Source organism: Acomys russatus, chromosome 2 (genome assembly GCF_903995435.1).
Source record: "Acomys russatus chromosome 2, mAcoRus1.1, whole genome shotgun sequence".
NCBI classification, from domain to species: domain Eukaryota; kingdom Metazoa; phylum Chordata; class Mammalia; order Rodentia; family Muridae; genus Acomys; species Acomys russatus.
Window position 1 is genome coordinate 47622913 of NC_067138.1, and position 72089 is coordinate 47695001.

A 72089-nucleotide genomic window follows, 5' to 3' on the forward strand; every position below is an offset into this window, starting at 1 on the left:
TTTCTTTTTCTTTTTTTAAAGATTCATTTATTTATTATTATGTATACAGTGCTCTTCCTGCATGTACACCCGCAGGCCAGAAGAGGGCATCAGATCACATTACAGATGGTTATGAACCACCAAGTGGTAGCTGGGGATTGAGCTCAGAATCTTTCAAGAACAGTCAGTGCTCTTAACCTCTGAGCCATCTCTCCAGCCCCACTATAGGTTTTCTTCAGTCATTTTGAGTTAGGTCCTGGTTATTTGGTCCAACTAAGGGATTCTATTCACTGCTGCCTCCTTCGTTGCTTCCCTCCCCCCCCTCCCCCCCAAAGCCTGGAGCTCAGTTCCTTTCCATCTGGTAAATTGCTTCCACCTCTTGCTTCCAGTCCCTGCAGTTTACCGCGGCTGGAGGGCAAAAGGAGAGTTGATAGAGGCCAAGGAGATAAGGTGCAAGCTCCTTTGAGTTAGGAAATGTCTCTCATGCCATCAGAGCCCTTTGCTGGGGCTGATGGTTTGAAGCTCAGGCTGGATCTTGACCCCTAATTGCCTGATCGTTCCTTTCCACCTCAGAATGGCCCCACCGGACTGAGAAGAAAGGGTTGGAACCAACAGACAGAAGAGCAGCTTTGGATGAATGGTCCGTCCTGCTGGTCTGCTGTGTAACTGACAGTCAAGGACAATGCTGGTGCGCTGAGCCTCCTGGGCCCTCTACCAGTCTCCACACATGGTGACGATGGCCCTGGTTCAGAAAACAGTATCATTCATCACTTGGAAGCAGCATTTCAAAAGCAGCATTACTGAGATTTGATGATAAGATCTTTCCATTAGGGTCTTCCTGAGTCCAGTTTGGTGATCATGAACACCAGTGGTACTAGTAATCCAGTTGGAGGTCACCTAGCAAGTGCCTATTGGGAAGAACAGAGCATGGGTCAAAGCAAGGCATGTCTGACACTACACTTCAAGACTCCTTCAGCGGTCCAGGTAGGATCTAAGCTGCTCTTCAGTTTGAAATGCTCCAGGGAGAGACTTAATGAACCATCTGGGAGACTGCACTATCAGCGGAGGGTCCCACTGAGCACCGGGTTTTTAGCTCAGTGCCCAGTGTGGCAAACATGGGGTGTTTGGTCAAGACTTTAACAGGGGTGTGGGCAGTCTAAGCAAAAGCTCGGTTCCCAGGGCAAGCCAGCAGCGGCTAGGCGTCCTCGGTGTAGGGTCACTTGCTTCCTTGGAGTGCCTTTGCCTGGAGCGTGGGGTGGAGTGACCTGGGGTCCAGGAGCGGAAGGAATCTGCGTTTACAGTACTGTAGCCTCCTGGGATCCTGTCGGTGCTGCCCCCTCCCCCCCTTTCCTTGCCTCCACCCCACTCCTCTCCTCTTCCTTACCTCGCGGCCTAACTGGCAGCGGGCGCCTTTAAGAGCAAGCGCTGGTTACCCGGGGGCGGGAGCCGTCGGCAGCCGGCAAGGCGGAGGCTCTGCCGGGCGATGCCCCGACTCTCCGCCGCCGCCTCGGCCTCCTCCTGCGCCGGGGGCTCGGAGCTGCGGAGCTACGGGGCGATGTCCGCAAACTTCCTGGAGGCAGCGGCCGGCGTCTCCCCGCTCTCTCGCCGCGGCGCCTTTTGTGCGAGGTGCGAGCGCGTCCTGGGCGGGCGGGCTAGTGGCACCGAGCGCGGCTCTCCGCGGTCCCCGAGGCTAGACCGGGCTGACTCGGCAGCCAGCGCCCGGAGAGGCTCCCAGCGGGGCTATGGTTTCCCGGGGCCGCCTGATGCCCTGCGCTGCTTTGGGCCTCCTTGATCCGGGGCGCTCCAGCAGGGGCCCCGGCGAGCGGAGCCTCGCGGAGGGCTGGGACCCTCGGGAACTTTCCCGCCATGGGCTCTCCGCTCTGGGCTGAGACTCAGCGTGTTCGCCGGGTGTTCAGAAAAGCTCAGCAACGCAGCTTCATGAGACATCTCTCCCAGGGCTGGTCCAGTTTTCAAAGTGATCATTTAGTCTTTGAAGAAATATTTAGATAGTCTGGAATACTTGGGAAATACTGGCATTCGCGTTAAGATGCACTTTTCCCCAGTGAAGTAGGGGTGAGGTTTAGCGATATCGGTTTAAAACAAGATTTTCTTTGTTATAGACGAGTTTGCTTTTCATCATGTCTTAGATTAAGAATGCTCCAACTTCTGAAGGATTTGGAAGTAATATGTATAAGAATTGTAAACAAAACCTGTTTTATTGCATAATATGACTTTATTTCAGGCAGTTTTACCTATCCATGGAGGAGGTAAGTAATCATTTGATAAAACCTAGTAGAAAGTTCATATACCACAGAGACGCTCCTTCTCCACGTGCCCCATATGTGAAGGAACCCCACATGCTCACCTTTCTGGCTTCTCTACCCTCTGTTTCTGTGATCTGTGTTCTCCATCTGATGTCAGCTGGAAATCAAAAGTGCTAATTAAATGTTCTGTGCTGTATCACATAGTGTCACATAGTCCACATTTGGTGACACAATTGATCCTATCATCTAGTTCATTTCCAACAATCAAAATCAAACTAGAGCTCTTAAATCCTGAAGTATTTAAAGTAAGTTCTTAGGCATATGTTTCATATATAGCTCTGTGGAAGAAAGATACTTGCTACTCAAATAGACAGGATAGCTGAGGCAATGCCTTATCTGTAGTATCAAAGTTTTGAAATAACAGAAATAGCTACTAATTCTGTAAAAACAAACAAACAAAAAAAGAACATTGCTTTTTGTCACTTTGCTGTTGTACATGCCAGAACTGAAGATTGACACAATAGTTTAAGCATTTTCTCCTAATTTTCAGTTGACATTATTTTGGAGAAAAAATTGCTCAGAAGTCATATACTTAAAACCCTAACTCTGGCTGAAGTTGTCCCTTGAGTTGGTTGGACTACAGGCAAGTTGGTAAGAATTTGATGTTCTAACGGTGTCTGTGACAGAGTTCCTAGAAATGTACTGATTAGCGTGACTGCTATGGGATTTGTATAAGGTGTATTTGTCTTGAGACATATAGTTTATGAGGATTCCTTTTGAGACCCTTTCTCTGTACACACATGTGTATACATATGGATTTATGAGTACTGTAATGATGTCACACATATGATATATCTGTCTGTCATCTATCTCTCTGTCACCTGTCACAGGGAAACCATTCAGGGACACAAGGATACATGTTCACTCAGAACAGCACACCTAAACAGTTAGAAGCTAAAAATAGTTCTTGTTGGAGTTTGTTTTCTTTGCATATTTTAGTTAAAGAACACTGCTTTCTAACAAACCCTTGAACTCTTACAAAGCTTGGACCAGAGTGCCATCTACCAACGATCTTAAATACACATTATCTGTCAAAGCAACCCCACCACCGGATGATTGAATCAGGCATTCTTCAGCCTTAAAAATTTACCATTAGTAGGTAAATCTCTAGATAAAACAGTTTTTCAGCACATTAGAAATGACCTCTGGTGATTCTTTGCAAGTTTACAACTTAAAAAGTTGATCTCAGTAGCAAACCCAGGGGAAGTTCTTTGTTCCCCTTGAAACACTTTAATGTTGATGGTCTTTGTTGTTTGGTTTGAGAGTGGCCCTCTGATGGTTAGGTAGATAGTACCAACAATACCATGCTGCAGTCACTATTCAGAGTTACAAGATCTTTCTCCTTTGGAACATTTCTCAGTCACTTTCCACAGCTGATGCTGTGGCATTTCAGCATCTTCATGGACATTAAAGATGGAATCAATAACCCATGAGAGTGTTTTTATTTTTGTTTTAATTTGCTAGGTATTTGGGAAATACGTTTGCATTTTCTTTTGCTATAAATGCTCTCTCTCTCTCTCTCTCTATATATATATATGTGTGTGTGTGTGTGTGTGTGTGTGTGTGTGTGTGTGTGTGTGTGTGTGTTTCAAGACAGGGTTTCTCTGTGTATCCTTGGCTGTCCTGGAACTCACTCTGTAGACCAGGCTGGCCTTGAACTCCGCCTGCCTCTGCCTCTCGAGTGCTGGGATTAAAGGCGTGGGCCACTACACCCAGCTGGCTCTTTATATTTTTGCAAGTGGCATTCACCATAACCTTCCCTCCCTCTGCTTTTGGCAACCAAGATTAGAGTAAGTTCTTAGTGTTCTCTTGAAATACATTAAGAAGTTTCTGAAGATTTATATTATGTCTCTTTAGCTTAAAAAAAAAACCACACATTTGAAATATTTAAGTAGGAACAGCCTTTTGAAGCTGGGAAACTAGTTCACAGCCTTTCAAAGCTGATGGGATCTTGGTCAGTTAGTTTGAATTGCTTGGGAAATTTCCGTTTAAGGTTAGATGTATCTTTAATTTGAACTGGATAATGCACAAAATCAGTACTCTTGCAGCCACAAAACATGGAGAACATTGCACATAATTTGCAGTGTGGGCAGCCCAGCATGCTTTGGTGTTTAGTTGGCTTGAGGCAGCATGCCATGCTTGTAAAAAAATGCTTTCTCAAGCTGACAGCAAACTGCTTCTGTTTGAGCTTCGCACATAGGATAAAATGCCTTTTGCCTCTACACCAACAGATATGGACAAACCTGGCAAGTATACTTTGTGTGCCTTTCCATTTGTATGACAGAAGGCTTAGAAATCTAGAGAATGGGACTCTAGCACACTGGCGAGTTCATTCGTGATCACTGCATCTGTAGCAGCAAATGTAGGGGTTTTAACATAGCTCACAGCTTTGAGGGGGAAATGTGTTCATTTGCAGTTAAGGTGACTATTGGTCACCGATTGAAATCGATAACATTTACTGTTTTCAGCATTTCCTTTGATAGATAATGCAAAAGAAATTATACCCTTCTAGGCCCAATTGAGATTTAGAAGGTACCCAGGCAGAACCCTTATCAATCACTTGACCTCTATGGTGATTGATTCTTTTAGAATCAACTCTTTTAAGAATCAAATAACTTGTTTGCTGGATACTTGGGTCTGCGTCTAGGTGTCTGCTGCAAGTTCTTTGGGGATTGGGGTAGGGAAGGTCATTGCATCCACTGCCTTCCAGAGGGAAATATTTGTCTGAATGTGTATAACACAATACATTCTTTCCATTGTTTTAACTTGTTTCCTCTACCTCCAGGTGGCAAGGGCAGCATTCTGCTTACTCCATTTTGATTAAACACACACAAACCCAAACAATCTAAAATTTCAGTGTTCTCTCTCTCTCTTTGAATGAAAACATATACATGGTATTTATTAATCTGGCTTACACTGTAGTATCTGTGTTTTTCCAACAATGGCTGTCTCAGGACAACAACAACAACAACAACAACAAAAAGACAAGACAAGAATTCAGTAGTTATTTAGTTCATGAGGCTGGGTGTCTCAGTTGTCTCAACATGGTGCTGAGATCCTGGAGGATGCCTGGAAATCAACAGGTGTTCATTTTATGTTAGAATCCAATGAAGCTGGTGGTGACAGGATAGACAAAGTTTCCAGGGACAGTTATGACAATAATGCAAAAAGCAAAGTTTCCTTCTTTCATGTCCTTTTTTCTTCCAGGGCTGCCACTAGAAGATGTGGCACTAATTTAGGATAGATATTCCTCGTTCAAATTATTCAATAAAGAAAATCCCAGCCGGGTGTGGTGGCGCACACGTTTAATATCAGCACTCGGGAAGCAGAGGCAGGAGGATTGCTGTGGGTTCAGAGGCCAGCCTGATCTATAAAGCGAGTCTAGGACAGCTAAGGCTACACAGAGAAACCGTGCCTCGAAAAGCAAAACCAAAACCAAAACGAAACGAAACAAAAATCCCTCACAAAGGTGTCCATCAGTGTTTGTTTTTGTTGATTTTAGATATAGTGAATGAATGTAAGAGGCCAGAGGCAGAGGCAGAATGTTGTAGAGCACTTTCTGCTGAGGTTAAAACTGTCCTTCTTGGAGGGAAGCTCATTAGGACACAGGATGTTCACAAGGAGGTAAGACCTCTGGATGTTCTAAGGGAGGTCAAACAGTCCACCGTACAAGAAAACGCATTAAGATCAGAAAGCTAACAACTTAAAATGGCTTCAGGAAGTCCCTTCTTCATCAACTGTACATATGTAAACTCTAAGAACTGCAAAGAGATGCTCTCAGGCAGCCCAGCTACCTAGGGGACAAGCTGATCTAACTAGAAGCTTCTCAGGCCACCAAGATACCTGGAAGAAGCAGATTAGCCAAACCGTCTGCTAGAAGAAGAGACTAGGTGAGCTGCTGGGAAGAGGTTCAGACCAACTGAGCCTTCTTTGCATTGTCCAATTCTTTCATGGTGTATTATGAGCTTTCAATGAAAATGGTTTCCCCATTTTCTATAATTTCAGTAACTTTGCCCCCACTTAAAAATTGAAATATTGTTGATAATTTCTTCCTTCTAATTTTTAAGCTTTAATGTATATTTGCATATAAGGCTTTGATTCCTTATTCTTCATTGTCACACTATAATAGTTTTTCATCACAGAAATGACATGCTTTTATTATAGAAAATCTATCCAGAAAAGCAAAAAGAAGAGAATTATACCTAAAGATAATTATTGTTAGCATTTATTATATATTTCATAATATATATAGAAAATATTATAATTTCCAGCTTTTTATATTGCTTTGTAGATGCTTTCTATGTCATTAAATGATGTGCAACATTTTGAGTGTTGAATACTGGTTTTCTGTGGATACTCTATGATTTATTAAGTACATGTCATAATAACAGACAGGATGCTGTCACTGTTGTTGCTGCCTCAGCTTCTCCCTCCTCTTCCTCCCCCTCTTCCTCCTCCTCTGCTACTGTAGGGCAGGGAGTATATTTTTATAGCTCAATTTTTATACTCATCTGGGCTATTTATGTTGAGTAATATCCAACTGCAGAGTTTTTTTTTGGGGGGGGGGAGAAATAAGGACAGTGACCTTATTATTCCCAGTGTAAAATCTAGTGACCCATCAGCATGTCTTTCTTTTTCCTCTATAGCTTTTGCTTTTCTTCATATAGAAATCCAAGTTAGAATTTCAAAACTGTTCCTATTAACATTTTATCTAAATGAAATAAAACCAGATGTTCACAAAGATTTAAATCCCAGACCATCCATTAGTGTCCAATTACAACTGTAAATGCTATTTCCATTTAAGGAGATACAGCAGTTGACATTCAGAAAAAATTTTTCTTTCCAATTTCAGTGTCCTTTTCTCTATTCATGTATGTCCTCTGGTCCACACACTTTGAGGCATATGTAACTGTGCAGAGATTAAATGAATATTGCTTATTATATAGACATGTATAAAACTTTACAGTTTTTTTCTTACCTATGCTACCAGCTATTGTACTCTTAACTTTGGTAATAAATTTGTAAGGTTTAAATGCATAGAACTTAGCTTTGAGCTGTGTCTGTACATGTGGGTCTATATTTTTTCTGTATGCTTTTTATCTGTATGCTTATCTTTCTTCTCTCTGGCAATAATATGAAACCATTTTTTTTTAAAGCCAGAAACTATCTTCAAAGCCAGATAAGTGTCATGGTGATTATTTTTAAAATGTAGTTATTTCAGTAACAGGACAAGAGATGCAAAACGGGCATCGGCAGGAAAAGAACATGTGTGAGTTTCCCTCATGCTGAGAACTGAAGTTGTCTTTAATCGTCTAACATGACTCTAAGAGGTGTTTCCGGGCTCTGCTGTCCGTGCCTGTAAAGAACTGTGTCTGGGCTCTGCTTTCCGTGCCTGTTCTTTATTTTTAGAATTTAGCATCAGCTATGGAAGACAGGAATGTTCTCCCCCCTCCCTTCTCTCCCCTGCCTCATTTTCTGGACCAGTTTTTTTTTTTTTTCTTTATTCCACCATGAAACAGGTGCTTATTTCTTTGTCTAAGTCAACTAAGCTTAGTTCTCTGTTTTCTTCCAAGCTGGTGTTTTTGTTTTGCTCTGACTTTGCAATTTGAAACAGGTTGGTTATTTTTATTTTCTTAATTGAATATCATTCTTTTTTTTCTTTACTATCACAAAGAACTGTGTTTGTTTGTATTTTGTTGCTGGGACATAGACCTAATAAAAAATGGCTTGATGGGAAAAAAAGGTTTACCCTGCTCATGGTTTCAGAAGTTCTGGTCTAAGGTCACTTCTCTCTACTGCTTTGGGCCTAAAGTGAAGGGAATTTCATGGTGTAATGGGCATATGAGGGAAGAGGTGGCCATTCACCTCATGGAAGTCAGGGGGAGAGAGAGAGAGAGAGAGAGAGAGAGAGAGAGAGAGAGAGAGAGAGAGAGAGAGAGAGAGAGAGAGAGAGAGAGAGAATAAAAAAGATACAGTCCCCAAGGACATTATCCCACTGACCTACTTCTTCCAACTAGGTCTCATCTCCAGAGTTTTCATTAACCGCCCCCCCCATCAGATTATAAAGATGGGACTGCATCACTGGGTTTTTCCATTGATCAGGTAATAGCTTCTAAGATCCACTTGTCTCTGAATGATCAGATCCACTAGCTGATGACCAACCTGTAACACATGAGTGTTGGGCGCAGCAATTCATATCTAAACCACAGCAGTGCCACTGTATGTTGTTATGGGTGTACTTGTTCAGTTGATACATTTTTTTTCTCGGTGAGGTGACCAAGCATTTATGGGAAAGTGCAGAATATCTTCTTGAAATCAATTTTATTGCCACTTCATTCTAAAAGAGGTCATTTCTTGTTTTTGTTTACTTGGGGACTTGGTGTCAATTTTACTACACTTATGTGGCTCTCTTGTACATTTGTTCACTTTTATGACTTTGAAATTCATCAGTGTCATTTGTGCTAAAGTTTATTCTTGTGTTTTTTTGTATGAATTTCACAATTTAATTACGCTTTTATAAGAGGGACTTATTATTATTGTGTTTCAAAAGGTAGAACCAAATAAGTTTCTGGCTGTCCGTGGTACCTCTCATCCTTTCCCTCCCAGTGCTGCTGCTAATCTATGCTTCTCTTTCTTCCTTTTTCCTCTTAAAATATTGTAGTATATAATTTCCATGAACTTTCAGCTTTGCCATCTCTGTAATGTGCTTATTTCTAACTTATATGTTTACGTTTCTTTCATGTTTATCTCAACCTATTCTGATATTTTAGGTTGCTTTATTCAAGGGCTATATATGGATTCCCCTCATATCATCATTTTAGCTTGTTATCAGAATATTTTAAAAACCATGCAGCTCTAAGTATTTTCTATGGTTTCTTTTTAATTAACTAATTAATTAGTTATGTGTATGGGTGTTTTGCCTGCAGTTTCTGTGTGCCATGTGTGTGCAGATCCAGTGGAAGCAAGAAGAGGGTATCAGATTCCTTGGGATTAGATGGTTATGAGCTGCCATATAGGTGCTGGGAATCGAACCTGGGTCCTCTGGGTAATCAACCAGTGTTCTTAACTGTTGAGCCATCTTTCCAGCCTCCTCTTCCTCCTCCTTCTCTTCCTCCTCCTCTTCCTCTTCCTCCTCCTTCTTATTGTTATTATTTGATTCAGGTTCTTAAGTTTGGAGGTTCTTAATCTATATTGCTGTTCTGCTTGATTTTTGTTTGAGATGTGTTCAGGCAAATTGTTCTGCATCATACCAGTTTTATGATGCTTGTTAGTATTTTAGTATTGTGGGCTGCAGCAGGTGTGCTGTTTTAATAAAGGTTTCATGTGCCACTTGGAAATACTATGTATTCTTTTGTTTCCAATTGTGTTGTTTAACTTTTTATGCTTAGTATTTTTTTCTGCTTAATCGTTCAACTGCTGAGATTTTAATTATATATTCATCATTTTCATTTGGATAATTAATGTGTTGCTTTTTTCAGGATTGTTATTAGATATAAGTTAAATTTTTTAAAAAATCATTTGTAGTACATTAAACTTTTTTGGTCCTTTATGATGACTTTATCTCTGATACTGTTATTTGATTTAAAATCTTTGTCCTTTGATATTAATGAACAATACACTGTTCCACATAGATTGTGTTTGGTTTTGTATGCCATTCTTTTTTCTGCAATGAAAGATGGATGTGTGTCATTATGTTTTGAATGTATCTCTTGTTAATATTGATATAGCTGAATCTGCTTTTCACTGGAGAATTTAGTTCCTCTGTAGTTTGAGTGAAGATTGTTAGGTTAGATTAAATTGTGATCTACAGTCATGTGTTATTTCCCTGCCTTTTCTGCATCTTCTTTCCTCTCTTGCTGTTTTTGTTTTTGTTTTTTTTTTTGTTTCTAAATGAGCGTAGGGTACCGGGTATGATCTGATGACCAAGATCATTTTACTATGAATACTCACTTTTATTCACCTGTGGTTGTCAGTATCTTTTTCCTCTGTTGTAGAATTGAGTTGTGTTGTGCTTAATTTATAATTAGAGCCTAATATTTATTATTAGCCCTATAGTTATTATTACTGTGGTATTTTCTAACTCACTAGCAATGAATGAAGACACAGACACCTGTTATGTTATAAAACAGCTTTAGCTAACTTGAGGCAGGGCAGATATTAATCCCCTAAACTACATCCTGTATTGGGGCATGGGATACCCTGTCCCAGTCCCATGCCATCTGCTTCTAATAGTTTCTGTTGAGTCCCCTCCCATCTATAATTCCAAATACTTGCTAATTATCTTCATCTGGGCCAAACCTCCATCCACACCAGCCATGTGCTTCTTCCTCCACCTAACCCATGTCGCCAACCTCCTTACTCCTCCTGTTCCTCCTCCTCTTGTCTCCTCCCATTTTTTTTCAGTCTTTCTCCCAAAATCCCCAGAACCTTAGCCACACCTATCCCATTTGCCCTGCCTAGGTGCTTTGGCTTCATATTGGTCAAACAGGAACAAGGTTTTAGGCAAGGTTACAAGTGTTTTGGGGTATGTGGGTTTGCTCATTTGGGCAGACCAGACCAACCTCCAGCAGAATTGTGTTCTCCAAAATGTATATATGGAGGGCCTATGTCCCAGTGTCAATGTATTTGGAGATTGCGTCTGTAATGGGGTGATTCCGTTTAATGAATTTATAAGGGAAGACCCCATCTGGTAAGACCAGACACGGAGATCCCCCCCTCCCTGCCCCACAAGATGTTGAGAGGAGAGGCCACATGAAAGTGCTTGTGGAGGGAGGGACACATGAAGATTGTACAAGTTAGGAAGGATCCTGATGCCACACTCATCTCAGACTTCAGCTTCCAGAGCTGTTTTTTATTGTTTAAGCCACTTAGGCTGTATTTTTTTTTTTTTTTAATGAGATCTAACCTTCCTTATCAAAATTACTAATTCCTAAGAGCAATGTATACAACCCCACCTCCAATTTATTTGATTTGTTTTATTTAAATTTATTTTATGTGCATGAATGCTCTCTCTGCATCTAAACCTGCATCCAGAAGGGGGCAGCAGATGTCATTATAGATGGGTGTGAGCCACCATGTGGTTGCTGGGAATTGAACTCAGGACCTCTGGAAAAGCAGCCAGTGCTCTTAACCACTGAGCCGTCTCTCCAGTCCCTGATTTATTTCTTGTTAATGTTTTAGTTAGCTTTTCTTCTTCTAAAATGGTCTTTTTGGTGTTGTGTGTAACTGTCTGTTAGGACTGTCCTTTCTCACCTTCCTTGTATATCAGATCATCTGTCTGGGGATGTGTTTTGTCTGACAAATATTCTACTTTTCCTTAGCTGAGTGAGTGTGGGAAGAGTTTGTTTATAATAATAATTTTAATTACCCTTTTTTCTTGAAGAGAGATCCACTGGGTATTAAATTCTTTTTTGACAGATAATTACTTGCAGCATATCACAAAATATGATTTCATCGTTCTCTATATTTTATTATTGCCATGGGGGAATTAAACACCCGAGCTCATTTTGCCTCCTTTGACAGGGAAGCTGAGTTTTTCTAAGATCTTTTAAGGACATTCTCTGCACAAATATAGTTTACTGTGTGGGTACATGTATGTATGCATGTGTGCACATGTATGTTATGAATTTCAACCTGTTGTTTCTGAGTGGGAGTTAAAAACAAACACTCATGATCCTGCTAGGCATCAGACGGTCTCTTTTTGAATATTAGCATTTTTGGTAATTCTAAAAACTTCCATTTAGTATCCTGTAAATATTATTGTATGACCTTCTTACACTGCAGTTGCATGCTCATTCGCCCTTTTATATTCCTTATTGTCTCATCTCTTGTACATCTTCTTGTTTCCTTCTCAGTTACATATGTCTCTTCATGGCATTCAGGCACGTGTCCATTCTAAGGTATAATTAGTTCATTTCAGTAATAAGCTATTTTGCTGACTTAGCTTTAATATCAGGCATATTTCATTTCTGTGTTATTTGGTACTTCCCCAAATCTGCTTAATATTAACCCATTATTGTTCAATGTATTCCTTGTCTAATAATGTCTGTACCTGAGACCTTTATAGCTTTGCATTTTAGCTTCCTTTCTGTTGCTGTGATTGCTCTCTGACCAAGAGATGAAGGAAAGGATTCATTTGCTTAGCTTTCAGGTCCCAGCCCATCACTGAAGGAGTCAGGGAGGGGACTCAAGCAGGAATTTGAAGCAGGACTCAGGAGGAGCCCAGCTTGTTGCCCTTTCTCTGCTGACATTCAGCTACGTGCCTAGGGATGGAGCTGCCCACAGTAGGCTTTGACATCCCACGTCAATTAGTTATCAAGGCAGTCCCTTGCAGGCATCCCCACAAAACAATCTAATCTGATACAGACTTCCCTCTCAGATGACTGCAGGCTCTGCGAACTTGGCAGTTAGAGTTAGTACAGCCCCTCTTTCTCTGTGCTCTTACTGCTCTCCTTCCTTTGGTTGGTGACATGATCTGTGGGGCTGGGCGGCTTTACTGTCACTTGGAAGAAGTTCTTCCCCTCAGTTGTAGGGGAGCTCAATGGACTGACTACCCCACTGGCTTGGGTGCCATGCTCACCCAGGTACAGTTGAATTAGATCTTTCCTGGAAGATTGTTTATGGGCACAGATCACTTAGAAAGCTTCTTTTTGCCTCTCCTATTTTGTACCAGGATGAAAACCTGCAATATTCTTTTCTATCTCTTGCAACACAGTGAGGCCTTTATGTTTTTTTAAGCGGAAATATGATTCTTTGTTGCCTCTGGTTGTTAAAGTCATGTAGGAAATAGAATATATATATATATTTTTTTGAGACAGGGTCTCTCTGTGTATCCCTGGCTGTCCTGGACTCACTTTGTAGACCAGGCTGGCCTTGAACTCACAGTGATCTACCTGCCTCTACCTCCCAAGTGCTGGGGTAAAAGGGGGTGCTGCTTTTGAAAATACAAAGCTTAAGCAGAAATGGTGGTACTTGTCTATAATCCCATGAACTCAGGAGACTCAGGCAGGGGGATTATAAGTTAAAAGGAATCCGACATAGGGTACATACTTTTGAGGATAGCCTAGGCTAAATAGTAAAATCCTGTTTCAAAAAACTGGGAAAACGAAGCCAAGATAACCAAGGGACAGTGGTTCCTGTCCCTTGTCTTTTAACTCCAATTTTGTTCTTTGTCACTTTTTTTTTTTTTTTCTGTTGACAACTCTGTTGAAATTTCTGTGTAGGAACTTGAAACTGACCCTTCACTGAAACTTAATTTTACTTATAGCCCACTAGCCTTTAGACTTATGTTTTGTTCTTTTTAAATTCAAATGCTGACACTTAAAAAAAACTATTTGGTGTCATCTTCCAATTTGAAAGGCACAGCGAGTCTGGGTTAGCTAACTGTTGCTTATGATTTTTGTGTTTTGCTTTAGAAATGATAGTGAGGGAAGATGTTGTGGTCTGTGTTGCTTCATTTCTGTCCTTAGAAGTTAATGATGGAAAATTGGGAGAGCTCTTTGGGGTTAAATTTTGAGAAGAAATAATTATGCTTATTTCAAATTATTGCACCTTAGTGAACATTTTAAAAATATTTATTTGTTATTTTATTTTCTTCTTGTTCTTGTTGCTAAGTTTGAGTATGTCATGTGAAAGGTAAAAACTCATATGTTGGAGCTTTCATCCCAAATGCAGTAGTGTTGAGAAGTAGAATTTTTGAGCTTAGGTTGTGATGTCTCTGTTCTTGTGACTGAACTGATGTCCTTGTTATGGAAATCGCATTAACTGCAACAATCAGTTTATTGCAGGCCATTGGAGGTGACTCAGTGGATAAAGCACCACTGTCTAAGTGTAAAGAATGGAGTTCGGATCCCCACAGTCTTTGGGAAAGTTGGGCAGTCATGGTGTCCACCACTGGTAATCCCAGCAGAAACAAGGGAGCCCTCGGGAGAGCTGGCTCCCTAGAGTAGCTGCAGCTGACATGATAGACCCTGCCTCAGTAAATAAAATTGAGAGTGATTGACAAAGACACCTGAGGACAGCTTGGGTCTCCACATGAACACACACATGCATGCGTTCCTACACACATATGCACTGACAAGCTTGCAAATACTCCTATATACACATATACATGCAAAAAAGTGTGTTTTTTCCATAAATGTGAGTTTGGCACTCTCAGGATTTGTTTTTATTTTTTTAATTAATTAATTGCCTGCATGTGTACCAGTACACCCCGTGTGTCCAGTGTCTTTGGAGGTCATAAGAAGGAATGGAATCCTGTGGGACTGGGATATAAACAACTGTGAGCCACCGTGTGTTAGGAGTCGTTTGGAAGAACAGCTAGTGCTCTTCACTGCTGGGTCATCTGTCTTAGCTCTGTTGGCCTTCTGCAGCTGGTTTATATGTTCCTGCGCTCTCTGTCTCTCAGGCATAGCTATCTTGCTTTTCTCTCTTGTACCATGAGATGACACACATGAGGGCCACTTGACATGACAGAGCCTTTTAAGCACTGCCGGAAATGTGATCCAAGTAAATTCTCTCCATAAATTATCGATTTCAGGTATTCTCTTCTATCCTGTCAGACCAAAATGGACTAAGCCAAACTTATTTAAGTTTTCCTTTTACCTTACACAATACAGGAATACCGACAATACAGTGTGAGCACCACTTTGGTTGTGAGTAGAAAAATAGAAAGAGCTAAAGACCTCAGCCTTTGTGTTATCCAATATGTATTTACTCTAAAATAGCAATAAAAGCAAGCACGGGGGTAGTGGGGGTGGGAGGGGTGGGGAGATGGAGATAGTTCATACTGCGAGCCGGCGAGATGGCTCAGCTTAAGATCACATACTGCTTTTGCAGAGGGCCTGAGTTTGGCTCCCAGCACCCATGTCAGGAGGTCCACCTGCTATTCTAACTCCAGGGGGATGCAGTGCCTGTGGCCTATGTGAGCACCTGCACTCATTTGCACATGTCCCTATAAAGGGATATATAACTTAAGAATAACAAAATGAAATCTTTAACGATAATACAATTGGGCAAGTGGCCTGGTTTCCTTCCTGTCACTATTCCATTCATCGATGATTAGAATGACTGCCCATCACTGCATAATGAGAGCTGTGCTTTTTACTCTGCTGTGCTCTTTTTTTCTTCCTCCCCCTTTTTTGTATTCTTCTCTCATATATTACATCTCAACTGCAGCTCCATGCCTTCCTCAGTCTCTCCCCCAACCTTCCCTCTTCCCCAGATTCACTCCCCCCACCCCTCCTTCCATCAAAAGAGAGCAGGCCACCCAGGGACATCAGTCGAACAGGGCACAACAAGCTTCAATATGATCGGCATATACCAGCACATCATAGCTGGACGAGGCAACCTGGTAGGAGGAAAAGGGTCCCACGAGCAGGCAAAAGAGTCAGAGATGTTCCCACCCCTCCCGCTGTTATGATTTCCACAAAAAAACCAAGTTACTCAGCCATAAAATATATGCAGAGGACCTAGGTCAGACCCCTCCAGGCTCCCTGATCTCTGGGAGTCCCCATGAATCCCAGTCAGTTGATTCTTGGGCCTTGATCTCTTGGTTTGTCCCTGACCCCTCTGGCTCCTCCTATTCTTCTTCCCTTTTCTCTGCAGGACTCCCGAGTTCTATATACTCCTCGGTAGTGGGACCCTGTATCTGCTTCCATCAGTTGCTGGAAATAGTCTCTCTGGTCCCTTTGGTTATGATTCTTCTGGGCTCCTGTCCCAGCACACTCTGCAGGCAGGACAAACTGTAGGTCAGAGGTTTTGTGGCTGGGTTGGTGTCCCAGTCCCTCCACTTGAGGCCTTGTCTAGCTACAGAAGATGGTGGGTTCAGGATCAGTGTTCCCCACTCTTTTTTTGTGTGTGTGTTCCCCACTCTTAGAAGCTTTTACTAGGGCTATTTTCATAGATTCTGCTGCACTCTTTTAGGAAATAATTTGTTCCTGCATTCTTAGGTTTAAAATATCTTTTTCCAATTCTCCTTACATTACATAAAAAAAGCACCAGAATAAAAATTGTCTCTTACTGTAGAACTGGTTTAGTTAAAGTAGAATCCAGATAATACTTAATCTTAAAATAGAATCTCACGTGGCTTATACTGTTCCAGACAACGCCTGTCTCTGGCAGGTAATGGAAAGGTGTTTGTTTCCAGAGCTGCACTTTATATCAGTTTAGCTTGAAGGAAGGGCCTGTGTGCTTCAAAATATGCAAATATCAAAAAATACAAACTATTTTATTTGTATGTGCACACACACTAAATGATATCTTTTTCTAGAACTCTATTCAATTTTTTTCTTTTTCCTATTCAATTTCCTGCATAGGAGAAACCATAAATATAAAGAGAATTTTCACATTTTTATTTTATTAGCTGTTAGGCAAATTCTAACATTTGGAACATGTTGATGCAAAGGTTCTTGCCAGCACTGAATACCCATACAGACACACACACACACACACACACACACACATATATGCTGGGTCCATACACACATATACAATGCTTTGTAGCATCAATTACTCTTATAGGCCATTCTGCTGGAAGAATCACATGAAAAGGGCACGCGTAAGATATAATAAAGCTGCACAAACTCCACACAAACACAGTGGTATTTATAGTGGTATTTAGTGCCCTTTTGTTATAAAGACATTCGGGAAGTGCAGTTCTGGCCATTTGTGTGTACACTTGACACAGGGCCAGTGAATTCCCCTATGGGCGCTGGGTCCTCAGTCTCACATCAGTTGCATCAGCACTTTGTGAACCTGCCTAGTGTTGTCTGGTTCTTTTGTCTGAGAGCAGCAGGAACCTCACTGAAGGGCAACACCCCTTAAGTCATTACTTGTCGGATGAACCTCAGTGAGGGGCAAGGACTGGGCCCCCTCAAACCTCTTTCTCTTCAGATTTTTGTGATGCTTGGTGAGATATATTTCATTGGTGTTTAGACCTCAACATTTTGTTTATTTTTAAAATTTATTTAAGGTTTTAAAATTATTTTGTTTGTATGTGTAGACCTACTTGGAGGTCAGATGACAGCTCTAGGTGTGTAGTGCCTCTTGCCACCTGCTGGGTTATCTCAATGTCTTGTCTGATTTTTTTTAAAAGTTGAAAATGAATATTGCAGATTTTCTTTTAACAGGTTTATTCTTTGCTAAGCTATTTTTCTTGGTGTGGAGCAGGGTTCATGTTGGGCATATGAAATTCCTTGAATTTGAAGGGACTCTGTTAAATCATTGTGGTCTTTTTTATTAGACCGGTTCTTCTGTGTTACTTCACACACAGTAATCTTTATTGAATTGCAAAATGTAGAAACAGTAGAAATATATTCTTAGAGGAGATAATTTTATAAATGAATTTTTTCTTATGACAGGATTTAGCATAGAGAATCTTTCAGGTAGTAAAATTCTAAGAAACATAAAATATTCTTGTATTTAAAATTGTTTGTTAACAGAAGTGCAGCTTGGTTTCCACATGGGACCCCTAATAGCTGGAGCAGGGACTGTCTCTGACTTGAATCTGTTTCCTGCCTCTGGATCCCATCCCCCTAACTGGGCTACCTTGTCTAGCCTCAGTAGAAGAAGATGCTCCTAGTCCTATGGCAACTTGATATGCCAAGGTGGGTTGATATCCATGGGAGGCCTCCCCTTCTCTGAGGAGATGGAGAGGGGGACATGGTGGAAGGGGATGAGAGAGAGTCAGGAGCTGAGAGGAGAGGAGGGAGGGGAAGCTGTGATGGGGATGTTAAGTAAATAAAAAAATAATAATAAAAAAAGAAAACAGAAAATTGAGTCTTCCCATTAAGAGTACATGACAGATAACAGCCTCTGTTATGAAGACATTATCTGCGTGGCACTCTGTAAGTGGTGTTACTTATAATAAAGATCATCTTGAAACCCCCTCGCCTACCCCACCCCTCTGCAGTTATTTGTGAACAATTCCATTTTAGAAAACCTAAAAGAAATTTTGGTCAGGACCCATATTCATTTTGTAAAATTTCATCGAAGCAGATGAAATTGTTTTCTCGTATTCTCTGTGACCACTCTCTCTTCTACTCCTACTCTACCAAAAATAATGTAAATCGATACCTTTGAAGCCAAAACACACTTCTCTGTTCAGCATATGAATTTTTCCTGCAAGGATGAGATTTAGTAGAGCACAGTAAAGTAGGGCACCTGTACATGATAGATTATATTTCCTCATTTTGCACTCTTAGAGCATCCAGGCCTTTGCAGCAAGTGAATTTCAGAGATTATTGGGTGTTATTTGTGATTTTCCTCACTACACTAAGCTCAGGAGATTCCTGTTTGCTTCCTCCTCAGACTCAGAGCCACTGAGCACAAATTGGATGTCACAGTCTGAAACTCTGAAGTCCTGAAATCCAAATATTTTCAAGCTCTGTCATGCTGAAAACTTTTGGGTTGCAGAACATCTCTGATTTTAGCTTTCAAAATATTCCAGATTCTAGACTATTCCCACATAGGAAACCTTTTGATTCGAAACATTTTGGATAGATGACAACCTATACTTTTGATGGAGCGAGAAGGAAGGGAGGGAGGGAAGGACAAGGAGAGGAAGGGGTCTTAACGAAGTTAAATTGAAAAAAAAAATGTGTGCTGAAGGGCCATGTCACAGTGATAGGACTGGGTATCAGAGCCCAGTAAGTGACTAAAGGTGATTTTAATTGGTTTATAATGACAGTGTGGGCATTGTGTTTTTGTCTCATAACTGCTTTGGATTCTAAACCCAAAGTCGTTTTTCATAAAGTTTTGAACTTCAGTTATTTTAAGCAGGACCTTAGACTTTTTAGAATCTTCTTTTGCTTGCTAGAGTTATTTTGAGAAATGGCAATGACTCGAGGTCACAACAGACCTGCCATTTTCCTCGATGAGTCCGCGCTGGTCCCCAGCCCTGCTCTGCAGTGACATATAAAGAGCAGCGCGATATTTAGGTCTGCACACCGCTTTTCTAGCTTCTCGCTCTTTAGAAAGGACTAGCAATATCCAGCTTCCCTCCATGTTCACCATTGAAATTGCTGTGATATTGAATTATATTTGCACAGTGTAGTATCAGTGGGCCAATGGTCTATCCTTCCTTCCTTCCTTTCTTTCTTTCTTTCTTTCTTTTTTTTTTTTTTTTTTGACCAATTGTTGCATATGATACTTGAGGTTATTTGAGGTCTCTGGTGATGCGAAGGCCTTCATAGTACGTGCTGTGAAGTGTCTATGACACCAAGTGAGAAGATGTGCCTGTGTGGTTGGGGCGAGGTGGGAAGGGTGGCCTTGTCTGGGTTTCAAGCAGGAAAGAGACACCATGGTATGATCAGTATTTCACTATCTATTTGCTTTATCTTTCTGTGTGTAATATGTTCATGGAGGCATGTGGAGATGGGAGTGTACATGGACATGTTTATTTGTGGGCATCAATCTCTAGCCTCTATATGCAATGTACACACAACTACACATGTCCACCCACAAATACATGAGATTGATGCCCGGCACCTTTTTGGATTCCTCTCCAAGTTAGCTTGTGAGACAAGGTCTTTCTTTTTTATTTTTATTTTTTATTTATTTCTTTTTTCTCTTTTTTTTCCTTTTTTATTAATTTATTCTTGTTACATCTCAATGGTTATCCCATCCCTTGTATCCTCCCATTCCTCCCCCCGCCCCCATTTTCCCATTATTCCCCTCCCTTATGACTGTTCCCGAGGGGGATTACCTCCCCCTGTATATTCTCATAGGGTATCAAGTCTCTTCTTGGCTACCAGCTGTCCTTCCTCTGAGTGCCACCAGGTATCCCCCTCCAGGGGACATGGTCAAATGTGAGGCACCAGGGCACGTGAGAAAGTCATATCACACTCTCCACTCAACTGTGGAGAATATTCTGACCATTGGCTAGATCTGGGAAGGGGTTTAAAGTTTACCTCCTGTATTGTCCTTGGCTGGTGCCTTAGTTTGAGCGGGACCCCTGGGCCCAAATCTGCCTATCATATTGTTCTACTTGTAGATTTCTAGGACCCTCTGTATCCTTTTATTTTGCTATTCTTCCATGCGTCTCTCACGGCACCCAGAGCTCGATGTAGCCAGGCTGGCTGAGCCACGAGCTCCAGGGGTGTTTCTTCACCTTGCACCCCCAGCTCTGGGTTACAGACGTGCACCTCCTTTATTGGCTCTGTATGTGGGTGGCGAGGGCACAGACTCAGGCTCGCATGCTTGTGCCACTTTATAAGTGGCAGCAGGTCCCATCCCTGTTTGTTTTTATAATACAGCATGTCATGTACCAGTGCCAACCTCCCAGTGCAGTGCCTGTATATGACTAATGCCTGAGACATATTCGTTGATTTGATTTGAGCTCTTGGAAACACAATTTGATGTTATGAAAAACAAGAAAGTTATTTCACAGTCTCATCTAAGGATCTAGGGAATATCTAGGAACTTTTGTGATATGATGTTTCTAGAAAATATAGTAGGGAATATTTTTTTGAAGTAACTAAAAGACAAAAAAGAGAGCTATATTTATTATGGTGACGTGAAGATCTTTGGAGTACATGCTGTGCAGTTTCTATTACACCATGTCAGAAGATATGCCTGGTTGATGGTGGTGAGGTGGGGTGGAGGATAGGTATTTGGAAAGAAATTGCTGAGAGTTGCTGTTTTCTTCCTTAAAGGAGGTTGGAGAATGAACAACAGAGATGTGGCGTCAAAATCACAGAACAGTTCAGAAGCCTGTGTTGAACATTCAAGTAGACAGAATTGTATGATGTGGTTTCTTGCAGCTGAGTTTCTTTGCTTAAGGTATTTTGGGGTTTGTTTAAAACACAGCACATGCTTTATTTCTTTGTGTTGTTAACAGTTTTCCATGTGTAGCTGTATTGCCATGCCTGTTGTTCCTCCATTCATCAACTGATGCACATTTAGGTTGTTTCTAGTTTGGGGTTATTAGGAATATGCCACTGTGACCACACCTGGGTAAATCTTTGTATGGATATGCCTTTTCCCTCTGGCTGAATAGCTAGGAGTAGATCTTTGGGCTGTATTATAGTTTTATGTTTAACTTCTTTGGGAAACTGATCAGTTGTTTTCCAAAGCAGTTCCCTCATCTTCCACAGTTCTCAGCAATGCCTGGGTTACCCTCTCTCCAGATTCAGCATTTATCGTGGCTCCTTGATTCAGTAGAGTCATTCTGGTGGGTGTAGTATTAATATGCACGTTCCTAATTGCGGTGATGGGGAACATTTTACTTGTGCTTTATAGCCATTTGTCTATTGTTCTTATAATGCCTAGTAATATTTTTCATTGATTTTTGGTTGGGCTGTTTGAGTACTACTTGGTTAAAAGCTGTGTTGGCTAGTCTATGGCAACCTGACACAAGCTAGAGTTATCTGAGAGGAGGGAACCTCAAGAAAATGCCTCTATAAGATCAGCTGTAGGGTATTCCCCTCATTACTGATTGATGGGGAGGGCCCAACCCATTGTGGGTGATGCCATCCCTGGGCTTATGGCCCTGGGTTCTTATAAGGAAGCAGGTTGAACAAGCGAGTAAGCAGCACCCCTCCGGTGGCCTCTGCATCAGCTCTTGCCTGCAGGTTCTGGCCCTGTTGGAGGTCCTGTTCTGGCTTCCTTCTGTGAACTATAAGCCAAATAAACCCTTTCCTCCCCAGCCTGCTTTTCGTCATGGCATTTTGTCACAGAAATAGAAACTCTAACTAAGACAAGTTGGTACCAGGATTGTGGGGTATTGCTGTGACAGACCTGACTATGTTGGGGAGGATTGTGGAAGGACTTTGAGACTTCATGCAAGAAAAGCCATTGAATGTTCAATACGTGGTGAGCTGTTCTATAGGAGCTTGGAAGATGAGAATGCTGAGGGCAATGCCGAAGATGGAGGGTTGGCTTGGGAAGTTCCAGAGGGCAGTTTAAAAACTCTGTTGGCACCATTTGCTATTCTGAAGCAAGATTCTGAGCTTGTAGTTATCTGGGGATGAAGAATTAGATGGGATTCAGAAGATTTTAGAACTATTCCATTGAAGCCTTTGCTGGAATACTCAATCCTGGTCAGCTGGGGCTGTGAAAATAGTGGTGATTAAGAAGAGGCCCAGCATCACTGAGGTGAAATCTAGGAAGTGTTTTCTGAGAGTCAGCACACAGAAGCTATGGTCCAGAGGTGGTCAAGGTTGTATCTCACACTGTCAGCCAAACCTGACAGCGTAAGAGTCATCCAGTTTGTACTGGTTTTGATGGCATGAAGGGGTCACAGAAAGCAGTGAGGCTCAGCACTGTGAGAGGCCATTGGTGAAGGTGCAGCCTTAGTGGCAGTTGAAGGCCCAGGACTGAAGGGGTCATGTAGAGGAGTTGAAGCTTGGCTCCGTGAAGAGAGCCTATGAGAGATTATTGGTGAAAATGCAGCCCAGGTGCAGCAAGGGACCACAGCGGTTTTGGAGATGCCAGTTTCACAGGATCACCAAGATTCACCAAGAACATCAACAGCAGTGGAGTGGAGCGAGCTGGAGCCTAGAAGACAAGCCAGATAGTGGATATTGAGTCATTTACACTGTTTGGTTTCCGTTTGTTCAGATTGTAACTGTGCCAGGGTTCTTCCCTCTCTCAGTAAGAAAGCGCTTAATTTACTGAGAGACTTTAAAGTAGAGAGGAGGATTTTAAGAGACTGGATGTTTTTCCAGAGACAATTTTTTAAAAGTGTTAGAGTTTGTAAGGCTGTGGGTCTTTTTAAGTTGGTAAAATGCTTTATGTTGTGATGTCTTTATTAATGTGTGATCTTGGGCATGAGCAAGAAAGGAGAGATTATGGCTTAACAGTGAATTGTTTGTATGTCAAGCTAACAAGGGGTCAGTCAGGTGTGCTAACTGGGTTATGCAAACTAGACCCAAGCTACAGTTTCTGAAAGAAGAGAATCTCAAGAAAATGCCTCTATAACATCTGGTTATAAGGCATCTTCTTGCTTAGTGATGGACTGGGAAGGGCCCAGCCCATTGTGGGTGAGGAAATCCTAGGGTTGTATCAGACAGCAGATGAGCAAGCCATGGGGAGCAAGTCAGTAAGCAGCACCCCTCCATGGCCTCTGCATCAGATCCTGCCTCCAGGTTCCTGCCCTGTTTGAGTTCCTGTTCTGGATTCCTTCAGTGATGAACTACTTACTATGTGGAAGTGTAAGCCAATGAGCCCTTTTCACCAACTTACTTTTAGGTCATGATATTTTGTTATATAAACGAAACCATAGCTAAGATACAAGTCTTCTTTTTAAGATTTGGGTACAAGTCTTTTAGATACATGGTTTGGAAATATGTTCAGTCTGTTACTTGAATTCTCATTATCTTAATGTTTTCTAAAATGCAAAAATTTAGAATTTTGATGCGACCAAATTTATTAGTTTTTTTTTTTTCCTTTAAGGAACAGGTGTTTAGTTTGGTGTCAGGTATGACATTAATCCAAGGTCTCAAACTTTTTTTTAACAGATATTTTAACTATATTAACTTTTAAAGGTTACTTCTGAGAAGTTATATTTTTGAAACTTTTTTTTTTTTTTTTTTGGTTTTTCAAGACAGGGTCTCTCTGTGTTAGCCTTGGCTGTCCTAAACTCACTTTGTAGACCAGGCTGGCCTCGAACTCATGGCAATCCCCCTGCCTCTGCCTCCAGAGTGTTGGAATTAAAGGCATGCGTCACCACACCTGGCCAAAACTTTTAATATATTCATTTATTGCCATCACTGGGACTGGAACGGGCCTTTGAATGTGCAAAGTAGATTTTCCCACTGAGCTGTATGTCCAAGCCCTGGTTTTTGAGACAGTCTTATTATATAGCTCAGATTGACCTCAAACTCACCATGCTGCCTCTGCTTCGTATGGACTCGGACTACCAGTATGTTCCAACACACCATATTTTAATGACTTTTGGTATTATGTTTTAGAAGTTTCACATACAGACAAAAAGATAGAAAACCCACAAAGGAGAACTTAATAGAAGCTGAAGAAGTCCATATGTACAGCCACCATAGAGACTAAACAGCTTCTCAGGACTCCCAACATCCAAGAAGTCCCTTCCCTGCTCTTGAATCATCCCCTCCCTAGAGCAACCACCCAACAACCACCAGTGCCATAGTTAACACCACCTGTGCTATGCAACACACTGCATTTCTGCATCTGTGCCTTATGCTCAGGCTGGTTTTTGTTAGTTCACCTAGGAGTTGTACAGGGTGGTTTGCTCGGTTTTGTGGTGATGCAGTGCTTTATTCTATGGATAGAAGTTTTGTTATTAATCCTGCTGCTTATAGAAACTTGTTCTTCCAATAGCTGGTTATTTCAAACAGTGCTGCTAGGGAAACCCTTGTGCCACTTAATAGAAGGATGAGAGCATTTCTGGGCAGCCAGTACTTTGTGGGGTCGCTGCGTGCCAGAGGTGACAAGATGGCATGTTTTTAGTAAATGGCAAAATGCAACAATTTCCACTCCCAACAGCAATGCATGGAAGTCCCATCTCTATTAACCCTGAAAACACTATTTTCTTTTGGTGTTACTTTTTTTTTTGATATTTGAGACAGGGTTTCTCTGTGTAGCCTTGGCTGTTCTGGACTTGCTTTGTAGACCAGGCTGGCCTCGAACTCACAGCGATCTGCCTGCCTCTGCCTTCTGAGTACTGGGACTAAAGGCGTGCGCCACCACGCCTGGCTTTTATTTTTTAAGCTTTAGCTATTTTGAGTTTGTGCTATTTTTATTTGTATTTCACTACTGATCCCTGACAGACAACACCTTTATATATGCAATGGATTTTTGTCTTTGCCTATTTGGATATTTTAGTGTTAATTCTTTTGCTTATCTTTAAACTTGGTTGCTTGTGTTTTTCTGGTATATTAGTTATCACAAACATACACATTAATGTCATACCTGACACCAAACCAAACACACAAGCCAGTCAGCCTGTAACATAGGAAAGTTTTATTTTGGTCCATGGTTTGGGCTTTATTGTTTTGGAGATCGTGATGTGACTAGCAGAATGAGAGCACGTAGTAGAACAATGCTGTTCACTGCACAGTAGTCAGGAAATGAAAGAAAGAGAAGGAAGGTGCTGGGATGCCAGCAGCCTCTTCAAGGGTACACGTCGTACCCTACCTTCTTTTCACTAGGCCCTGCCTCCTACTCAGTTCTTCCAACTGAGCCACAGGCTGTGGAGATGCAGCCTTCTGCACTCGGGCTCTGGGAGTCAATGGAGGTGTAAACCCTGGCAAATCCTTAGTGGTCTCGCCATTGCAGGAGCCTCAGCCTTCAGTTGCCTGTTCATTCGCTGTGCCTTCATACCACTGAAGAGCCTCTTTATGGTATAGTGACATTTGGTGTGTGTCTTAGAAAAAAATAACTTGCATTAGGAAATTTAATTAAGATGAAAGAACTTGACCTAATGAGAGACAAGTGTGTGGTCCTCCTGTGAGTCTGTGTTCCTAGAGCAGCGCAGTCTTCCCCAGGTCCCCACCCATGTGTTCTCAGGAGCCTGAACTGCTCATCCAGCCTGGGCTGTTCTGCCGCTGCCCAGCTGCCCGGCTGCCTGGCTGCCCAGCTGCCCAGCTGCCTGGCTGCCCAGCTGCCCAGCTGCCCAGTTGCCCAGCTGCCTTTTTGACTCATCTTCACAGCTTCTCGGCTGCTCATGAGCCTTTCAGCTGCTGCTTCTCAAGCTTTCAGTTTCTCAGCTGTCTTGAGAATACGTCTGAGCTGGCATTTTGGAATTGGCTTATGCACAGGGAAGAAGTGTGACTGACTACAGAGCCACCACCTCGCCTTTCCCTATATTTTAATCTCTGAAATCTTGGTTTCTCAAGTTCCCTTGCTCAGTTAGTGCTTAGCTATCTTCAGGGAGGTTCTTAGCAATTGCCCATTTCCATGGTAGCCTATTTGCGGGACTGTTGGTTTGCCATTTCCCTATTCCCCACTCTTCTTCTCAAAGAAGGGGAACCAATCTACCCTGGCACCTCAAGTCTCAGTAGGACTAAGTGCATCCAGCTGCACTGAGGCCTGACAGGCAGCCCAGCTAGGGGAAAGGGATTCAGAGGTAAGCACCAGAGTAAAATTCAGCCCAGACTTCCATTATTAGGGTGCTCATATGTTGAACACCATGCTGCACATCTGCTACATATGTGTAGTGCATCTAGGTCCAGCCCATGCTCACTCCTCTGCCCCCAGGGGCCTAGATTAACTGACTCTGTAGGTCTTCTTCTGCAGTCCTTGACCTCTTCAGTTCCATCTATCCTTCCTTGTACTCTTCCACAGAACTCCATGAGCTCCACCTATTGTTTGGCTATGGGTCTCTGCATCTGTTTTTCATCAGCTGCTGGATGAAAGCCTCTCAGAAGACAGTTATGCTAGGCTCCTGTCTGCAAGCATAGTAGAGTGTCATTAAGAGGGTTGAATCTCTCCTATGGGATAGGTCTTAAGTTGGGCCAGTCATTGATTTGTCATTCCCTCACTCTCTGCTCCATCTTTACTTTATCTATACTTCTTATAGGTAAGACAAATTTTGGACCAAAGGTTTCATGGGTGGTTTGGTGTCCTCCTCCCTCCACTGGAAGTTCCACCTGTCTACAGGAAATGGGACTTAAACCAAAGACATCATGTAATTTGCAGGCAAATGGATGGAACTAGAAAAGATCATTCTGAGTGAGGTAACCCAGACCCAGATAGACACATAAGGTATGTTCTCATTTGTAAGTGGATATTAGCCATAACGTACAGGATAACCATGCTACAATCCACAGACCCAAAGAAGCCAAGGAGGGCCCAATGGGAGATGTTTCAATCTCACTCAGAAGAGGAAATAAAATAGACATCTGAAGTAGATGGAGGGAGGGAACTGAGAGACAGAGAGGGGATGGGGAGGGTAACGGGGATCAGATGTGGCGAGAACTGGGAGGGCGGCAGGAGAGAGAGGGTGGCATCTCTGGGACAGGGGAGCCTCCTGGGAGTCTATAGGGGTGACCCTAGCTGAGACTCCTGGTAGCAGGGGTTAAGGAGCCTGAAGTCACCACCTCATGTAAACCTATTTTAAAAGTTAATTAATTTCTTTCTATATATGTGGGTATTTTGTTTGGATGTATGTCTGTGCAATGCATGTGTGCCTGCTATCTGTGGAGGTTAGAAGAGGGTGTCAGATGCCCTGGGACTAGAATTACAGATAGTTGTCAGCTACCATATGGGTGTTGGGATTTGGATATGGGTCCTCTAGAAGATCAGCTAGTGCTCTTAACTGCTAAGCCATCTTTCCAGCCTCCTAAACGTACTATTTTATAGCCTACTTTTTATACTACACTAAACACATACACACACACACACATACACACACATACACACACACACACACACATACACACACATACACACACACACACACACCAGTTAATTTAGGATTAATCTATACACAGAAGATGGTGTTCCTCTCAGAAGCTGCAGATTGCCAAATAAAAAGCCAAAATGTCATGGGGTATACTTCCTACTGAGTTGTTGGTCAGGGGTGTCCCAGAGACAGCCCCACATCCTAGCACCAAACACAGGTTCTTTCCGTTGTTCTTGGTTGTTCACCATAACTTGACGACATGACCCTGTTGCTGAGGACACTACACAGTTTGGTTACAGGCCGTGGAGGAATCAAGCTGGTGCTGACCAGGAAGCTGCTGGATAGCTTTCATAGTGCTGGAAGCTGCCATGCAGGCTTTTGGGGGAAAGCAAGTTGTCACCAGTCTTACCTAGCTGTGAACCCTGTGAGCTAAAATAAGACCTGCCTGGCTAGATATTTTCATGGGCGCAGTATTGACATGAGAATGATGGGGCTGGTTAAAATTTGAATTGCAGCTTTACTCACAGAAATGTCCTTGCTTAGTTATTGTCCTACTTTTTTTTTTTCCTTTTTGGACATTTCATTAACTCTGCACAAAACACTGTCTGCTCTCATGCTGCCCTAAGCCCTCAGAGGATAATCTTCTGAAGAAAAATGAAGTCTCTAGGGAAGTCCCATCTAAAAATAAAACCTCAAGGTGTCGGACCAGGGATGTAGGGCAGATGCAGGGACAGCATTTTTTGACATTGCAGAAGAAAGAGTTTATATGAGACTTACAGTTCATATTAGTTATGGTTCTCTAGAGGAACAGAACTTATAGAATATATATATATATATATATATATATATATATATATATATAATAGAATATGTATTATAGGATATATAGAATATACTCAGAGAATATATATGTGGGGGGCTTACAGGTTGTAGTCTAGCTATTCCAACAATGGCTTTCTACCAACAGAAGGTTGAAGAATCCAGTATTCAATCCATAAGGCTGAATGGCTCAGCTGATCTTCAGTATATGACAGAATTCCAAAGAAGTGGGTGCCACTTGGTTCTCACTCAGTTTTGTATGATTAGTAGTTCACTGACAGAGCTAAGTTACCCAAGATCTCGTGCTCGAGCTGTTGCTTAGTAGTGCTGAGACGTTGGGCACGGTCCCTACTTTCTTCGTACCTCCACTAATGTGAAAGCACTGAAGAGTTAGTTGGTAAAGAATACTAAACACTGAAATTCATCACTAAATAGCTATTGTGAATAAAGGTCGTGGGAGTAGATACGGGATGACCGGCAGCATTGCTGCTTGTGACTTCGTGGACTGAGAGCCAGAGCCTAGGGTGTGCTGGAGTTCCGAGAGGGTAAGATTGGCGACCCTGAGACAGTTCATGTGGCTGCCGTTCGGAGCAGAACCAGTAGAGTGGCCAGATTTTTACCTTAGCTTACTGTTAGAGGAAATTGTGGAGCAATAATTTTATAAAATGGATTCTGTCGAATACTTTGTCAGGCAAGAGAACAAAAGCTGGCGTGCTTGCCCATGTGTGGGCATGAAGAGGCTGGAGGAAGGCTTCTGGTGTCTTACTGTTCTAGCTCTATTGCTTTCCACTTTTTGGTTTTTAATTTGACACAATCTTCAACCGAAACTGAAGCTTGCCGTTTGGACTAAGCTAGCTGGCCATCAAGCTCCTAGGATCTGTTTGTCTCTGTCCCTCGACCGGCTATGCCTGGATTTTTTGTTTTCCATTGGGTCCAGGGAGTTGAACTCTCAAGTCCTCTTGCTTGTACAGAGCCAGCTCCCAGACCTTTAGAAAAGTTTTTTGTTTTTGTTTTGTTTTGAGATGGGATCTCATTATGTAGTGCTGACTGTCCTGAAATTTGCTGTGTAGACCTGGTTGGCCTTGAATCCTAAGTGGGGGAATTAAAGGCATTTGCCATCATGCCTGGCAAGCATAAGCTTTTGGGACATTTAATGGAGAAAAATAGAAATAAGTGGGATCAGTAATATTTAGCATGAAGTTTGAGGATATTTCTAAAACTGATAATCTTTTTTTTTAATCTTTAAAAAATTCTATGAGAGCTGGGCAATGGTGGCGCATGTCTTTAATCCCAGAACTCGGGAGGCAGAGGGAGGTAGATTGCTGTGAGTTTGAGGCCAGCCTGGTCTACAAAAATGACTCTAGGACAGCCAAGGCTAGCACAGAGAGACCCTGTCTTGAAAAACCAAAAAAAAATCTATGGGTTTAATTTTAATTATTTTATGTGTATGATTGTTTTGCTTTCATGTGTGTCTGTGCACCATACTTGTGCTGGTGCTTGAGGAGGGAGTGTGCCTCCAAGTGGGTGCTGGGAATGGAACCAGGGCCCTTTGCAACAACAGCAAGTACTCTTACCAACTGAGTCAACTCTCCAGCCCAAACTGACAATCTTTTAGAGAATGCTTACCCTGTTTTTTTTTTTTTTTTCACAGACTTTCACTGGTTATGGGAAGTATTTTCAATCTAGAGGAGGATTCCCATTTGTAAGTGTAGCCGACCGTAGGCATGGTAGGATGAAGAGCTGAGCCGCATGCCCTATTAGCATGGTTCCTTCAGCCTGTGGTGTCGCTTCTATAGTAGAGAAGCCCAGCAGGTTCCTCCCCAGTTACACTAGATGTCTCTTTTCTCAAGACATCACGAGAACTGCCTGGGAAGAATGATGTCAAGCAAGAATGTGCATGTGCTCCCCAATAGCTTCCGCTCACCTCAAAGTGAAGCCTACCTTCTGGCAGTTGCAGTTGTCTCCACACGCAGTACGCCCAACAGCTGTTTCCTAGAGATCATCAGAAAGCCACTGCTGTGCATCAGTTGGCAGAGGAAGGCAACAGCCTTTCAAAAGAAAAAATATGTTTATTGTTCAGAAATAGGCCCAAGATATAATAGGGGAAAAAAAGGTGTCATGAAAAGTAGGAAGAAATAAAGAAAGTTAATATCCTTGGAAGAAGAGACATTGTCTACATTTATCCCACCATAAACAGGCTTAATCTTGCCTGATCTCTGAGTCTAAGTAACTTCAATCTGGATAGTGCATGGAAGGAAAGAGACTAGTCAAGAATAGGAAGGACTATAAATGGAATCTTCTGGGGAGCTTCAGTAAGGTAGCTCATGAAAGATGAGAGACCATCATAAAACATGAGCAATAAAAGAGTGAGAAAGACACCCACTGAAAGCAAAATGTCTTCTCCGGGATCTAGATTTGCCTAGTTCCATTTCCGTTGAATCCTGACAAAAGCAATTTAAAGGAGAAAGGGCTCTCGTTACGCATTTGTGTGGGGTGCATTCCATCAAAGCAAGGAGTGGCAGGATGAGCATGCATGGTAGTATGGCCTCTCACACTACACCAGCAGTCTGGAAGGAGAGACAGAACAGGAAGTGAGGCTGGTCTATAAAACTTCAAAATGTCCCCAGGGACATATTTCCTTTTGCAAAGTTTCACCTGTTAAAGGTTGCATAATCTTTCCAAACAGTACCACCTTCTAGGGACCAAGTGTTCAAACACATGAGGCTATAGGGGCAATCACATTCAAATCACAATGACTGCAGAAATCTTCAATACCTTTCTGGCTCTCTGAGCAGCACCATGGTGGTCAGCAGGAACAAGCACCTCAGAAAAAGTGGCAAGAAGGGAGTGAAGAAGAAAGTGGTTGGTCCATTTTTTAAAGAAAGATGACAATGAGAAAGCTTTAGCCATGTTCAATATTAGAAACATCGGGAAACAATAGTTATCAGAAGTCGAGGAACCAAAACCGCGTCTGATGTCCTTAAGCGCCATGTGTTTGAAGTTAGCCTTGCTGATCTACAGAGTGATGAAGATGTTTTTTAGAAAAGTCAAGCTAGTTACTGAGGATGCCTAAGGCAAAAGCTGCCTACTTCAGTTCCTCAGCATGGATCTTACCTGGGACCAAATATGTTCCGTGGTCAAAAAGTGGCAGACCATGATTAAAGCCCATGTTGATAGTAAGGCAACTGCTGGCTATTTGCTCAACCTGCTCTGTACTGGTTTTACTAAAAAGCACAACCAGATATGTGGCACATTCTGTGCAGAGCACCAGCAGGTCTGCCAGATCTGGAAGAAGATGATGGAAATCATGACCCAAGAACTTCAGGCAAATTATGACTAGTAAGTTAATAAGCTGATTCCAGACAGCATTGGGAAGGACATAAACAGGGCTTGGCAGTCCTTTTATTTTCGTCACAATGTCTTTGTTAGGAAAACAAAAATGCTAAAGTTGAACATGCTCATGGATATTGTGGAGGTTGGAATAAGACTGGCTCCCTGTAGACTTGCATATTTGGATATTTGGTTGTTACCAGCTGGTGAAACCGGTTAGGAAGGCTTAAGTGGTGTGGCATTGTTGAAGGAGGTGTGTCACTGAGGGTAAGCCTTGAGGTCCCAAAAGCCCATGACAGGCCCTGCTGCTCCTGCCTGTGGATCAGATGTAACCTCTTAACTATTGCTGTAGTGCCATGGTTGCCTGCTACCATGCTCCCAGCCATGATGATCATGGACTCAGCCTCTGAAACTGTAACCAGGGCCCAACTGAATGATTTCTTTTCTAAGTTGCCTTGGCCACGGACTCTCTTCACAGCAGTAGAACAGTAACTAAGACAGAAGTTGGTCCCCAGCACAGTGACAGGCCTCACAATGCTGGGTTTTGTTGTTGTTGTTTTGTGTTTTTTTTTTTCTTTTGAAGAAATATAAAAGACTGTGGATTTTGGATTAGAAAGTGGTTTTATGCTTTAAGAAGGGCTTAATGGGCCATCCTAGAAGGAGCCTGGACAGTAGAGCTGAGAGAGGTTTCAGAAGGAAGCAATATTAGTAGCTGGGCTAGAGAGTGTTCTTGTGATATTTTGGTGAACAGTGTGGCTGCTTTTTGCCCTTGTCCTAAGAATCTACCTGAGGCTAAGATGAAGTTTGAGACTAATTTTCTTGGTAGGGGAGATTTCAAGAAACTCTAATTTTGCCTCTGTTGTATGGTTATTAGGTATTATTCTTAAGCAAATCAATAAGGAATAATTGTAAGTTGGGCAAAAAGAAATACAAAATGTACAGTTTGAGGAGAAAAAGAGTACTAGGACATTTAATATTGGAGCTAAGTTCTGTGTTCAAGGAGTTAAGAAGCTTGAAGGAAGGCCTGATGCTAAATAGCAAAAAAGGGAGTGTTGCCTTTAGGGTGAGATCTCAGCCAGCTTAATACTGCAACCTTTGAAAAGAAAAGACTTGAGAGATAACCTCCACCCAAAAAAGCATCAAGTCGAAGTGTATGCAAATATAACTCAAAGAGGGGGCTACGTTCCACCCCACCATACAGCAGAACTTAGTAGCGTTGGCCACCTGGTTCTGGCTTTATCAAGAAGGATATATGTGTAAAAGGTTATGGAATTGCCTCTGTCATAGAGGAAAGCTGCTGAGGCCAGGCATGTGGCAGAGGAACCCCTGCATGCAAGCTCAGACAGGCCACTACATGCTGTGCAAATGAAGCCTGGGTTGCCTTGGAAACACTAAGATGTTGCAGATGCCAGAGTCCTGGCATGTCTGCTGACAGCTGCATACAGGAAGTAGAACCAGCCCAAGAGAGAGAAATGTTGCAGTCAACAAAGCTGGGAGGAGTGAGAGGTCCAAAGCACCTTTGACATTGGACATGAGGTTATAGGATTTGGAGTTTACCCTGCTTGGTTTTGGTCTTACTTTGGTCCAGTATTTCCTCACTATGCTCTTTTACCCCATTTTGGGATGTGACATTGTATGTTAAAAGTATACATTTGCCTTTTGCTTTTGATTTTTGAGGGGATTACAATCAAGAGATTGCTTTGAGTCTCAGAAGAGACTTTGGACTCAGAACTTGGGTGTGTGTGTGTGTGTGTGTGTGTGTGTGTGTGTGTGTGTGTGTGTTTAGAGGCAGGGAGGGTTTCTCTGTGTAGTCTTGGCTATCCTGGACTCACTTTGTAGACTAGGCTGGCCTCAAACTCACAGTGATCTGCTTGCCTCTGCCTCCCCAAGTGCTGGGATCAAAGGCGTGTGCCACCATGCCTGGCAGACTTAGGACTTTCAAGCATTGTTGAGACTGTGAAAGATCATGAGAACTTTTGAAGTTGAATTAAATAGATTTTGCGTTATGATGAGGCTACAAGCCTGTGGGGGTCAGGGAGTAGAATGCGGTGGTTTGAATGAGGATGGTACCCATAGGCTCATATATTTGAATGTTTGATCCTCAGTTGGTGAAACTGTTTAAGAAGGATTAAGAGGTGGCTTCCTTAGGTGTGTCACTGAGGGTGGTCTTTGAAGCTTCAGAAACCAATGCCAGATGCAACCTCACTCTCTCTGCCTCTTGCTTGTGGGTGAGCAAGCTCTCAGCTTCTGCTCCAGCACCATGCCTGACTGCTACCATGCTTCCTGACATGATGATAATGGAGTAACCCTGGAACTGTAAGCCAGCCTCAATTGAGTGACTTCTTTTATAAATTGCCTTGTTCATGGTATCTCTTCTCAGCAATAGAACAGTCACTAAGGCAGATTATGAACCACCATTCCAAGAATCTTTTCAAAATACAGATTTTTAATAGTGATTAGTGAAAAGTCTAATTTGTGGGAGAAAAGGAAGAAAGAAAGAAAGAAAGAAAGAAAGAAAGAAAGAAAGGGAAGGAAGGGGGAGAGGAGAAGGGAGGGAAGGACAGAGGAAGGAAGAAGTCCCCAGAATACAGAATAAAAAAGAAAATGAGAAAAAGAACCAAGTGACAAGCTTACTCAAGTTGGCCTGATAGTGGAATACTTGAATCTATAAAAGAAGAATCAGGTCACCATGCTGGTTAGTTTTTTCTTTTCTTTTCTTTTCTTTTCTTTTCTTTTCTTTTCTTTTCTTTTCTCTTTTCTTTTCTTCTTCTTCTTCTTCTTCTTCTTCTTCTTCTTCTTCTTCTTCTTCTTCTTCTTCTCTCTCTCTCTCTCTCTCTCTCTCTCTCTCTCTCTCTCTCTCTCTCTCTCTCTCTCTCTCTCTCTGTCTCTCTCTCGGTCAATGACACAAGCTAGAGTCACCTTGGAGGAAGGAATCTCCTCTGAGGAAATGCCTCCATCAGACTGTCTGGCAAGCAGGTCTGTGCAGCATTTTCTTGGCTGTTGATCGATGTGGGAGCGTCTAGCTCACTATGGGTCAGGAGGTCTTGGGAGATATGAGAAAGGACTGAATGTAAGCTTGGAGAGCAAGCCAGGAAGCAGCTCTCTATTTTGGTGTCTTCTTAGTTCCTGCCTTGTTTTCCCTTGTGACCCATAAGCTAAGTACACCTTTTCTTTTCCAAACCTGGTTGTGGTCTCTGTTTTATCACAGCAGCAGACAGAAAACTAGGGTAGTTACATATATGATAGAAGCTTTTATTATGCTGGAGAAATAATCTGGGTCCTCGGATTGAAGAATTATGAGAAACCAGTAAAATGGATTGTGACAGCTTTCAACTCAGATTAACCTTTGTGAAACTGGTGAGTGTTGTGCGAAGAACAGATCCTTAATGCTTCTAGACAGGCTGCCTGGCTCCCATTTCTCTTTCAGGACCTTGTTCTCTCCTCCTGTCAGAAGACAAAGCCTATGAGGACTTTTAAGTTGGTTTTGCTTCAAGTCAGAAAAGTGAGCAAGAAGATAGATGTTTGCGATCCTTATTATCTGTCTGTCTTTCTCCTTCCTATCTCTGTCTGTCAGTGATCTGTCTAACTCTTACTCCCTCAGTAGGATCACAGTCTCAGAATAACATTATAGACCAAGAGGGTAGATTAATGTTTGTCTCGGTCAGTGTGTGGTAGAAGCGTAGGACTGATGTGTCCGTCAAAGGCCAACAAGAATTGGCTGACTATTGGTGAGAGAAGTGTTGAGTGTCTGGATTGTACCTGGTTGTGAAACTATGTCTAGTGTTACAGGGCCCTGGGGAAACAGGGTAAGTGGTATCTCTGCATTATGTCTTTTAGCTGCATCTGGCCTTACTGTTATCTGAAAACAAAAATTCCCACTGGGAAAAATGCTCATTTCTTGGTGTGATGTGTAGTTCCGATTCCAACACCCAGACACTATGTTAAAACCTGGAGGAGATATGTTTAGGTTAGAACTAAAAGATTCAGCCATTGATTTAAAATTCATTTATTATATCCATCTATGAATTTATTAAGAATCAATTCATATTAAAGCTTGAGCTTGAGTTATTTACACTTTGTACCCATTTCTTTAGTGTTTGTATTCCCTTAAAACTAGTGTGAAAGTCAGTTTAAAAAAGGATTGGTTCCTTTCCCAGCCAACAGTGCTTTACCTAAATTTCTCCAGTTTTTGCAGCAGTGTTTAAAAAATTAAGTCCATTGTTGGAGCACAGATATGGACAGTCTGCCCATTTTCTTGGGGTGGATGTCTCCACTCTGAGATACTAGCAAGGACATATTCACTCCCTGATCTATGGGAAAAGTGAAGGTGGGGATAGTTTTAATTTGGTAAGTAGTTCTGTGGGTCTTGGTAACTGCAAGACTTTAGCCAACAAAACAAAACAAAACAAACAACAAACTATGAAAAACCAATGACAAAAATTCCCCACAAAAAAAAAACCATCAAAAAACAAAACAAGAAAACCCCAAAACAACAACAACAAAACCCTCTCTTGGATCTATTCTGTTTAGTGTTCGTGGAAATCCCCTCAGTGTCCTGGCAAGGTAGATTCTGATTAGGAGATATGGATCCTGATATTTGTTTCTCGCAAGCTTCCATGATGGTTGCTGTCCATTGAATGCCCTTTATCAGCAAGTTTCTGCAGGCTTGCTCATGTTTGTGTATATTTTTGCAAGGAAGAAGAAATGGGAGAAGAAACAAAGATAGCTTCTGGCTTCACACTAAAGACCTCTCCTCAATACATATACATATATACATACAATAATAGTTAATGAAAAATAGGTCATGGTTTGAAGGAGAACATGGAGCGGTATATGGGGGGATTTGGAAGGAAGAAATGTAACTGTATTATAATTTCAAAAATAAAAAAATTAATCTATCTTATAGTTTAGTATATTAAGATCTGAAAACTCTAAGATGTCTGTGTAAGCCCCAAAGTAGCTTTTAAAATGCCATTTTAAAAAATTAAAATTTTCTCTTACATAACCCTGACTAAGATAAGAATTTTGAAAAACCCATTTGTTTGCTTTTAAAGAGGTGGTAATAGTCAAAATATACTTAAAATCTTTAAAATGTTTTACATAGCTATATATATATATTCACATACACACACATATGAATACACATATAAAATATATCAAGAAGCACAGATATAAATTATCCTTTGGAATAAATCTTTAGTATTGCAAGGAAAAACAATTGTCCAATAGGAATAATACATATCCTGGATTAAGAGTAATTATCTTAAAGTTAATTTATACCCTCAAGCAATAATTAGCATGTTTATTTTAATAAGCAAAGATTTTGAACATTAAAAAAGAGGTGGGTGCAATGATAAGAGACACAAAAAGACACAGAGAAAGGAGACAGCTATTGATAGCTGGTGCCATGATGTCCCTCCAGGAGCATCGGCAACCTCGACTGCAGGATCTGGAAGCTGGGGAGTGTGCTGAAGTCACTGAAAGCGAGAGCAGCAACAGGAAGCCGGTGGCTGTTACACTGTCCTCACTGGACCCCTTCAACACCACCGGACTGAAAGCAGCAGGGTTGGGAACCTCCTGGGGCTTTTGTTCTGCTGTGGCTTCTTCTGGAGCTCACTATTCCCAGAGACACACGGACCACCAAGAAAAGCAAAACACTTAGAACCTGTCTCTGTAGTCTCAGGTACTCTGAAGATGTTCAGCGAAAGAGTCAGGAAGCTGATTCATCCTTCCTCATCTCAAGTCTGATCTGTGTCTTTAATGACACTGTGTCATATGTGAAATGAATCATATTTGTCAGAATTTGTTCCTTAGGGAGGTGGTTAAAGCTTCTGTGCTAACCTCAGTGTCAGCTGAGCCACTCAACTATGTGAGTGATCCTCGTAGCCTTAGGTTTTTGTTTTTATGTATGTCTGTGTTGAGAGGAAATAATAAAATCAGTATTGTGTGCAATCAGACTCATTCATAAAGGCAATCATACACAAGATAGTCAGTTATAGATGCAAAGTTGTTAGAAAGACCATGATCTGGCTACAGATGCTGATCACTAATGAAATCCCATCTCTTCCCTTGGCATCCCAAGAAATGAATGAAATATTGATAATTACCCTTAAAAATCAATGACTAATCCTAAGGCCATACAATGTGTTTATTATAGCTTTGCAGGTCTTGTGTACACAACCATAGCTCCCACGAGTTCATGAGTACAATGGGCCTATCAAATCCAAAAGGATAGTTTTTCACAGGGCCTTTCCACCCTCCAACTCTTAGTCTTTCTGCCCATTCTTCCTCAATAGTCTGAGCCTTTGAGAGAACTACTGCAATCTTTTAAAAAGCACCAAACATAAGGTTTTGGCTTCCATACTTGTTTCATTAATGCATTTCAAGATCCATCTTGCTGGGCTGGAGAGATGGCTCAGTGGTTTAGAGCACTGCCTACTCTTCCAGAGGTCCTGAGTTCAATTCCCAGCAACCACATGGTGGCTCACAACCATCTATAATGTGATCTGATGCCCTCTTCTGCAGATAAAGCGTTCATATACAATAAATAATAAATAAATAAATCTTAAAAATCCATCTTGCTTTATATATAAATACTATAAAATTTCTGTCATGTTTAATTAAAACAATATAACAGTGGTACTTTAGTGATGACTAGGTTAGACACAGAATGTTAGAAGGTTAGAAGGAAAAAGAGTGACCCTATATGATGAAAGATAAAAAAGACAAATGTGTCCACAGCCATACTATCCTGAACACACTTGGCCTTGTCTGATCTCAGAAGCTAAGCAGGGATGACAGCCCTTGGCTAATACTTGGATGGGTAGCACAATAAAGTGAAATGCATTTACTAACCTGATCTCATGGTTTTTGTTTTGGGTTTATTTTCAGGCAAAAGGATTTTTGTGGAAGATGGAACTCTGTCCATTTTCCAGAATGTGTATCCAAGCCCATCAGTGGAACCTGACCTGACAGTGCTGTATCGAAATGCCTGAAGAGGACCCATATTTCTGCCTGAACCTACCATCCTCCTGAAAACATGGTTGTCTCAGCAATGTTGACTGCATCCCATACTGGGACATCCAATGCGACATTTGTGGTCTATGAAAACTCCCATGTGAATATTACAACCCCTCTACCATTTCAGCATCCTAGCACTGGCCCACTGCTTAGATACAGCCTTGAAACCATGACTAGCACTGGACTTAGTTCCTTGGCAGTGAACAGCACTGCTGTGACCCCAACACCAGCAGTTGTTAGGAGCCTAAACTTAGCTGTCCAGATCATCCTCTCGGCTATAATGATATTTATCCTGTTTGTGTCTTTTCTTGGGAACCTGGTTGTTTGCCTCATGGTTTACCAAAAAGCTGCCATGCGTTCTGCGATCAACATTCTTCTTGCCAGCCTGGCTTTCGCAGACATGCTTCTTGCAGTGCTGAACATGCCTTTTGCCCTGGTCACTATTCTTACCACCAGATGGATATTTGGGAAATTCTTCTGCAGGTTGTCCGCTATGTTCTTCTGGCTGTTTGTGATAGAGGGAGTTGCCATCCTGCTCATCATCAGCATCGATAGGTTCCTGATTATAGTTCAGAGGCAAGATAAGCTAAATCCGTACAGGGCTAAGGTCCTCATCGCAATCTCCTGGGCAACTGCTTTCTCTGTAGCTTTTCCTTTGGCTGTGGGAAACCCTGATCTGCAGATACCTTCTCGAGCCCCACAGTGTGTGTTTGGGTACACAACCAATTCTGGATACCAGGCTTATGTGATTTTGATTTCACTCATTTCCTTCTTTATACCATTCCTGGTAATACTCTATTCATTCATGGGCATCCTCAACACCCTTCGACACAATGCCTTGAGGATTCACAGCTACCCAGAAGGGATATGCCTAAGCCAGGCCAGCAAACTTGGTCTCATGAGTCTACAGCGACCCTTCCAAATGAGCATCGACATGGGCTTTAAAACACGTGCCTTCACCACCATTTTGATCCTCTTTGCTGTTTTCATTGTCTGCTGGGCTCCGTTTACCACGTACAGCCTTGTGGCTACCTTCAGTGAGCACTTTTACTATCAGCACAACTTCTTTGAGATTAGCACCTGGCTGCTCTGGCTCTGCTACCTCAAGTCTGCATTGAACCCACTGATATACTACTGGAGGATTAAGAAGTTTCATGATGCCTGCTTGGACATGATGCCCAAGTCCTTCAAGTTCTTGCCACGGCTCCCTGGTCACACGAGGCGACGGATACGTCCCAGTGCTGTCTATGTGTGTGGGGAACATCGGACGGTGTTGTGAATGCTGGAACTCTGAGACATTTGGTGTGATTAGGGTTCTTTATTGACTGAAATTTTTTCATATGGCTTCTAAACTTTTATTAGTTTTTATAGTGTGTGTGTGTGTGTGTGTGTGTGTGTGTGTGTGTGTGTGTAAAAAAGAGTGGTAAATACTTTGATCCTGAAACCAAGGATATACTTTAACTTTAAGTAAGTGGTCACATATGTTTACCTCTAGGTGAAGAAAACGTTAGAGCGTGTGTTGGGGGGCAATTTTTGTTAGTTTAGTTGACTGGTTTTATTTTTGTAGCATGAATCAGGATTGTGCTTCATTGAACCTGCCGTTAACTTGAATTGTAGGTGGTTTTTATGCTGCTGAGGTATGCTTGGCTGAGTTCATCAGTTTCTTTTCCATTTCTACAAGACACTGCTGCTCTTTGCCATCATATTGGAGTCAAAGCCCTATGCATATCCATTGTTAGATAGGTAGTTTTATTTAAAAATGAAACCCAAGGAGGTTAGTGGCATTGAAAAGGTTGTTGTTACAGTTTACTTTGGTGCACTTTAAGAGACAATGTACAGATTAATTCAATTGTGTTTCTTAGAACCATTTTTATACATGACATGTTGTGCTTTGGGGGACACGTGCTTAAGGTATCTAGTAAGTTTTTATTAAAAGTGTTTTAGCTGCATGTATGATTTTAAAAGGAACATAAACACGTAGGATTTTTCTAAGAGCAATGATGAGTTTTCAGAGCACCAGGAAAACACTGAGGAGGCACATCACTGGGGCAAATTTCGGGGAGAAGCAGAATGAGAGAGTGGCTGGCTCAGCTTGTGGCCAGCTGCTCATTCAAACATTGTTACCCAGTTAGAGAGACAGGGCCACTACTCGGCAGTGGTGCTGTATGCAGGGCACTGTGCACGATGTTATCCTTGTGCCTCTTTTTTTTTTTTTTTTTAGCTGTAGGTATCAATTACTTCCTTTCTAAGAGTGAAGAAAAACAAGGTTCAGAGGGAGAAAACTCTTGCCTAGAGATTTTGATAGAGCTGCGCTCCAAATATCTGAGCTGCAGATTCAGCTGTTCCATTGTGCGACATAGATTCCTCACTCATTTCGAACCTGTCAGAGTCAAGGGAACTTCACACATTCTTTTTATTTTATTTTATTTGTGTTCTCTCTCTCTCTCTCTCTCTCTCTCTCCCTCCCTCCCTCCCTCTCTCTACTTCTTTTTTGTTTTGAGACAGGGTTGCATGAAGCTCAAGCAGGCCTTGAAGTTTCTGTGTCTGAAAAAGGCTTGGAGTTTCTAAAGGAAACAGATGATTCACCCACTTTCAAATGAAACTGAAATCTGAAGATAAATATAAATTTGAAAATAAGATGATTTTTTGATCTATAGAACATGTGACCGACAGCTACTGAGTGCTCAGTAGAGCTGCTGTGTGGGGCTCTTACTCTGGCAGTTTCAGACGTGTTCCAACAATCTCTCTGTGCTTTGATGTGTTCAGTGGTAGGGCCTTGTGTCTCAGTGCTTGCCTTAGCAGAGCTAAAGGTGTGAACAAACTCAGAGGTATGTCTTCCACAGAGAAGGGAAGATAAAGCCTGATCTGAGCTCAGATGGACCATACTAGCCCAGGCTTTGGATTTCTCATTCTTTGGTCAGATGCTGTCCTCCACCCATGGCTCACCTAGTAACCTAGCTGGCAGGAGTGGAACCCTGACTACAGCCAAAGGGGCTGAGAGTGTGGCTTTCTGACTACATTCTGAGCTATGGCAGTATCTTAACACAGATGTACAGCGCCTTTGTAGAATTTTACTGCTTTGTGAGCCATTAGGAAAAACAAGCCTGTGTTTCTTCAGCTGGAAAAACCCAAGTTACATTGCAAGAATTGCTGAGTTCTTACCCAACTCTGAGGTTTTTCTTTTTTCCTTGTATCCAAGTATAGTTGGGAGAGCCGAGCCAATGTCTTGAGTCATGACTGTAGTCTGGTCTCCAGCATTACTTTACTTTTGTTAGTTGTTTCTTAAAATGGGTGTCTGAAGAGCTCTAGTATGGTCGTCAGGAATTGCGCTGCTGGAAATTTGTTGACAGCACCAAAGACCTGGGAATTCCTGCTCTTGAGGCAATTTGAGGCAATTGCAGTGGTGTTGGCATTCACCCTCTGCTTAAACAGCTCTAGGGACTAGTGAACACTATTTGCCACATTATGTTGAGACCATTGCATATGATAGCCACCTACCTCTTTAATTTTTAATTTATATTTATTAAAGGTAAATATGTCTTTGTCCATTGGCATCATATAGGACTTAAACACTGTGTTAGGTATAAGCAGCATGTTGAAATGCATTCTACTTTCCATGGTCAATATGAACTGGGTTTTAAGCAGATATTAATGCAGATGTTGAAAGTTCAACGTTCCAGAAAGTCAGTGCTGTGAATATTGATGCATACTGGTAGCTTTTGAGATGCCTTTTGTGACTGGAGTTGAACTGAGTTTCACGCTCTGTATTCTTGTGTCTGTGCAGTGGGAGGTACTTTCTTCTGGTCCACGGCCTTTGGTGAGTGCTCAGGAGAGACTGCTGAGTCAGCATGCACAGCCATGGGGAAGGAGACATTGGACAACAGCTCTTGTTACACTGGATAATCTGGTCAGATGACAGTTTACAAGTCACTTTAAATATTTTTATTGTATATACATTTTGAAAGCTTTAGGAAAAATATTATGGTGCACTGTCAAGGAATTCAGATGCACACTTGCACGCTGACTATTACTCCATGTTTTCTTGATGGGGTAAATAACCACTACTCACCACTGCTCACAGACATAATCATAAACTGTTTATTTTTCCTCCTAGCTAATATGATGCATGAAAGAGATAAAATATTTGTTGTTAAAAAAAAAGAGTAAAGAGAATTTTCAAATAGTTGGCAGTAGTGATGTTTAAACTTCAAAAGTGTTTGAATATCCCCAGGGAAGGCGAGGAATACAGATTCCTGGGCCTCTGGGACAATGGTTAGACACAGGAATGTTCATTTTCTTTTTCTTGAGTGTTTTGCCCAATTCTGGTTCAGATGGTCCCTAAATGCTCCTGTAGAAAATCAGAATCTCATTTAAATACTGTCCGCTTTATCTTTAAGTAGTTGTGTGTTGGAAGCCAGTGGTGACCCACAATGAAAGGCAGTCTACATAATCTGTGCCTGCCCAGTTGCCATGTGTGCTCAGGAGGACTTGGCCAGCATCAGCTTTACTTTCTTTTCACTGGCAAATCTGATGAACCCTCTGGTTTCTCAGTAGGGGTCAAGGAATGACTCACTAATTGTGAGTCATGACTTCCAGAAGGCTAATTAGTATAGTATTTCTTTCCTGCAGATGTCTCTATAGGGCATCTCTTTATTATATGTAATTTCCTGAAGAGAGTGAGGGAAATATAAAAGCTCGTCTAATTCGTAGTTCTCTGCTTAGACCAGTTGCTCAATTGAAGCATGAAGTAAAATAAAATAACCTTTTAATCTTCAAACTTTTGTTGGTGACAAAGATATTTTTATTTCATTGATCTCTGCTTTGTTTACATGAAAATATGTATGTATAGGTCACAAATATTTCTACATGCTTGCCCTTTTATCCTGTCATGATTTTTGTTCGAGTTAAAGTACTACCAGTTTCAAATTTATTCCCATAACCATAATTTTGACGAACTGCCTTCATTGAAGATTCAACTTTTATAATAAGGGATAAAAATATCAAAGCACATGTTTGTTACTGCAAGTAGATGTTAATAAATTTCTTAGCTATCTATAGGTACTTGTCATTTGTAATTAAAATTAATTTATTTTAAAATGGTACCTAGCCCTTAATGAAAGAAAAACTTTTCATTTGGGGTTGTAACTTTAAATATCAAAACTATGTTTATTTGTTAATATTCTTATTACAATCAAGAAAAGAGCTACCAATAAGAAAATGAATAAATGTTTAATATTTCTAAACTGGAGTTGTTTCTTTCTTTCTTTAAAGACTTCACTTCATCCTAGAAAATTTTGTTACAAATAATGGAAATGCTGAGTTTCATTTCAAGTTGTGTTCCCTTTGGGTTCTTGCTTTTAAGTCACCTGTCTAGTGTGTTTGCATGTTAACCGTGTTCTAGTTTTAGACATTCTCAGAGTCCTCCTGGCTAGAATGAACCTTGACAGAAGATGATGAGTACTAAAAACACTGAGGAGCTTCTGTCCAGGAGCTTTGAAGTGTGCTGCTGAGTCATTTAGGACTTAGAATTTGTGAAGCTGAGAATGTTGCTCTGTGGATGAGATGACTCATGCTGCAAGTCCAATTCCAGACATCCCTTTAGATCAATACAGGGAGTGTTTACCTGAACACAAGAGTTTCAGCTTTGCACCCATTAGACATTAGGACCTGATTTCCTCTCTTCTTTAAAGTTACAAAAAAGGTTACATTGACTATATAGTCATTGTTCTTCTGAAACAAAAAGGCAAGAGAGAGTTAGCCCAGTAGAATAATGTGCTGTATTTGAAGCCACTCATATCTGTAAAATTAAAGGATCCATCTATATTTGGGCCAGAACTCAGCAATTTCTACCTTAAACCATCAAAATGTAAGCAGTTGGCTTTATTGTAGAATGAAATCAAGTTTCATGGGTGTGTGGGATTGTGTCTAACTGGAAAGAGAACTCCAGTAGGAGATTATGGCATTTCGTGAAAAGAGTTTAAAGTTAACACAGTTGTAGGGCTGGCTATGCAGAGCCACAGGGCAGAACTGCATGGACACACGAGTTCAAATGGGAGGTGTCTATGGCTGGAATTCTTTCTTCCTTGGAGAAGCTTTAGCTGTGGCTTTCCATTGCTATAATCTTTGCTTCATGGACTGGAGACTCCTTGGGAAGTTGCCTGTCCACAGGCATTTTATTTATTTTCTATCTTTTCTTTTCTTTCCTTTCTTTTTTTTTTTTTTTTTTTTTTTTTTTTGACATTTTTCTGGGTTGTTCTTATTAGCATAGCATCTGTGAATGACACAGAAAACATTTTTCCATGACGGAGAAAGATGGATTTTTTTTCTTGTGTAACTTCACCTAAATTAGAGTCTCAAAAGCTGTGATTATCTTAGATTGTAAGAAATCACAATATTTTAGGTTATTCTGTGTGAAGACTACTATTGCTGAGCAATAAATAGGTTCTATGTGATCGTTCTTGAGGTAAATGGCTTCTCAGGAAAACATAATAAAGAAAAATGGAGGCAGAAAAATAAAATACAGAAGTGTAATATCTCAGGGGTAGACTGATAGCAATAGACAAGTGACCTCTCAGCCATTTCTCTCCCTTCCTTCCCCTTGAGTTCACACTTTTCTGGATGCTACTACTGGGGGAAGGGGAGGCAGAAGCATTGTGCTTGTTCACTGTTCCTCTGTCTGCTGCCATGGCTGCTCACACAGAGAAGTATACCCCAAAATCCAGGAATGAGCCTTCTGATAACACAGTCTTGGCAAAAATCATAGGCTCTAAGCTGTGAGAACTGAGTCAGGGCCCAGGTCCTGAGTCTTGCAGTCTAATGACATACCTGCTCTACTAACTTGCTTCTTTAATGTGAAGACAAAGTAATCTTGGTTGTTGGTTTTGTCTTAATCACCCCCCCCCCCGCCCCCGGTGTATCAAGTAAGGCGGAGACTGAGTGCACCCAATGGAGATGAGTGATACCATTTTACTTGCTAGACCTGAAAGCCTGCACAGTGGTCTACATGTGTTTGACACTGTGATTTCTAGTTCATAGCATGGAAGAATCCCTGTGCCCCTGTTCCATTAAGGTTAGTCTGTGACTTTTGTCTCGTGGTCCTGATTAAATGTGTAGGAGCTCTTCTTTTCAAAGGACAGAGGGAGGGATGGCTTGTGATGCCTCATAAGTATGCTCATTCTGAGGGACTGTGTATGCCAGCATGAAAACTATGCTGCTGTCTCTGTTCTGTGTGGTATCTGTGTCTTTGTAAATGAATGATGATGGTGCTATAGACAAGATGTGTACCTGATAGCTTCCTCTGTCATGAAAATGTGCCTGGGAATGTTTTCTATTGATGGTGTTTGACATCCATATGTCAAGTACCACTTTAAACACTTCCAATAGCTCTTTCACCACAGATTTGGCAGGACCCCGTACACATTTCTTTTCAGCTGTTCTTCCTGACTGGAGCTATAAATAGCTTTAGGGAAGTGTATAATTATCTCAAAGTAGGAGCTAAAGATAAAAAGCTGCTTGGGATCTCAAAGGAACATTTAATAGTTGTTATTATGTAACATTTATTAATATGCTCACTGTGCTCATTGTCTTTGCCAAGGAAGAAACTGGGAATAAAGAGTCAATCCCAGATTTGACACATGTATGAATAGACCCAAAGGTAGAAAATAGATATTAGCACCCCATCAGGACAATGTGCTGCCTTGAGGGACAGAGAGAGAGAGAGAGAGAGAGAGAGAGAGAGAGAGAGAGAGAGAGAGAGAGAGAGAGAGAGAGAGAGAGAGAAAGTAGGTAAGTTTAGAAAAAGGAAAAAAAAGAAAAGAAAAGAAAAAAAAGGACAGCCAAATCAGTGTGGAATCTTACAGATGTGCAGAAAGCTTACGTATACCAACCAATCTGTAAGACAAAGATGACTAGGCACCTAAGAGCAGAGTGTTACAGTGAGTACAGCAGGACTTCTGGAAGTATTTCAGGCACTATTAGACCATTATGTCCTGGCAAGGAATATTCTGTCACCACCTCCCCTGTCTTCTGGGCATTGGCTCATGTGTGACTGTGTCTTCATATCTGATTGCTGGAAAAGGTTGTTTTCCAGGGTAAAGAGAGTCAGGGTGTCTAATGCATCAAGGCTTCCTGGATACCTTTATGATCTATTTGATGTATTCCTCTAGTTCACAAAGGCAGCTGTGTGTCCATAGCATGCCAGCCGGCCAGCCAGCAATACATTCTCCCTGGTGAGGTCTGGAGATAATACAATATGAGTGGAGGAGATAGGCTGCTGCCATATGAAAGTGCAAGTAGTGGGTGCATTACACTTACAGTGCCAAGGAAGTTACTGACTTTGTAAATATTACTCTTCACCTGTAGACAATCCTCTTAGCCAGTGACTTCACAAAGCTACTGCTACTTTTTTTTTCCTTTTCTTTTCTTCTAGCCCTTTATTTTCTCCTATCCCACTCTCTCTTCTGTGTAGTCTGTCTGGGTAATCACGGGACTGAGATGATCTATGTACAACCCTAAAGAACAGTATTTGTAGACAACCCTGTCCTCCCCTCCCTAGTGTGTGGAAGCCAGCTACTAACCTGGACCAACTTAGTTCAAATCCGAGCAAATATTACTAGTAACCTCTGATGAGTGGATACTAGCTACAGCTTATGATTCATGACATCTGAGTGGAGGGTCCCACAGAACTGATTGCATAGGTCAACTGAAAACAGACATCCCATGTAAAAGAATCCTGCTCCTATCTCATGGTGTTTGCATTGGTGATGAATCATGGATGACATCCTCTCACCTTGTGACTTCATTTTTTAATTATTACATTTATAGACTCACTTTACCTCCAAGAACTAAAATGCCTAGCTCTAAATTCCTACCATATTTCCTTGACCTATCAAATTATGCCCCTGCTACCCTTGTTGCGGGCTTCCCAAAGAAGTCTTACGCCAGATTCAATATTTCCTATATTCATGTGGATAATTCATGCTTTAATCAGCACTCTCCTGCAAAGGCTTCTTGAGCCACAGGAAATATGGCTAAGCAGAAGAAACCATTTAGGCAGCTTGGGCTATGTGAATGTCCTTTAAGTTGTCTATCATCCTATTCTATCAGTCTGTCTTTCTGTCTCTCACATATATTTATAATCAGATCATTTAACTCACTGAAAATGAGAGTTTTAACCAAGCCTTTTTGAATCATAGCCTCTAATAAATTCCTCAACAGACCCCCGTTGTGCCACCCAGGTGTTCTTTCTTTATCAGTTGCCTTCCATGGCTCATTTCAGACGGGTCTTAAGAAAAATGACCTGTCAAGGGTTTCATTTCTTAGCAGGTTTACTCTAAGATAATAAAGTTGCATGACCCCAGGACATGGCTTAGAGCCCAGAGCAAATTTCTTAGCAGTTTGTAAGGGTTCCTACCTACAGTCCTTTGAGGCTCAAGGGCTAGGAAGAAAAAGTCAGGCATTATGCTAGGAAAAAAACGTTGATTTGTCAAACTGGGCCTTGACATTTCTGTCTCTTAACAGCTGGCCCTGCATTAGACATTGGCTCATATATTTGGCCCCTGTTATGGTCTGAATACGAAATGTTCCCCCACTGGCTCATGTGATAAACATTTGGTTGCCAGATGGTGCACTATTTTTGGGCAGTTCTGAAAACCTAAGAGGTGGGATCTAGCAGGAGGAAGTAGGTCTCTTGGGGTGCAGGTATTTTGTCCCTGGCCCTTCTATGAGTGCTCTCCCCCCCCCCGCCTCTGTTTGCCATGAGACTCTCTCCTCCACGTGCCACAGTGATATTGTGTATAAGCACCTGGGACCAAGCAAATCAGGACTCAATCCTCTGTAATTAGAAGACAGAATAATTATGTTGAGAGTCTGTGATGAGAGTACTCACTGATAGGTTCTTTAATGATCAGTTAAATTGCTTCTCATGGTTGAATCAAACCCCGTCTATGGCAGGAGTCTCCAGTTAGATCTCTCTTCAGTTGGTTTTTCTCTTTGGGGGTTTGGGGGTATATAACATTGCATTGAAAATGAGAACACATCCCACTTTCATTTCTGGTAAGATTCCTTCTGCCCTTCTTGGCATATGTCCTCATTGGCAGCACATTTTCCACCCTGCCCCGCCCCCACCCCCAGCCTCATTGATTGAATTTGACCTCAGGTTGCAGGCTACAGTCAGAGATGATCTCCAGTGTTATGGCCATAACTGTCCTTCCTTTCTGTTTTGAGAGGGACTGATTTTGGGCTCAATGAATCTTTGGTTGAATCACCATTTCCTTTCTGGCTTCTGTGTCCCAACACCAAGTGTTTGCTCTACTAGGGGTTTTCACTGAGCCATCTCTTTCCTGTTTGTGCATGCCTTCTTCATCAGAATTTCATTCACCACCAGAGCTCAATGGATGTGAAGCTAATGAAACTTCCTGAAGTCTTAGGATTTTTCTCACTCGTTTGGAAGCACAGTATCTTTTTTCTGTGCTTGGAACCTGTCTCCATGGTGCCTAGGAGTTTGTAGGCATTAGAGCATCCTAATTGAAGTGGGAACATTGTTAATTTAGTTTAATGGCATCCACAGGTAGTTATTGCTAACAAGCCCAGTGTAGGAAGGCTCCAGGAACATCCCATTACTCACTGGGTCAACTCACCCCGCCTTATGACATGACAGTACTGGGAAGGCAGAAATGGAAACAGTGTTTAAAGAGTTTGGACCTGCAAATCTATAGGTTGGAATGTGTTCCAATTTTCATGTGAAAAATCCTTACTCTAGAATTTCCGTTCTCACTGAAGTCTAGTGACCTCAGACCTTGCTCTGGAACATAATGATTAAAAATATTCAGCTGAAGTATGTGTTTCTTCTGAGTGGTTTGGGAGAATGGGGAAGAGGAAAGGACCCAGAGGGTTCAGGAACCCCACAAGGAGGCCATCAAGGCTGGTGGATCTGGACCCAGGGGAACCTGCACAAACTGTTGCACCAACCAAGGACACTGCATGCAGAGATCCTAGACCCCTTGTTAAGATCAGGCCAATGGACAGCTCATTCTCCATGGTTGTGGAGGGGGCAGAGCCTACCTCTGAAATGAACTCTGGTGTCCCCAATTTGATCACCTCCCCTTGGCGTGGAGACCATGTTGGTATATGGAGGAAGGGGATGCAGGATTATCCAGAAACAACCTGATAGACGGTGGTCAGCAGTGGGGAAGGAGGGCCCCACCTGTCTGAGGTCTAGGGGAAGGGAGTAGGGCAGAAGAGGGAGGGAAGGTGAGGGGATAACAATTGGGATATAATAGGAATAAATTATAATTAAAATAAAAAGGAAAGTAGGGCTTACCCGAATTCTTACGTTCGCAGTCTCTATGCATGTGACATCTAAAAGTTCACAGTTCTGACCATTAATGTTAATAAATAAATTGCGTCCAATCATATTCTAAGAATGACTCCAAGAATCTGAATTAATGTGTTATATTTTGTAGAAATATCATTTTTATTATACAAAGAAATAATCAGCATACACATGTATGAAAGTATTAAGATTATTTATTACGTTTTACTATTTACTTTGTTTGTTTGTTTGTTTGTTTTAATATTTACTTTCTATATTGGCTGATGGGATTCACATGATAATTTGTTGTGATATTTCCTTTCTGTACTGTCCTGTTATTTTTCTTGAAGATTATTCTATTAAAAAAGATTATTCTTCTCTTCTAATTAAACATGTTTCATTTTCTCACAAAACCTGCATTATTGGCTTATTCACTGTGTGTGTGTGTGTGTGTGTGAGAGAGAGAGAGAGAGAGAGACAGAGACAGAGACAGAGACAGAAAGGAGAGAGAGATCACACACGTGTTTATTTATTATTTAACGACCAATTACTTTTTCTCACCAACCAGTGCCAAATTTCTGGGAAGACTTAGCTTTCTATATGAACTTTCCATCCATTTCTCAACCCTGTGTATCTGGATTCTACTTCACTCACCAGCAAACCTAAACGGTGACAATTAGCTCTATTGAGAGTTGGTAGTTGTAGTGCTTACCTTCAGCTCTTCATTGAACTAATCTTCAGCATGTGCTGGAGTCTCAGTTTTCTTTTTAGGTTCAGGCTCTGCTTTATCTTTGAGGCCACTACCTCCTCATCAACATTTACCCATCTCCCTGGGCCACTTTTTATTTGTCCCAGGTGACTCAACTTTGGTATAGACTTTAAATCTTGATAAAGCTATAACAAATGACCAGTAATTTGATGGCTTAAAACAAGACAATTTAAAATAATAGTTATTTATTTATTTATTTATTTATTTATTTATTTATTTATTGTGTGTGCGCGTGCATGCACGTGCACCCCAGCCTGCCGGGGTTCGACTACACTCGGGAGGAGAATTTTCCTGTATAGGGACAGAACACAAGACACGAAGAAGGGGGCAAGTCTAGATTCTGATCAAATCCCGTTTATTGAGAAATTTCACAGAGTTTTTATGAGGCAGGGGGCAGGGAAGTATATTGCTATGGCAACCCAGCTGTAGGCTATCTCAAGGTGTGAGGAATTCCAAGCAGGTCACAACCTTCTGCTACACCGCATATTTTGCTATCTTTATCTAATCTAACCATTAAACTACAACAGGATGATGCCGTCTAAATCTTATCTTTAGTCTAACTGCCGGAATAGGACAGGGTCAGCTGGTTTCTGGTAAATGGCAGACTGCTGGAGAAATAGGAAACTAGGATCTGACAAGATGGCTGAACATTGGCCATATAACCCATCCCCTACATGTATGTGTATGTGTGTGTATAAGTATGTATGATAAGTATATATGCTACATGTGTTCAAGGAGGCCAGAAGAGGGCATGCATCATCTGGAGCTGGAGTTATATGTATAAGCCATTTAATGTGTGTGCTTGGAACTAAACTCTGGTCCTCTAGAAGAGCAACATGTGCTCTTAACTGATAGGCCAGCTCCCCAGCTCCCAGGACAAATTTTATTTCACAGTTCTGAATGGTTAGAAGTCTGAGTGGGTCTCACTGCATGAAAATAGAAATGTTGGCAGAGCTTCAATTTTTTTCTGGAGATTGTAAGAGAAATCTTTTCCCTTGTGTTTTTCAGCTTCTATAGGCCAGCGTGGCCTGTGGCTCCCTTTTCCATCTTCAATGACAGCAGTGTACCATTCCAGTTTCCCTCAGACCCTAACACCTCTGTTGTCCTCTTTGCATAAGAAGATCCCTATCTTTAACTTGAAATTACCTAAGTACTGCAGCACTGCAGCATACGTTTCCAACAAAAGACCCTCAAGTTACTAACATCCATAGAGGCTCTCTTTACAATATAAGGTTAACATTTTCTTAGATCTCAGAATGAGGACAGAGATATGTGTATTAGGCTATTATTCTTCCCATCATGGGCAGCGTTACTTCTCTTGCTCTTTGTTCTGCATTCATATTTCATCATCTCCTTCCAGCCCTGAGTCTTAGATCACCCTAACAGGCTGATAATTAATGTCCATATTTGTATATATACATGTGTGTAGCACAGAGCACTATGGCTCACTATAACTTCATTTGGATGTTCCTAAAATACAAATCTACATAAAAAGAAAAATCATCCTTACCTTTCATGCATACCTAACTCCCACACTAATGCAATCTTGCTCTTTTCATTTATGCATACTTCAGTTTTAAGTTTTGTCTTTGCTAGGTGTTTTGTTTGTTTGTTTTCTTTCTTTAGGACTGTTTGTTTGTTTTGATTTGTTTTTGTCAACTTGGCACAGCTAGATTCATTTGGGAAGAGGGAACTGCAATTGAGAAAATGCCCCTACCAGTTTGGCCTCTCAAAAAGCCAGTGGGAAATTTTCTTGATTAGTGGTTGATGTCGGAAGCTCCATCTCATTATGGGTAGTGCCAGTCCTAATCTGCATAAGAAAGCAGGCTAAGGAAGTCATGAAGAGCAAGCTTGTAAGCAGAATTCCTCCATGTCCTCTGTTTTAGTTCCTGCCTTCAGATTCTTGCTGTTTTTTTTTTTTTTTTTTTTTTTTGTAGACCAGGCTGGCCTCGAACTCATAGACATCTGCCTGCCTCTGCCTCCCAAGTGCTGGGATTAAAGGCTTGTGCCATCACCGCCCAGCTTCTTGCCATTTTTAAAAATTAATTTATTCAGATAACAACTCAATTGTTATCCCATCACTTGTATCCTCCCGTTCCTTCCTCCCTCCCTCCCACTTTCACCCTATTCCCCTCCCCTAAGTCTATGACTAAGGAGGACCTCCTCCCCCACTATATGGTCATAGGCTATCAAGTCTCATCTTGGTAGCCTGCATATCTTTTCTCTGAGTGCCACCAGGCTTCCCCATCAAGGAGAGGTGGTCAAATATGGGGCACCAGAGTTCATGTCTGAGTCAGTACCCACTCTCCACTCAACTGTAGAGAATGTTCTATCCATTGGCTAGATCTGAGTAGGGGTTCTGTGTTTATTGCTTGTATTGTACTTGGTTGGTGCAGTAGTTTGAGCAAGACCCTGGGCCCAGATCCATGATGTTCTTCTTGTAGGTTTCTAGGACCCTCCCGGTTCTTCTATTTCCCCATTCTCCTACATTTCTCTCACCTAAATTCCTGCCGTGACTTCCCTCATTGATGGAAATGGAAGAAGTGTAAGATAAAATAAACCCTTTCCTGGTCACATTGCCTTTGGTCATGGTATTTTATCATAGCAATAGAAGGCCTAAGACAGAAATTTGTGGTGCCCCATATTTGACCACATCCGCTTGATGGGGAGGCCCAGTGGCACTCAGAGGAAGGATAGCAGGCTACCAAGAAGAGACTTTATACCCTATGAGCATATATAGGGGGAGGAAGTCCCCCTCAGTCACAGTCATAGGGGAGGGGAATATGGGGAAAGTGGGAGGGAGGGAGGAATGGGAGGATAGAAGGGATGGGATAACAATTGAGATGTAATATGAGTGAATTAATAAATAAATAAAATTTAAAAATAAATAAAATGATGGACCAAAAGAAAAAAAAAACTCACAGAAATTTGTACTGAGTTCCTGGGTATTGGCAGACAGGGCCACGTTGTTAGGGGAGGATTGTAGACAGCTTTTGAACTTTGAGCTGGAAAACCCTTTGAGCCCTCAAAGCCCAGTAAGTGCTTGGAAGACAAAAATGTGGAGAACAATGCAGACTGTGGAGGTCTGGCTTGTGAAGTTTCAGAGGGAAATAATACAGCTTCTACGAGGGCCTTTCATGTGGCGTTTTGTAATAAGACTTTGTGGTTCTAGTCAGTAGAGGCAAAGAATCAGCTGTGATCAAAGAGACTAGAACTGTTTAAAGTGAACTCTTTGCTTTATTGGGGCAATGTCCAGTTTTGCTGAAGCTGAGAAACTAATGGTGACTAGGAAGAGACCAGCATCACTGAGATGAAATCTTCTGGGAGTGTTTCCTTAGGGTCAGCACGTAGAAGCTGTGGTCCAGAAGGGGCTAAGGCTGCATCTTATGCTGGCAGCTGAACTCGCTAATATGTAAGAGTCACCCAGGTGGTCCGATTTTGAAGGCATGGAGGGGTCAATGGAGAGCCGCTAAGGCTTGGCACTGTGTGGCAAGGCTGGAGTCCCTGAAGAAAGGCCTTCAGGGACATGGATGAAGGTTCACCCTGAGTTTCAGGGGTTCCCCCCAGCATACTGGAGATACCAGTACCGTGGGACAACCACTGAAGACAGCGGCAGCTGGGCATTGGAGCCAGTCTGAGTCGATGACACATGCTGTGTGTGCTGTACAGCAGAGCTGGAGAAATAGAGCTCTTTGGAGTACAAGATTGTAAGTCCCAGATCTCAGACACGGAGCTTCTTGCACTGTTGGACTTTGATTTTTTGCTTTGATCTAGTTGTAACTGTGCTCTGGCTCTTCCTTTTTGAAAAAAGAAACTATTAAGCCTATTTTTTTTTTTTTTTTTTTTTTTTTTTTTAAGCAAGAGGCCACAGTTAAGAGATTCTGGGACTTTAGAGACTTAGGAAAATGTAAAGACACTTTAAATGCCTTAGATGGACTTTTAATGCCTTAGAGAAACTTTGGATATTTCAGACATCCTTTGAAATTTGAAAGAGACTTTGGATATTTTAAAGAAACTGAACTTCTAAAGCATTTGAGTTTCCAAAGACTGTGAAGATTTTAAAGTTTGGAATATTTTTCATATTGAGATATTTGTATTAATATGAGATCGTGGAGATAAGCAAGAAACGAATGATTGTGGTTTCATAGTAATATCCTGGTGAGCCAAACTAACAGTATCACAAAATCTTTTTATCTTTTTATTGTTTTTATGTTTTCATTTAAATGAAGTATAGTCTTTAAGAAGAAGGCAAGCTCCAGAGCACACAGTATATCTGGTTCTCTTTTTAAATGTAAACTTTTAAAATTTATTTTTTATTTAATTAATTTATTCAGATTACATCTCAATTGTTATCCCATCCTTTCGATCCTCCCATTTCTCCCTCCCTCCCACTTTCACTCTATTCTCTCCTATGTTAGTGACTGAGGGGGACCTCCTCCCCCATTATATGGTCATAGCCTATCAAGTCTCATCTTGGTAGCCTGCTTATCCTTTCTCCGAGTGCCACCAGGCCTCCCCACCAGGGGGAAATGGTCAAATATGGGACACCAGAGTTTATGTCAGAGTAAGTCTCCACTCTCCACTCAACTGTGGAGAATGTCCTGTCCATTGGCGAGATGTGAATAAGGGTTCAATGTTTACTGCATGTATTGTTCTTGGTTGGTGCAGTAGTTTGAGCATAACCTCTGGGCCTAGATCCACCTGTCATGATGTTCTCCTTGTAGGTTTCTAGGACCCTCTGGATCCTTCTATTTCCCCATTCTCCCATACTTCTCTCACCTAGAGTCCCAATAGGAAGTCCTCACATCTATTCCCATCTCCTGGTAAGTGAAGACTTCCATGGGAGATGCCTCTTGGGCTAATATCCAATTATAAGTGAGTATATACCATGTGAGTCTTTCTGCTTCTGGGTTAACTCACTCAGTATGATCATTTCTAGTTCCACCCATTTGTCCAAAAATTTTAGGATTTCCTTGTTTTTAATACCTGAGTAGTATTCCATAGTGTAAATGTATCACAGTTTCTTTATCCATTCTTCGACTGAGGGACACTTAGGCTGTTTCAGGCTGAGAAGCTTCTGTAAGGCAGAAGACACTGTCCACAGAACCAAGTGACAGTCCACAGACTGGGAAAAGATCTTTACCAACCCTACATCTGACAAAGGTCTAATATCCAAAATATATAAAGAACACAAGAAATTAAACACCACCAAACCCAATAACCCAGTTAAGAAACAGGGCTCAGAAATAAATAGAGAATTCTCAGCAGAGGAATATTGAATGGCTGAGAAACACTTAAAGAAATGCTCAATGTCTTTAGTCACCAGAGAAATGTAAATTTAAATTTTACATTACATCTTGATTGTAATACCCTCGCTCTTGCTCTTATCTTCCTGGTCCCACCCTCTCTCTCTCTCTCTTTTTCTCTTTTCCTCCCTCTCTCTCTCCCTCCCTCCCTCTTTCTTTTGCTCTATTCTCCTCCCCTAGACCTCTGACCAGTGAGGTCCTCTTCCCTGATCATCTGACCGTAGTCTATCAGTTCTCATCTGGATAGCCTGCCTCCCCTTCCTCTGTGTGCCCACAGGGTCTATCTGCCAAGGGGAAGTGATCAAAGCCCAGGCACCAGAGTTTGTGTCAGAGGCAGTACCCTACTCTCCCCTCCCTTTCTCCATGTGGAGAATGAACTATCCATCAGCTACATTTGAACAGGGCTCTGGGTTCTCTGCTTGCAATGTCCTTGGTTGGTGCATCAGTTTGTGAAGGCTCACCTGGGACCAGATCCGCCAGCCTTGATAATCTCCTTGTGGAGCTTCTGATGTCCCCCTTAACCCTCCATCCTCCCATCGACCATCTCTTCCATACAACTTACAGCTCTTAACCAAGATTCTTGTTTTGAGTCTCAGTATCTGTTCCAATCCCCCCACTGGATGGAGTCTCTCAGAAGACATCTATGTTGGGCTAATATCCACTTATAAGTGAGTATGTACCACTTATGTCTTTCTGCGTCTGGGTTACCTCACTCAGGATGATTGTCTCTAGTTCCATACATTTGCCTGCAAATTTTAAGATTTCCTTGTTTTTGATAATTGAATAGTATTCCAATGTGTAAATGTACCATATGTTCTTTATTCTTTGGTTGAGGGACATTTAAGTTATCTCCAGATTCTGGCTACTATGAATAAGGCTGCTATGAATATAGTTGAGCAAATGTCCTTGTTGTATGGTGGAGCATCTTTCAGATATATGCCCAGGAGTGGTATAGCTGGGTCTGGAGGTAGCACTATTCCCAATTTTCTGAGAAAGCACCAGATTGATTTCCAAAGTGGTTGTACAAGTTTGTACCCCCATCAGCAATGGAGGAGTGTTCCCTTTTTTCCACATCCTTACCAGTATGTGCTGTTAGGATAGAATCTCAGAGTCCTTTTGATTTGCATTTCCCTGGTGACTAAGGTTGTTGAGCATTTCTTTAAGTGTTTCTCAGGCATCTGATATTCCTCTGTTGATAGTTCTCTGTACCCCATTTTTAATTGGGATATTTTGTTTGGTGGTGTTTAATTTCTTGAGTTCTTTATACATTCTGGATACTAGCCCTTTGTTGAATGTAGGGTTGGTGAAGATCTTTTCCCAGTTTGTAGGCTGTCATTTTTTTTTCTGTTGACAGTGTCCTTTGCCTTAGAGAAGCTTTCCAGTTTCATGAGGTCCCATTTATTAATTACTGATCTTAGAGCCTGAGCTGTTGGTGTTCTGCTTAGGAAGTTGTCTCCTGTACCAATGAGTTCAAGGCTTAAATCCACTTTTTCTTACAGCAGATTTAGTGTGTCAGGGTTTAAGTTGAGGTCTTTAATCCATATGGACTTAAGTTTTGTACAGGGTGATAAAAATGGAACTATTTGCATTTTTCTACATGTAGACATCCAATTAGATCAGCATCATTTGTCGAAGAGGCTATCATTTTTCCATTGTATGGATTTGCCATCATCTGAGGCTAACTTTTGCTAACGAGTGAGTTTCTAGCACCTAAGTCCCTGGGTCCTATGCATTTGGAAAACCCTGCCGTGCTCAAATAACTACATCAGTTCCAATCAAAACATTCTCAAAAATATAGTAGCCCCTGAAAAGGCATTCTCAGTGAGTAATTTTCTCTTACTCAATGTAAAATTACTCAGAGACAGGTGAACAAAGGTGTATTCAGCTGTCGTTCCAGTGGAAAATTGATCAGGCTCCATTGAGGCCACCTCCTCTTCATTCTGTGCAGTCTGAGCCATCACTTAACCTCTCCTGGTAGATAACCATTCTGTTGCCAGTGAGGCAGCCCTAGGATAGCTCTCTGTACACATTTAATCACCAGCTAGGCCACATTTTCACAGTAAAACTCCAGAGAGTCTAGCACTGACTTGGTGAAAGCAGGTAAGGATACTGTTGAGAAAGCCTGGTGAAAGAGCCCTCTTGGAAATGCCCTCTGAGACACAATATGATGTAAATAATAGCTAGCAATTAATAGTCACACAAAAGAAACTTCCAGTCTTGAAGTAAGCCTTTAGTAGACCATGTCTTTCTTTCCCTTCTCTTGGGCATGGTTGTCAAGGAGGCTTGCCATTAGTATGAGAGGAAGCCACCATTGGATTCCTCCTAAGGACTGTCCACTACAGATGGCATGGCCTTAATTGCGTATCCCATCACCCATTATGGGTAACATTTAACAGCACTAGAGCAAGAAGGCGCAATATCCTATAAGACATAGGAGAAACTATTGAGATTCTTCCTTCCTCCTTACATTTCAGCTTCACTTCATGTCTCCTACCCATTGCAAAGACCATGCAACCACATCTCCCCAGCTCATCTTTGCTTCTATTAGTCCCTTTATGACAAATAGTTGTATTCTATGACTTTTCTTAGGGAAACATGAACAGATATCTAAGTCAGATAAGACACCATAGGCAAGCCAAGGAAACAATTCCATTCAAATCTAACTTAGTGGAATAGTGAATAAAGCAGACTTGCTTGCAGGACTATGGGTGAGGGTTTCCTGTAGGAGCATTGGTGACTCAAGGGCAGCTGAATAACACAAACAAACAAACAAACAAACAAACAGCCCACCCGGAGAATTCACAGTTTGCAGGCACCTCTGTGAGTCACAGAAAGTGCTCTGTGTCTCTCTTTCTCTCTCTCTAGCCCCAACTCTCATTGCTACTGCTTACATAACTTTGAACAGGGGCATTATGAATCTTTATTTTTTTTCAGTTCTTGAATTTTATGAGTTTCACTCTTTCCTCCAGGAGAGAATGTTTCAGTTGAGATGAAGTAATTATATAGGATCACCTAGTAGACAACGTTAGCTTTAAACACCCCTGGGTCTTCCACTATCAAGTACCTCATCCTGGTGGAAAATGTCGGAGTAAATTCAAGTGGCAGGTGGATTGACTAAGGTGGGATATGGTCATTCTGAGAGGCACACAATTCAGAGATGAAAGTTCTGAGTTTCAAGACCTGCTTCAGGATTTACGAGTAGGATATCACCAGGAATGAGGAGAGAAAGGCCAGGCAGGCTTTTAATATGGAAAATAAATGGATTATTTTTGGTAACAAAGAAATCGGGCAAGCATTTATTTAGGCTTAGGGTCTCTTGGTTGTTTGGTGACATTTATATTGTGGGGCTCTTAAGGTATGCAGCCTCACAGAAGGTGGGACTCAAGCTTTTCCTAGGGGCATTTCTAGGGATTAACTAGTTCTCTACTTTCTTGTCTACAAAACTCACTTTATTGTCCTCTTAGAATTAGCAAATACCATCGAAAAATAAAGAATGAAACCTTCGTCTAAAAAAGACTTTCTTTTGCAGTTCATATGCAAAATGCACCTTATAATCTTTTTTTCCCATGAAATTAAAATTGTGTTTTGGTAACTCCTGGGACAGGTTAATGAGATCTTGATTGGTAGGATCTGTGAGTCCCAGGTGAAGAGTGACTGTAGCTTGTTACTTTACTAATGTGAAGCCAAGAAGACAGAAAAAACTGGAAACTTGGCTAAGAGTTAAGTAGTATGAAGTTTAGAATTTGAGGAAGAATTTAAAATGTTCCCACATATACGCCAATATCTGCTTTTTAGAAATCTAAATATTTTAAAATTTAAGAGTTTTCATACAATTTATTCTAATCAAGGTTTTCCCTCCATTAACTTTTCCCAGATCCTCCCACCTAAACAATCCATACCTTTTCTTTCTCTCTATTATTAGAAAACACACACACACAAACACATATACACACACACACACACACACACCAAACAACAACAAACTAAGTAGCCAAAAAACAAACAAACAAACCCCAAAACAGAACAGGACAAACAAACAAGCAAGGAAAAAAAAAAAAAAAAAAAAAAAAAAAAAAAAAAAAAAAAAAAAAAGAAGAATCAAAGAAAAACTCAAGAAACACATCCAGATGCAGACACTCATAAAGAGGGAGATTTGATGGCGATATCCCAGTTAGGATTGAGTGTTTCAAGGTCTTTCACTCTCTGAACATTATCCAGTTGTGGGTCTCTGTATTTGTTCCCATCTGCTTCAGGAGAAAGGCTCTCTGATGATAGCTGAGCAAAAAACGCTGATTTATTAGGAGAACAAAATGTTGTTGGTCATTTTATTGCTACATTCCTTTGCTCTGTTTAAGCAGAATAGCAGTGTTTAGTTTTCTTCTATGTCCTTGGCCTATTTAGTCTCTGGCCATGGCCACCTGAGCAGTGTTTCATGGAGTGGGCATTAAATCCAGTCAGATACTGGTTGGTTACTCCTACAACTTTTGTGCCACTATTGCATAAGCACATCTTGCTGGCTAGTCACCATTGTAGATCACAGGGTTTGTAACTAGGTTAGTGTTTACCTTTCCCCTCCTGTAGTGAGCAGAGGACCTTTCAGTAGCATGGACATAAGTCAGTAGGGGTGAACACTCTAGGTAGAAACCAGCTAGACTTTTCATGTTCAGTGAGTTATGTAGGTATTCTCTTCAACAATAGGGCCTTACCATCTGTTTGTGGAAAGCAAGCCTTGACAACAGCATGGGTTGTTTGGGCTTTCCATAGGACCTCTTTGGCCAACAACTCAATTAGATATAGCCAATTCTTGGCAATAGATGTTTCATTTGATGGCAATACAAGTCTAGTTGGGCCTTCATCTCTCCTGTTATATGGTGATTCCATTGATTTTTTTCATATATGTGTATTTTTTGAGAGGCAGGAGGAAAACATTTTCAGTTTCATTCTCAAATACCTCACACCTGAGTTCTTAACAATAGAGACCTAGGAAAGCTTGGGTCATCAATGGTAGCTTTTAGAAACGGTAAACATAACAATTGGGCTGGTGCTAAAGTCTTCATGCGTCTCAAACCAATGGCTATGAAACCCAAATTTACATACACTTCTCTCAAATGTGCTTTAGGAAAATTCTGGATACTGCATGACTAAAGGTGTATGGTTATGACTTTTGAACTTCTTATGTGTTGTGTATTTAAACCTCCAAGTAAAAATAATCAGATATATGTAAATGTTTATAATAAGGCATTGTTTGTTTTGTTTTGTGATCTACTAACAGTAAGCATTGAATGAATATCTATAACAGTCCTTGGTCTTCAATGGAGAGAGATGTACTATGTGGAGAACTTCCTTAAGAAAGTTAGGAATTAACTTAGGATATATGTTCTCTTACAATTACAGAACAGTGGGACTAGAGAGATGGTTCTGCTGTTAATAGCCCATACTACTCTTGTAAGGACCCAAGTTCCATTCTAAGCACCCATACAGGGCATGTAATTCCAGATCTAGGGGCAATCTTCATGGATGCCTATACTCACATGCACAAAATCCATATACATAATTAAAGCTAAAATCTTAAAAGATTTAATAATTACAGGACAGCTGCTTCAACATGTAATGTATGTTAGTCTCAAAGGGGGATCTCTAGAACTTCTGGCAAGAATTATGGCCTCATAACTTACCCAAACACATTATACTTTATTACCTTCTAAATTTTTATTTAAAAATTGTGTGATGTTAACTTTCAATGGTAAATTAAGGTGCCTGTTTTACTTTTGTTTACTGAACTGTCTTTGTAAAGCATATTTTATCAGAGTTAACTTCTTGACAAGCACATGTCTTGGTTAAATTATAACTGCATGTTGTACCAACAAGAGGAAATCACAGAAGGAATTTTCAAAGGTGTGAGGGGATTTACGACCCTACCTGTGAAACACTGCTCATTCTCTACAACAACACTACTGATTTCATCAGAAAGGATGAACCGGAGAGAAGAAAGGGGCCTCTCAGTACAGAAGAGCTCCCAGTGGGGAAGGAATGGAACAGATACTCAGACCAGAGCTAGTCTTAGCTGTGGTAAGGGAACCTTCTGTCTGTAGAGGGTTACAGTTAATAACCGGGACCACTGGTCTCTGTGCAGTCAAAGTGCGAACACTAAGTGACTGGTGGGTGCCTACCTTTAAATAGAACATCCATGTCACCATCCTCCACAACCCAGGGAACAGTGTAGAAGAGGGATGGGAAGAATGTAAGTGCCAGACGATGTAGGGGAATGTTATGAAACTTGTCTTTTGGTACCATGGCCATTGTACTTATAAACTCCCAGCAGCTGTAGCTACTTATACACGTGTGACATTAAAAAGGAATTTAAAAACTGAGAAGAATATTCTATAAATCTGGCAGTGAGCACAGGTAACTGTTTAAATAATGGATGGGATCAAATGAAACTACAAGAGCTAAACCTTTAGTTGTTAAAAATGATTGTTAGCAAATGCTACTATGTTGGAGTCCCTTCATCCTTCTTGCTCAATTAAATGTCTTTATAAATTTTATTTATTCACCAGAACTGAATTAAAGTTGTTTAAAAATATTTTCTCTCACAATTGCTTTTCTTATTCTCAAATAAATTGAGCATAATTACTACTGCGGTTTTATTATGGATGTAATCATTGTAATTTTATTCTTGTATGTGTATTTATTCTTTGAGGAATGGTTGCCACATAATGTGGTGTGGTGGTTAATATTAACACATGAGAAAAGAAGTTGCACTTACCCTATTAAGATATGATTTAAAAAAAAACCTATGTAAAAGGCAGTTCCACCTACTCAACTATTTTGTTCTTTGTAGTTTTAGCTAATCCTTGTCGTTGAGAGGTTAGATGTTGAGTAGATCAGAGATGTTTATAGTGATTTTTTCTTTATTTTCTCTTTAGCTTGAGGCATTTGAGTGATATCCAGTACTAGCTACATATGTCAACCTACAGGTCAGCCTTTTGCTATGCTATTTCTGTTTCATATGTTAACTATAACAGATCTTTTAATACATTATTAAGAAGTATTTATATTAGGTAACATTCTGAATTAGATTATTTAAGACCACATTCTTCTGTTAATTTCCTAAGATCTTGGGAATTGATGGTAACAGGGATATATGCATGTTTGTGAAGTGTTGTAGATTGTCTTCTGAGCTATCTCAATTTAGGTAAAGTCTGTTTTAGTTAAGCAGATGCAAAGTGAAAGGAATGTGTTTTGAATGCCAGGCTATGGAAGGGGATAATGAGAGACTTTCTGCACTAGCTACTCATGCCTCAGAGTCATGGCTATAGAGATTGTATTCCTCAATGGAAAGAGCTGATGAGGGGGTAGGACAGAGATGGCTCCTGTAGGGTACAGCTTGTTTTTGTGGACCCTTAGTTTTAGTTAGTTCCGTTTGGAGCTGCTGTTTTTCAGATAGCCTCTAGATTGGGCTTCAGATTTCTTGAGAAGCTTTTTACTGAACAACTATTTCCATACACATTCATAAGAGAATTTAAGGAAGTAGTGTTTACTTTCCATTGGTTTATTTCTTTTTCTACATCTAGCTGGAGGGATGAGTGTTCATTTGCACTTAGCTTTGAGCTTAAGGTTTCTAAAGAAGCCACATCTATGTTGAAGATCTTGAAGACCGATTGACTGACTTAATATCATGATTATGAAGAGATGGAATGCTGCATATGAGAGGCAAAATTACCTTGGGGCCATCTTTAGTTCCCTTTAACAGCCATTTAACCAGCCCAGGGATTTTTTCCAAAGCCATTACAGTCTCTGAACTATTCTTTGAATATAATTGCATAGACCTATATTTCCTTTACTTTCATTGCTAAATAGCTCTACTAGTGAATAATGCAGTTCCAGGATTATTGTGTTCTTCAAAGCACCTAGGTCTCGTTACAAAGCTACCATAATATGGTTCTAGCAAGCACCCATTCAGATAAAACAACCATCTGATTAAAATGATTAGTTGTAATTATACCTAGCTTTCCAATTTAAGGATTAATTTCCATGTGACATCTACCCCTGCCCAGAGAAATATTCAACATGACAAAGCACAGCTAGGAGACCTCCTAATTAGCATCACCTGTCACTTACCATGTGTTCAGTGTTAAAGTGTAAAGATGCCAGCTTTACCTAATTTACATCAAATTTGATATATTAGTTGAATTTATTCTTATTCTAGTAGAAAAGACTTTTCCCATAAGTTTCCTCTCTTGAAAATATTTATTTTATTCAATAAAATATTTCAATAAGCCACTTATATATCCAAAGTAAGCTATTAAGAACATTGCTGCTAAGGAGCTCATAGGATTTGAGAAAGAAGTACTATGTGCTATGTTCACATTTTTCTGTCTTAAGAATAGAAGTAAATAAGATGGTGCTAGGCCCCATCACTTGGTGAGGTTCTATTGATGGTTTACACCAGCTGGGGAAAGAAGACTCAGTCTCTTTTAGTGGATAGGTTTCACATGCTCCAGTAGATGGGCCCATACCAAGGCATATATGGGCATCACTATCCAGAATTTTTGGGTTTTCAAATATATAGTAGAAAACATGAATTTGGGGAAGACTTGTTGAAGGTCTATAGGGAGTGTTAGAGAGGAAATTTGCGGGTATGTATGACTACATTTAGTTGTATATATGCATGGTGGTCTCAAGGAGTAAAAATAAACTGTAATTTAAAAACAGAAAAATTCAGTCATGTCTTGGGAAAGAAAAATTTGTGTCCTTTCAGAACATTTAAATGATTATACAAAGCTTTAAAAAATACAATAAACTGAAGTTATTTATGCTCGAAAAAAAAAAAAAAAGAAAAAAAAGAATAGAAGTAAAGAAGAAATGGCTCAGTGGTTAAGAGCACTGGCTGCTCTTCCAGAGGACCCAGGTTCAATTCCCAGCAGCCACATGGCAGTTCACAACTGTCTGTAACTCCAGTTCCCGGAGATCTGAGAACCTCACTCAGACATACATGCAGGCAAAACAACAATGCACATAAAAATAAAAATAAATAAATCATTAAAAAATAGAATAGACGTAACACATCACATTAGGAATGTGTCTCTCTGTTGTGTACATACATACACATGTATAGGCCATAGTAAAATGTCAGAATCTTCTCTTGCTCTCTGTCCTATTCTGGAAGCTCACTACTTCCGCTATGCTCACTGTTCAGTGAGCTACTGGGATCTGCCTGTCTCTTCCTTCTAACTCTAATGCTCCAGTTATTTGCATTTTTGTCTTTTGTTTTGTTTTTTTGTTTTTTCCGAAACAGGGTTTCTCTGTGCAGTCTTGGCTATCCTAGACTCACTTTGTAGACCAGGCTGGCCTCAAACTCAACAGCAATCCACCTGTCTCTGCCTCCTGAGTCCTGGGATTAAAGGCATGTGCCACCACGCCTTTTTTTTGTTTTTGTTTTTTTGTTTTAACTGGGTACTGGGGATTTGAACTCAAGTCCTCATGCTTACACAAAGAGCACTTTTACCTACTGAGCTATAGCTCCCACCTGAGGTTTAAAAAACCTTTTTAAGTAGAAACTTCTAACCAACCATGTAGTTTGTTGTAGACTGTCATAGGTCACTTTTTGAGTCAAATAATGAAGGTTTTTCTATTGGGAAATTGTAGACTCCCTTCCTCTGGAAACCCTTAGGCATCAAATAATATTCGACACTTTTCAGAATGTATCCTTCTTATCTATATCAATGTGCTTGCTTATATTCATAGTTACCAGAAAGGGGAGTCAGTCTAAATTTCCATCAGCAGATGAATGAATAGATATACTATCAACATATAGCATTTTAAAGAAAAAAAAAATGAAAGCCTGACATTTTCAGGAAAGTGAACATAACTGGAAATCATTTATATTAAGTGAAATTCTAGACTCAGAAAGACAAATACTACATGTTTTCTCTCATATGTGGAAACTAAGTTTAACCATTGTGTGTAAAAGTATGTATTGATGTATATATATTTTAAGGTTATGAAACTAGAAAGGAGATCAGGAGAGGGGAGGGATGAGATCTTGAGGGAGGTAAGAAATAGGCTAATAGAATACATGTATGGGAAAGCCAAAAGGCAGCCTAACTAGAAAGCAACCAGCTGGAGGGGACCTTGGGGAGGGCAATGGGGGAACGGAACAAAGGAACAATACCCACATACATCTGTGACATGCCACAAGGAAACCCATTTCTTTGTTTTATAACAGAAATATAATTTAAAAAATTGTCCACTGAAAGGTGTGAATTTTCTGTTATATGGGATTTTCCTGACAGCAAGGATCTTTTTAGTCTCATTCACACAAAACAGTAACTGGTGTTATGTAATGAAAAGGAAATAAACACAGTGACTTGAATGTTATTGTGTTGCTTCCAACTGTGGCACAAGAAATTTAATCTGGGGCCTGGAGAGATGGCTCAGGGGTTAAGAGCATTGTATGCTCTTCTAGAGGTCCTGAGTTCAATTCCCAGCAACCACATGGTATCTCACAACCATCTATAATGTGATCTATGTCCTCCTCTGGCATGGAGTTGTACATGTAGATAGAGCACTCATACATAAAAAATGAATAAATACATCTCTAAAAAAGAAGTTCAATCAGATTCATGCATAAAACATTTCTTTATTTTAATATGGTATATAATTATATATAATATATGCACATGTATGTATAGTTACTGAAAATCTTAATTATATAAAGCATTTGAGAAAGAACACAATGCTCTCAAGCCTTCACTGGTCACCTTTGGCACACACATTTTCTAAGCACATAGCATCCTTTGAAGGAAGCACGAGAGTCCCTGGCTTCTTTGCAAAGTAAACAAGGCTCTCTTTGTGCCGTCTATGTCTAGTTTATCTACCATGTACCTCCTTCTTAAGTTTCTAAGTAAAGTCTTAACTTGGAAATGTTTCTCAGAACTGTAAGGCTCAGGAAAGTTGTCATGAGAAAGAAGGTTTGATTTTATCAATAAAGACTCAGAAGCCAGATGCTAGGGTGAAAGCTTACTAGCCCAGAGAAGCAGAGAACACAGCCAGCTAACTTTGCTACTCAGCTGACATCTGGAAGGAAAAGGCCAAAAACCAAAAGCCTGAGCTAGCAAGCTTTTTAGCTTTTTGCCTCCTGAGTCTTTATTGGTAAAATAAAACAATTTGGAATTTTCTCTCTTCAAACAACATTCTTCAGCACTGAGTGGGAGTTGACTCACACTCAGTGATGACTACACAGCCAACAGAAAGTCTTCATTCCAGCATCTTGGACTATACTAAGGTACTTGGCACCCAAGTGCAGGGCCAAGTGTTTACAATAAGGAATTTTTAAAGGCAAAAAACATAACCTGGTATCTTGTTCAGAAGCAGCAGAGAGAAGTTTTGTATAAATAAGCAGTTTAACAGAAGCTAAGATAAGTTAGCTAGGGCATGCTAGAATAGAGTTGAGTAATTTTCCACTGGATCCTATATCAAAGAGATCAAAACTAGTTAAACCTAAGATGGTCTCAGAAAAATTACAAGATGTAGGAACCTCTGCAAAGTCTTGTGCTGTCATACTTGCCATTGGGTCTATAGGTATGAATCAAATTGTTGACTCATCCTGTTCTCGGGGCCATAGTTGGTTCTAAGAACCAATAGCTTGACTGAGTTTGTTCTCTGCTTAGTGATAATTACTTTGAAGCTGTTATAGATGAGTCAATTCCAACGGTATTTTAAGAAGTAGAGCCCTGCTTGTATTGGGAATTTGCCTGTCTCAATATCATTTGTAGGGTTGTAGATGGATCCACCTTGTCTGCTTTCAATTAAGACTCATTGTCTTCATTGAGTCTTCATCCATTCATTCTCAGGGTACCCAGAACAAAAACTTCTTTGTAAACTGGATGCATGTATTGGTTCAGAAGTGGGTAATTACTAAATGTACAATAGGAATTAATTTTCATAGTTAGTTGTATTTGCTTCCTTTTATGCAGAAGTTGGGTGATTGGGAAATTGGCTCTCAGGAAGAAGAAGAAGAAGAAGAAGAAGAAGAAGGAGGAGGAGGAGGAGGAGGAGGAGGAGGAGGAGAAAAGAGAGGAGGAGGAAGAGGAGGGAGTAGACATTGTTATCAGTAATCACTCTTGTGCAGGTGTACAATTAAAAAGAGCAAGTGGGCCAAAAAGAAATACAAAACCCAGAGTTTAAAAAGAAAAAGAGGGGTGGAGAGGTGGCTTAGTAGTTAAGAGCACTGACTGCTCTTCTGGAGGTCCTGAGTTCAATTCTCAGCAACCACATGGTGGCTCACAACCATCTATAATATGATATAATACCCTCTTCTGGCCTGCAGGAGTACACACAGAGTGCTGTATACATAATAATAAATAAATAAATCTTTAAAAAAGAAGAAAACGAGTGCCATGATAATTAATGTTTGAGCCAAGGATTGTGCTGAAAGATCAGATATCTGCTGAGGAGAAAGCTGCAGTGGTCAGAAGCATAAGCAAGTCTTCGAAGATCCATCTCCCTCCCTGTTTTTAAGAACGCAAACTCTCACTAAGCACAAGAAATGAAGAAAAATGAGGTATCCCTGAAAAACAATTTAGGGTTTCTATTCTCAAATAGGCTCTAACTCAGGAATTAGGGATCTGGGTGTTCATGGTCCAAAAAAGCATCCACTGACTTAGTGGCTTCCTGGTTCTTGTCTCAAGAATTCCAAGAATGAAATTCATCTAATACCAAGACTTTTTAGGTAAAATTCATCAAATAGCAAGACTTTTTAGGTGTGTGTGTGTGTGTGTGTGTGTGTGTGTGTAGATAAATGTGTGCCATGGGCTATGTATGCAGGCCAAACGGCAACTAGTGGGTGTCCTCTTCTTGCAGGGATAGAACTCAGGTTGGCAAGTTCCTTTACCCACAGACCTTCTTGTTCTTGCTGGACTGAGGATGAATACAGAAATGAATTTGTTGTGTAATTATAGGTTGCATATTAAAGGGAAAGAAGACAGCCTCAGGAGCAAGCACCCCAGAAACGGGAACCTTGAGAGGCCCCACTTGGAGTTTATAAGGCTTTACTGTCTGGAAGCCAGTTGGCCCATCAGCTAGGTGTCCAATGCTTCAGTTTTGATACATCCTCCCATTACACTTTTCAGGCAGAGGTGCTCATTCAGGGGAGACAGACGAGGGGAGACCAGGTAGTCTTTCTGGCATCCCTTGCCTCTGGCTAGGGCAGAACCTAAAACAATTATGCTTTAGTACTTCTGGCAACTCTGGTAAGGGCAGAACTTCTGACAGGGGCAGGGGCATTTCCAATTTTAAATCAAGGAAAACTGTTAACATGAGAGGTCCTTTACCCTTAAACCACCTGGCCAGTTTCTATTCCCTCTTCTCATAACATCGATATGTCAGAGCACACAATCTTAGCCTTGCCCAACCTTTCTAGTAAGAAAGCTGCTACCAATGCCTAGAAGGAAAGAAACACCTTAGTCAATATGGCAGACCTCCTTGTGCAGAGAGAATTAGGTTTTCTTTTCCCATTTGAAAGACATGAGCTCTGGTGCCCTCAATTTGATCACTTCCCCTAGGTGGCACACAGAGCAAGGGGAAGAAAGCTATCCAGAGGAGACCTGATAGGCCATGGTCATATGGTGGGAGAGGAGGCCACCTTTTGTCAGTCAGAGGTCTAGGGCCAGGGGATGGCGGGGGGGGGGGGGGGGGGGGAAGGGAGGGTGGGAACAGGAAGATACAAGTGAGGGGATAACAACTGGGATGTAATCTGAATAAATTACAATATTTTTTTAAAGTAAAAAAAAAAAAAAAAAAAGAAAAGAAATTCATCTGAAAAAATATTTGACCAAGAGTGGAGAAAAGAATGTCCCCTTGCCCGATACAAAGGAGAAGAGATTCAGATGTCTGTGTTCAGGCCACTCTTCTGCAATGCTCCATATAGATGCTACAAGAACTACGATGGCCAGCGGCATCAACTCTTTTTATTCCATCAACCCAGGAATGAGTTTACTCATGTTAAAAACTGAACATCTATACTTCTCCTTAGAAAAGGAGAGCTCCCTTTTCTGGAAGAGTGGAAAAGAGTGAGACTGGGTGGAGAGGAGGGAGGGAGCAGTAATAGGTATGTAAAATGAATAAACTAACAAACAAAAAAAGAAAGTCAACCATTTAAACACACATGTGTCAGTGCCATTTGACAGGTGACAAGTTATAGTAACTTTTATTGTTGACAGGACAGAATGAGCTCATGCGTGAGTTTTGTAGCCCATTTTCTTTTATGTGTATATTGAGACAGAAATAACCATTTAAACTACACAATAACCTTATGCCTACATTTGTGTTAGAAACATTTTTGAGTAAGTACAGCAAAATGCTTCAATCTTCAGAGTGAATGGTCCTTACTGCAGGTGCAGGCAATATCTAAGGAAATTTGCCCTCAATGGTCAATGTCACAAAACCCAACAGGTATAATATTTTTTAATTTTATAAAATAATAGGGGTGATTAGGTAACAATATATTGAATTAATTATTAGGCCAGATGCAATGACATTTATCTGCAGTCTAACTTACTTGGGAAGCTGATGCAGAAAGATCAATGGGACCCAGCAGTTCTGAACCTCCATGGGCAACATGTTGGGACATCTGTCTTAAAACAAAATGAAATAAACAAAACAAAAACTGCTGTTTTTCTGGAAGTCATTAGATTTTTCAATTATATGTGTCAGTGAGATATGCATTTTTTCTTGGCCTCTATTTTTTTTATTAAAGTTCTGAAACTAGTAATTCCATTTCATTTTTTTACCACTAAAATAAAAGGAGAATATCAAAGTCAGTAAATAAAAACATATATATCCTAGTTTCTGTACCCTCACTTATTTTGATTGCTATAAGGGCTGGCTTCATTTCTTGGTTGTTGTTAACAATGCTGCAGCAAATATTGACAAATATTGATACTCAGGTATTGCTACTGTTTGCTCACTTAGATTCCTCGAGGAACTTCCTGAGGAGTGTTATGGCTGGTTCATTTCTTTTTTTTTTTTTTCTGTTAACACATTTTTATTGAAAAATAAAATAATTCATATTACATCTCATTTTCTATCCCATCCCATACATCCTCCCATTCCTCTCTCCCTCCCACTTTCACCCCAATTCCCTTCCCTATGACTGTGACTGAGGGGGACCTCCTCCCCCTGAATATGGTGCTAGGGTATCAAGTCTCTTCTTGGTAGTCCACTATCCTTCCTCCGAGTGCCATTGGGCCTCCCCCACAAAGGGACATGGCCAAATATGGGGCACCAGAGCTCCTTTGAAAGTCAGTCCCCAGTCTCCACTTAACTGTGGAGAATGTTCTGTCCCTTGGTTAGATCTGGGTAGGGGTTTGATGATGACTGCACGTTTTGTCCTTGGTTGGTGCCTTTGATCAAGCAGAACCACTGGGCTCAGATCCACCCATCTTCTGGGTATATTCCAAGGAGTGGAATAGCTGGATCTTGAGGAAGCCCTATTCCCAGTTTTCTGAGATAGCACCAGATAGATTTCCAAAGTGGCTGTACTAGTTTGCATTCCCACCAGCAATGAAGGAGTGTTCCTCTCTTTCTACATCCTCACCAGCATGTGTTGTCATGTGAATGTTTGATTTTAGCCATTCTGATGGGTGTAAGATGGAATCTCAGAGTTGTTTTGATTTGCATTTCTCTGATGACTAGAGATGTTGAGCATTTCTTTAAGTGTGTCTCAGCCATTTGATATTCCTCTGTTGAGAATTGTCTGTTTAATTCTGAGCCCCATCTCTCAATTGGGTTATTTGGTTTGGTGGCGTTTAATTTCTTGAGTTCTTTATAAAGTTTGGATATTAGACCAGAAGCTTTTTCATTTTTGTTTTATTGTTACACCGTCTTTTATTAAACCTCCTATGATATTGAA

At 41.0% G+C, this 72089-nt stretch overlaps 1 protein-coding gene and 1 pseudogene across 2 annotated transcripts; both read left to right on the forward strand.

The window, feature by feature from the left end:
- Nucleotides 1–1420: 1420 nt before the first annotated feature.
- Gpr63 (G protein-coupled receptor 63) lies at nt 1421–40196 on the forward strand. 2 transcript variants are annotated; one of them, XM_051160988.1, is made up of 2 exons: nt 1421–1605; nt 38662–40196. In XM_051160988.1, the coding sequence occupies exon 2, from the start codon at nt 38810–38812 to the stop codon at nt 40067–40069; it is 1260 nt and encodes a 419-aa protein (XP_051016945.1). In that variant the 5' UTR covers nt 1421–1605; nt 38662–38809; the 3' UTR covers nt 40070–40196. The 2 variants fall into 2 exon arrangements, with proteins under 2 accessions (XP_051016945.1, XP_051016954.1); XM_051160997.1 differs by lacking the exon at nt 1421–1605 and adding an exon at nt 2711–2894.
- On the forward strand, nt 31240–31990 carry LOC127198187 (40S ribosomal protein S3a-like; annotated as a pseudogene).
- Nucleotides 40197–72089: the final 31893 nt, after the last annotated feature.

Coding starts and splice junctions, on each gene's coding strand:
- Gpr63 (XM_051160988.1), top strand. CDS start 38,810: ATGGTTGTCTCAGCAATGTTGACTGCATCCCATACTGGGACATCCAAT.